The sequence below is a fragment of the Saccopteryx bilineata genome, chromosome 1 (assembly GCF_036850765.1).
Source record: "Saccopteryx bilineata isolate mSacBil1 chromosome 1, mSacBil1_pri_phased_curated, whole genome shotgun sequence".
Lineage (NCBI taxonomy): Eukaryota > Metazoa > Chordata > Mammalia > Chiroptera > Emballonuridae > Saccopteryx > Saccopteryx bilineata.
The window spans coordinates 147,849,692-147,921,780 of record NC_089490.1 but is presented as its reverse complement, the minus strand read 5'-3'; the positions used below and the strand labels follow the sequence as shown (position 1 = coordinate 147,921,780).

General features: G+C 38.0%; 1 pseudogene; it reads left to right on the top strand.

Moving 5' to 3' along the window:
• Nucleotides 1-40,005: 40,005 nt before the first annotated feature.
• Nucleotides 40,006-45,955, top strand: LOC136321024 (olfactory receptor 7E178-like; annotated as a pseudogene).
• Nucleotides 45,956-72,089: the final 26,134 nt, after the last annotated feature.

Here is a 72,089-nt window from a genome sequence, read left to right as displayed (position 1 = left end):
CTTTGCCTGTGGAGATAAATCAGTAAATATATTGCTGCAAGAGATGTTGGTGAGTTTGCTGCCTATGTTTTTTCTAAGATGCTTATGATTTCACAACTTACATTTAAATCTTTTATCCATTCTGTGTTTATTTTTTGTGACTGGTGTAAGATGCTAGTTTTATTTTTTTGCAGTTAGCTGACCAATTTTCCCAACAGCATTTGTTAAAGAGACTGTCTTTACTCCATTGTATGCTTTTACCTTCTTTGTCAAATATCAATTGTCTGTAAAGGTGTGGATTTATTTCTGGGTTCTGTTCTGTCCCATTGATCTATATGCCTGTTTTTATGACAGTACCAAGCTGTTTTGAGTACAATGGCCTTGATTATAGCTTGATATCAGGAAGTGTGATACCTCCTGCTTTATTCTTCTTTTTCAAGATTGCTGATGCTATTTGTGTTCTTTTTTGGTCACATATAAATTTTTGGAATATGTGTTCTATATCTTTGAAGTATGTCATTGATATTTTAATTGGCACTGTATTAAATTTATAAATGGCTTTAAGTATAATATGGGTATAATATGTCATAAATGTATAATATACATTTTAATGATGTTTATTCTTTCTAACCATAATCATAGTATATGCTTCCACTTTTTTATATCTTCCTTGATTTTTTTTATCAATGTTTTATAATTTTTGAGTACAAGTCTTTAACCTCCTTTGTTAAACTTATTCCTAGGAACTTTATTATTATTATTATTATTATTATTATTGCAATAGTGAAGGGGATTGTTTCCTTAATTTCTTGTTCTGACAGTTCATTGTTGGTGTATAAAAATGCCTCTGATTTCTATGTATTAATTTTATACCCTGCCACTTTGCTGAATTCATTTATCAGGTCAAGTAGTTTTTTAACTGAGACTTTAGGGTTTTCTATATACAGTATCATATCATCTGCAAATAATGATAGTTTTACTTCTTCTTTTACAATTTGGATGCCTTTTATTTCTTCTTCTTGTCTGATTTCTGTAGCTAGGACTTCCAGTACTATGTTGAATAAGAGTGGTGAAATGGGGCACCCCTATCTTGTTTCTGATCTTAAGGAGATGGCTTTTAATTTTTGCCCATTGATTAAGATGTTTGCAATGGATTAGTCATAGATGGCCTTTATCATGTTGAGATATGTTCCTTGTATTCCCACTTTGCTGAGAGTTTTGATCATAAATGGGTGCTGGATTTTATCAAATGCTTTTTCTGCATCTATTGAAATTATCATGTGGTTTTTCTCCTTTCTTTTGTTTATGTGATGAATCACATTGATTGATTTATGAATACTGTACCAGCCTTGCCTCCCAAGAATAAATCCCCCTTGATCATCATGTATGACTTTTTTCATGTATTGCTGGATCTGGTTTGCTAATATTTTGTTGAGGATTTTAGTATCTAAGTTCATCAGGGATATTGGCCTATAAAAAAAAAAGAAATTGGCTGGATATAACACAACATGGAGACTTGAGACTAAAGCTAACCAAATTGGAACTTAATATAAAATCTCTGTGCATCAAGCACAAGGATCACACTAAATTAAAATAATAAATTAATATAGAAAAATCTGTATTAAAATTATTTGGAATTTAAATTTCTGTTTTTCATTATATGTTTTGAAATTTTACTTACTGTGTTTTGTTAACAATTTCATAGTGATTTCTTCCTAGAACCTATCATTTATATTTATTAAGTGAACAAATCAATTTTTTAATGTTAAAAATTATGTATGTTACATAGGGGGGGGACATAAAAATTTTAGAAAGGTTAAGGTGGGGCATGGCACAAAAAAGGTTGGGAAACACTGCATTAGATTGTTCCCTTTATTATTATGTAGTGACCTTCTTACCTCTTACTATAGCCTTTGTTTTAAAGTCCATTTTATACGATATAAGTATTGCTACCCCAGCTTTTTTTTTCATTTCATTTTCATAAAATATATTTTTTCATCCTTTTTACCTTCCGTCTATGTGCATCTTTTGTTTTAAGGTGTGTCTCTTGTAGACAGCATATGTACTGGTCCTGTTTTTTATGCATGCAGCTACCCTATGTCTTTTGATTGGATTATTTAATTCATTTACATTTATGATTATTATTGATATGTAGTGGTTTATTGCCATTTTATTTAAAGATGTGTTCCTCTTTTGCTAAATTCTTTTATCACTTTGATCTGTTCCCAACAGGCCCCCTAAAATTTCCTGCAGCATTGGTTTGGTTGTAATAAATTTCTTGAATTTGTTTTTGTATGGGAATATTTTTATTTCTTTTTCAATTTTAAATTATAGCCTTATTGGATAAAGTAATCTTGGTTGTAGGCTCTTGTTCTGCATTACTTTGAATATTTCTTGCCATTCCCTTCTATCCTCAAGTGTTTCTGTTGAGAACTCAAATGTCATCCTTATGGGAGCTCCTTTGTAGGTGATATCTTTTTTTTTCTAGCAGCTTTTAATATTTTCTCTTTATTGCATAGCTTTAGTATTTTAATTATGATGTGTCCTAACGTAAATTTCTTTGGGTTTCTCTTTAATGAAGTTCTTTGTGCCTCTTGAACTTTTGAGACCTTTCCCTGCATCAATTTAGGGAAGTTTTCAGCTATGATTTGATTGAATAAAGTTTCTAGCCCTTCTTTTTCTCTTCTTCTTCAGGAACCCCTATGATGCAGATGTTATTTCTCTTCATGTTGTCACATAGCTCTCTTAGAGTTTCCTCAGACTTTTTGAGCCTCTTTTTTTTTCTGCTCTGCTTCTATGTTTTCATTCATCTTTTCCTCCAAATCACTGATTCAATACTCAGCTTTATCCATTCTGCTTTTAATTCCTTTCATTGTGGTCTTCATTTCTGATATTGCATTTGTCATCTTCAACTGATTCTTTTTTAATATTTCAATCCTTTATTATACTTGCTATCTATTTATTTAGGTATTTATAATGACCATCCATTGTTGTTATAAGATTCCCTAAGCACCCTTACAATCATTATTTTAAACTCTGCATCTACTAATTTGGTTATTTCTATATCACTCGGTTCATTTTCTGGAGTTTTTTTTGTGTGTGTGATTCCATTTGGATTGCACTTCTCTGCCTTCTCATTATGTATGTGTATTTGGGTGTGTTGTTTCTAGAGCTGGTTGAGTCTAGGCTTGGTGTTGTCTGCCTCCAGTTTTCAGTTGTTATTTCTAGGTCTTCTTGGGTTGGCCCATAACACTTCTTAATATATAAGCACCAAACCAGAGAGCACCAAAATATATATATGACATATACTAACTGATCTAAAAATAGAAACTGACAAAAATACAATCATTCTTGGAGATCTCAATATAATAAAGATGGTTCTAGATTGTTTATTCAAACAGAAAATCAATAAAGAAATATTGGCCTTAAATGAAACACTAGAAAAAATGAATATAATATACTTCTATAAAATATTTTATCCCAAAATATCAGAGTATACATTTTTCTCCAGTGTACATGAAATATACTCAAGAATAGACCATGTGTTGGGCCACAAAACTAACATCAACAAATTCAGAAAGATTGAAATTATACCAAGCATATTCTCTGACCATAAGGTTTTGAAACTTGAATTCAACTTCAAAAAAGAAGTAAACAAACCCACAAAAATGTGGATATTAAACAACATACTTCTAAAAACTGACTGGGTTAAAGAAGAAATAAAAGCAGAGATAAAAAAATACATACTGACAAATAAAAATGACAACATGACATATCAATTTCTCTAAGATGCAGCAAAAGCAGTAATAAGAGAAAAGTTCATATTATTACAGGCTTATATCAAAAAACAACAGAAAGCCCAAGTAAATAACTTAACATCACATCTTAAGAAACTAGAAAAAAAAAAGAACAAAGGCAACCAAAACAGCAGAAGAAAGGAAATAATAAAAATTAGAGCAGAAATAAATGAAATAGAGAACGAAAAATGTACAGAAAAATTAATACATCACAGTGAAGGAAGAGAAATCAGAAGAATGCAGAAGAGGGGATCCTGCAGTGTCTGGGTTCTTATGCTGTAGCCCATGACTTTCATGTTCAGGACTGAGGAGGAAGGGCAGACAGGTAAGTTTGAAAACTAACAAAATACAGCTGTGGACCTTGCTTGTTATTGGTTCCTTCAAATAAACTCACAGCTCTAGAGAGAAGAATAATAAGCCAAGGACAGACTCTCTGGCTTCCTCTCACCTCCTTCCCTCCCAAAGACATGAAAGTCATGTAAGCCTGCAAGCAAAGAAGTTATAGAAATCAGGTATTTGGCATGCTAAATCTAGAGATGTTTTCTCTCAGCATATGTACCCTGATTTATCAATGTCACTGCATTAAATTTAATAAATAAATTTAAAAAACAAACAAACAAACAAAAAAAACCTCCCTCAAAATAAAAGATCGAGGCCAGATGACTACACTAGTAAATTCTACCAAACATTCAAAGAAGATTTGGTTTCTATCCTTCTCAAAGACTTTCAAAAATTGAAAAAGTAATACTTCCAAACATATATTTGAGGCCAATATAACACTCATATCAAAACCTTGCAAGGACAATACAAAAAATAGAAAAATACAGACCAATATCTCTAATAAATACAGATGTAAAAATCCTAAACAAAATACTAACAAATCGAATACAACAACACATTAAGAAGATAATACATCATTATCAAGTGGGATTTATCCCAGACACACAGAAATGGCTCAACATACATAAAATGATAAATGTACCACACCATATCAAAAACACAAGGAACAAAACTATATAATTCTATCAATAGATGCAGAAAAGACATTCGATAAAATATAACATCATTTTACCTTTAAAACACTCAATGAAATGGTTATAGAAGAAAAATACCTCAACATAATAAAGGTCATATGTGACAAACCATCAGCTAACATCATACTAAATGGTAAAAAACTTGAAAACTTTGCCTCTAAAATCAGAAACAAAACAAGACTGCCCATTCTCTCCAATTTTATTCAACATAGTGCTGGAAGTTCTAGCCAGAGCAATCAGAAAAAAGAAATAAATAAAAGGGCATTTATATTGGGGGGGCAGGGGTAAGAGGTAAATGTTTTACTTTTTGTAGATGACATAATTCTGTCCATAAAAAAATCAGAGACTTCACAAAAAGACTATTAGAAACAAACCAATACAGTAAGGTCACACAATACAAAATTAATATACAGAAATCTATTGCTTTTATATACGACAACAATGAAACTTTGGAAGAGAAACTCAAAAAATAATCTCTTTTACAGTTGCAACAACAAAAATATGTAGAAATAAACATAACTAAGAATGTAAAGGACCTATATACTGAAAACTACAAAACATTATTAAAGAACATTAAAAAAGACACAATGAAATGAAAAAATATTCCATGTTCTTAAATAGGAAGAATAAATCTAGTTAAAATGGCCATATTATTCAAAGCAACATACAAATTTAATGCAATTCCAATCAAAATTCCCATGTCATTTTTTAAAGAATTGTAACAAAAATCATCAGGTTTGTATGGAACCATATATAAACCCAAATAACCAATGTAATTCTAAAAAAAACCCCACAAAGCTGGAAGTATTACAATACCTGACTTCAAATTATACTACAGAGCCACAATAATCAAAATAGCATGGTATTGGCAGAAAAATAGACATACAGACCAATGGAACAGAATCAAGAGCCCAGAAATAAAACCACATAGATATGGGCAAAATATCTTTGATAAAGCAGCCAAAAACTCACAGTGGAGAAAAGAAAGCCTCTTCAATAAATGGTGCTGGGAAAGTTGGAAAGCTACATGCAAAAGAATAAAACTTGACTACAGTTTGTTCCTTTGCACAAAATTAATTTCAAATGGATCAAAGACTAAATATAAGACCTGAAACAATAAATTACATAGAAGAAAATATAAATACTAACCTCTTGAACCTTGGCTGTAGAGAATACTTTATGAACTTGACCCCAAAGGCAAGGGAAGTAAAAGCAAAGATAAATAAATGGGACTATATTAAACTAAGAAGCTTCTGCACAGCAAAAGAAACTGACAACAAAACAGACAGGCAGCTAAATGAGAGAAGATATTTGCAAACAATATCTTAGATAAGGAGTTAATATCCTAAATATATAAAGAACTCACAAAACTCAGCAACAAACAAGCAAACAATCCAATAAAAAAAATGGGAAAAGGACATGAACAGACACTTCTTTCAAGAAGAAATACAAATGGCCAATGGATATATGAAAAGATGCTCATCTTCTCTAGCTATTAGAGAAATGCAAATCAAAACTACAATGAGATACCACCTCACACCTGTTAGATTGGCTATTATCAACAAGACAAGTAATAACAAGTATTGGAGAGGAAAAGGAACCCTCATTTACTATTGGTGGGAATGTAAATTAGTACAACCACTATGGAAGAAAGTATGGTGATTCCTAAAAAAATTAAGAATAGAACTATACTATATGACCCAGTAATCCCTCTACTGGGTATATACCCCTAAAACTAAAAAACATTGGTACATAAAGACACATGCACCACCATGTTCATCACAGCATTATTTACAGTGGCTAAGACATGGAAACAACCAAAGTGCCCTTCAATAGAGTGTTGGATAAAGAAGATGTGGTACATATTACAATGGAATACTACTCAGCCATAAGAAACCATGACATATATCATTTATGACAACATGGAAGGTCCTTGATAACATTATACTAAGTGAAATAAGTAAATCCAGAAAATTTAAGAACTATATGAATTCATACATAGGTGGGACACAAAATTGAGACTCATGGACATAAATAGAAGTGCAGTGGTTACTAAACGGGAGGGGTAGGGGGGGGAAAGGTAAGAGAGGGGGAGGTACATAAAGAGGGTCAAATATAAGGTGACAGAGAATGATTTGACTTTGGGTGATGGGTATACAATATAATTGACTGTCCAAATGATGTGAAGATGTTTGCCCCAAATCTATGTACTCTAGTTGACCAATGTCACTCTGTTAAATTTAATTATCTAAATAAATAAAATAAAAAAACCGCTACCTAACAACTAGTTAAATCTACTTGGCCTTTGACCACTAAGCTAAATTGTCTAATAATTGCACTGGTCAGGAACTTTGATACTGGAGAAGAGGAGGCCATAGCAGCCAGTGAGAAAAGATACCGCTCATTAAAAATTTCTAAATTAGCATTTGATTTGTTTATTTCCATTAACTGAAATGAGATACCTTGTGTCTGCTCTATCCTGGAATAATAAGGAGGCTGTGTCTTTGTTTCTGAAAACCCATGTAATGAGCAGAGACACTGAAAATTTGCCAATGTAATTGTGATGATAAATGTTGTGTCAACACTACTGGGTCATGGTGCCCTGATGTTTGGCCAAACATTATTCTGGATGTTGTTCTGTTAATGATTTTATTTTATTGAGATTAACATTTGGAAGAGTGGACTTTGAGCAAAAGAGGTACCCTCTGTAATTTGGGTGGGTCTCATTTAATCAGTTGAAGGCCTTACTAGAACAAAGACTGACCTCCTAGGGATAGCAGAAAGCCTAATGGCAGACTGCCTTTGGACTTGAATTGCAACTCTTCTCCACTTCTTTAGCCATGGGGCTACTCTGCAAAGTTTAAATTAATAGACTCCACAATTACATGAGCCAATTTTTAAAAGATATTTCTATATATAATTATATACATACTCTTTTGATCCTGTCTCTCTAAAAAACAGGAATTAATACAGTAATATTGTCTTAAAGTTTTTTTTAAATTATTGGGATTTAGAAATAATCTAAATTGTTATTGACAGTTAAATGAATAAAGAAACTGGGATTAATATAATATATATATATATAAAATACTGCTTGACCAGGCGGTGGTGCAGTGGATAGAGCATTGGACTGGGATGCGGAGGACCCAGGTTTGAGACCCCGAGGTCGCCAGCTTGAGCGCGGGCTCATCTGGTTTAAGCAAAAGCTCACCAGCTTGGACCCAAGGTTGCTGGCTTGAGCAAGGGGTTACTCGATCTGCTGAAGGCCTACAGTCAAGGCACATATGAGAAAGCAATCAATTAACAACTAAGGTGTCGCAACAAAAAACTAATAATTGATGCTTCTCATCTCTCTCCATTCCTGTTTGTCTGTCCCTACCTATCCCTCTCTCTGACTCTCTTTCTGTCTCTGTAAAAAAAAAAATTGAAAAATACTATTTATCCTCAAAAAAAGAAAATTATGCCATTTTTAACAACTTGGGCAATGTTCATGGACACTGTATTAAATAAAATAAGCCTATCACAGTACAACAAATACTGCATGACTCCACCTATGTGATGTATCTCAAAAAGTTAACTTCGTAGACACAAACTGCAGTGGTGGCTGCCAGGGGCTGGCGAGGGGGTAAAGGAAGAAGTACTAATCATAGGGCATAAAGTTTCAGTCAGGCAAAATTAATAAGCTTTGGAGATCTGCTCTACAGCTATGTGCCTAGAGTCCACAGTCATATATAAATACTTCAAAATTTGTTAAGAGGGCAAGTATCATGTAAAATCTTTCACAATAAGAAAAAAAGTCCCGAGAGACACAAGTATTAACTGAGAAAATGGAAATGCCATTAGATCCTTGATATAGAAGACCTAATTCTCCCTAAATTTCTTGATCATTTGAATGCATTCGATGATGAAAAAGTTATATTTTGATGTATGTTCATTTTAAAAGTAAGTCTGAATTGTTCATTAAGATGTTTAAAACTTGAAAGTCTAATGAAGGCGTACAGGTGAGAATCCTCCGGAGAAGTGGAGAGACTCAGACCCTAGACAGGACATTTACTTTTTCTATGACCCTATTTCCTTAATATTGACAAGTCCCCAGAGACTGGGATAACATGGACCAATCTGGCTAGTAATGAGCTTTGTGCATTGTGGTGTCCAATAGGAACAACTCCTAATAAGCAGACTGTGTTCTGTAACCATTCACTTTATTAGTCCTATACTGCTGGATCTGTTTGTATGTCTTCTCTCTAAGAGTCAGTGTGTACTTCTAGGGGTTCCTGCCTGACTCTGTTTTCCTGCAGTCCTGAGGACAGAGCCTGAGCCTTCATCACTCGCCAGGCATGAGGAGGGTGATGGACCGTTATCCCTCTGACATTTTCCTGCATGGAGGCAGTGCAGTGCTGTGAGTGCTACTGGAGATACTAAATACAAGAGGGATAATGGAATGATTGTTTTTTATCATCAGAACAAGCAGAATAGTTCAGTAGCCTATGGGATTTAGCAATATACAGTTTCAGCTCAGAGGTCTATAATGTTTATATTCTTGGTACTGGTGGGAATCTGAGAGATCTGATTCATATTTTGCTGTTCTCTCACACTGGTTTATGTTCTGTAGGCATTCTTATCACCAGAGTTGAAAAATAAGTTTCTCTAAATTACCCCCTATGCATTCCAAACTGATTACAATGGTGATGATAAAGATGAGTGGCCGAATGATGCCATGTGTCCATATTCATATGAACCTTTATTAAAGATTTCCAAGTGGCAGGCTCTGAATGAAGTTGTATGTAGCTTGTTTCTTTTCCTTTTTTTAAATTTTTAAAATTAAATTTAATGCAGTGACATTGATAAATCAGGGTACATATGTTGAGAGAAAACATTTCCAGATTATTTTGACATTTGATTATACTGTATACCATTCACCCAAAGTGAAATTGTCTTCCGTCACCTTCTATCTTGTTTACATTGTGCCCCACCCCCTCTCTCCTTCCTCACCCCATTTTCCCTCCCCCCATCCTCCACCCCCCTTACCATCACATTCTTTTTTTATATTTTATAAATAAATTTTTATTTTAATGGGGTGACATCAATAAATAAGGGTACATATATTCAAAGAAAAGATTTCCAGGTTATCTTGTCATTTAGTTCTGTTGCACACCCATTACCCAAAGAGAGATCATCCTCCATCACCCTCTATCCAGTTTTCTTTGTACCCCTCCCCCTCTTCCTCCTTCCCTCCCCCCAATCCCTTGTAACCACCACACTCCTGTCCATGTCTCTTAGTCTCACTTTTATGTCCCACTAATGTATGGAATCCTGCAGTTCTTGTTTTTTTCTTATTTGCTTATTTCACTCCGCATAATGTTATTAAGATTTCACCATTCTGCTGTAAGTGATCTGATGTCATCATTTCTTCTAGCTGAATAGTATACCAGAGTGTATATGTGCCCCATCTTCTTTATCCAGTCTTCTATTTTTTTTACAGTGATTAAAAGCCTTTAAGCAAACTCCTGGCCAATACAGCAAGAATCCATAAAAGAGTAGTGTCCTTAACATGTTCACCAAGTCCAAGTTGGCCCCATCACCTGAAAAATGCAACCCAACCACAGTTCAGTCTGTTAGGAGCTGTCACAGGGAGCAGGAGTCCAGGAAAAGTCCACATCCAGGAAAAGTTCGCATGGCACTGGAATTGTTGTCACCATTCTATACTTTGCAGCTCATGTCCAAGTCCCAATGACCGCTGCTTCTAGCTGGTAATGATTCAGGTAGACTGGAAAAGCCATTTGCAGCATGCATGGATATGGAGCTTCTGTTCACCTCTGCCTGGATAGATGAGACCAGGTTGCTTTTCCCTGGAGCTCTGCGACTGTGGCATGGTAAAGAGAAACTTGGGATACACTAAGCTGGGTGGCAAAGGTAGATTCATAATAGAAGTTGGCAAAAGGGGGAAAGAGAGCTCTAAATTAGGAGTAGGTCCCAGCCTGAAATATGAGTGGGGCATTGAGGTAGGAGGGATAAAGGAAACACTATATATTAAGCAAAGCAGCAGAAAATAGGACTATCAACACCCAAAACAGAGATCTTTGAGGGAAGAATAAAAACCTGACTATTCAGGCAAAACATAGTTAAGTGGCCCTTGTGCAAATGAGATCAATTTACCTGCTTCTTGGAAGAAATACCCTAGGCTCGTCCACAGTGTCGTAGATGGGGCCGATGGCCCTGGGCACCTTCAGCCTTCCGTGGCAAACCCTAGCATTCTGGGCAAGGTTAGGTCATAGGTGGCTGGAGCAGGGCTGGAAGAGACTGAACCCTCCCTTAGTGGAGCGAAGGGGAAGCCTACCTCCCAGTGTCCCTGTTTCCTCACAGCAGAGGCATGTAAGCCTGGCATGCTTTAGCTCAATGACCTTCCTTTCCACTATTGAAGCAGGACCCAGATGGCATCCTATGAGACCCCTTTGGGGCATTGGAGCCTTTAAGGGTGTATCCTAAAAGCTGGTAGTTCCCCTGATCTCTATTGGGTTTTTCCTGCCTCTAGGTATCTTAAAAGCCATGCTCAGTAGATCTTGCTGAGGGGTTTGAGGATCCTCATTCACCTATATAAATCTTTTCCATATATCTGGAGTTATTTGGAAAAAGACAAAACAGTGTTATTAGCTGGATCTAATAAAGAAGGTAGTAGTTTGCAGGCAAAAAAGATTTGGTGTCACCTGTTCATCAGCATTCCAGAGAAATGTAAAATTTTTTTTAAGTAAAAAGCATGATATGGTAGACCCGTGGGAGTTCCAGGATATGACTACCCTCTGTTAAATTTTTTTTAAATTGACCTTAAAATGTTTGCTGAGTACACTTTAATAATACCTTAACTTTAAAGATTGTAAGCATGACCAAATACAGTAAATGCTTTTGCTCCATATGCAGGAGTATTTTCAGTTTAGCCAGTTTAGGAAATCCAATAATAGAACAGTGCATACAGACCATGAGCTATAACATGCTTAGCAGCCTCTCCTGTTCTGACAGAGGTTACCATGGATCCGGAATATGTATCCACTGTAACGTGGACATATGACTGTTTGCCAAATGAAGGTATATAAGTAACATCCATCTGCCCAAGTTGTCCTGGTAGGGGTCCTTGAGGGTTAACTCCAAATGAAGGGGCAGTATAGGACCCCTTCATTTCCCAATCTGCTGTGCTGCTTCCCGAGAAAGTTGAAACTGTTTACACCAGGCTGCAGTGTTCTGGTGATGAATAGCATGAGACTGACTTGCTCGGTCTGTCATGGTTGCTCCATATAAGTTTCTTATGGGTAGCTTGATCAACAAGGGCATTCCTAGGCCCTGGGATTGTCTCTGTCACCTTCTATCTGGTTTACATTGTGCCCCACCCCTCTCTCCTTCCTCGCCCCATTTTCCCTCCCTCCACCCTCCACCCCCCTTACCATCACATTCCTGCTCATGTCTTTGAGTCTCATTTTTTGTCTCATCTATGTATGGATTCATATAGTTCTTAGTTTTTTCTGATTTACTTATTTCACTCCGTATAATGTTATCAAGGTTCATCCATGTTATTGTAAATGATCCGATGTCATCATTTCTTATGGCTGAGTAGTATTCCATAGTATATATGTACCAAAGCTTCTTAATCCACTCGTCCTCTGATGGACACTTGGGCTGTTTCCAGATCTTCGCTACTGTGAATAATGCTGCCACAAACATGAGAGTGCATATCTCCTTTTGGAGCAGTTCTATGGTGTTCTTGGGGTATATTCCTGAAAGTGGAATAGCTGAGTCAAAAGGCAGTTCGATTTTCAATTTTTTGAGGAATCTCCATACTGTTTTCCACAGAGGCTGCACCAGTCTTCATTCCCACCAGCAGTGCGGGAGGGTTCCCTTTTCCCCACATCCTCGCCAGCACTCATTCTGTGTTGTTTTGTTGATGAGCGCCATTCTGACTGGTGTGAGGTGATATCTCATTGTGGTTTTAATTTGCATTTCTCTAATGATTAGTGATGTTGAGCATTTTTTCATATGCCTATTGGCCATCTGTATGTCCCTTGGAGAAGTGTCTATTCATTTCTTTTTCCCATTTGGATTGGATTGTTTGTCTTCCTGATGTTGAGATTTACAAGTTATTTATAAATTTTGGTTATTAACCCCTTATCAGATATATTGTCAAATATGTTCTCCCATTGTGTAGTTTGTTTTTTTATTCTGTTCTTATTGTCTTTAGCTGTGCAAAAGCTTTTTAGTTTGATAAAGTCCCATTTATCCTTTCTTTTATTTCACTTCCCTGTGGAGATAAATCAGCAAATATATTATTGTGAGAGATGTCAGAGAGCTTACTGCCTGTGTTTTCTTCGAAGATGCTTATGGTTTCATGACTTACATTTAAGTCTTTTATCCATTTTGAGTTTATTTTTAATGGCATAAGCTGGTAGTCTAGTTTCATTTTTTGGCAGGTAGCTGTCAAATTTTCCCAACACCATTTATTAAAGAGGCTGTCTTTACTCCACTGTATTTCCTTACCTCCTTTGTGAAATATCAGTTGTCTATAGAGCTGTGGGTTTATTTCTGGGTTCTCTGTTCTGTTCCATTGATCTATATGCCTGTTGTTATGCCAGTACCAGGTTATTTTGAGTACAATGGCCTTGTAGTATAACTTGATATCAGGAAGTGTGATACCTCCCACTTTATTCTTCGTTTTGAAGATTGCTGAGGCTATTTGTGTTCTTTTTGGATTGCATATAAATTTTTGGAGTATGTGATCTATATCTTTGAAGTATGTCATTGGTATTTTAATTGGTATTGCATTGAATTTAAAGATTGCATTGGGTAATATAGATATTTTAATGATATTCATTCTTCCTAACCATGAGCATGGTATATGCTTCCACTTGCTTGTATCTTTCTTGATTTTTTTTATTAATGCTTTATAATTTTCTGAGTACAAGTCTTTAGTCTCCTTGGTTAAAGTTACTACTCGGTACTTTACTTTTTGGTTGTAATAGTGAAGGGGATTGTTTCCTTAACTTCTCTTTCTGATTGTTCATTGTTGGCGTATAAAAATGCCTCTGAGCCCTGGCCGGTTGGCTCAGCGGTAGAGCGTCGGCCTAGCGTGTGGAGGACCCGGGTTCGATTCCCAGCCAGGGCACATAGGAGAAGCGCCCATTTGCTTCTCCACCCCTCCGCCGCGCTTTCCTCTCTGTCTCTCTCTTCCCCTCCCGCAGCCAAGGCTCCATTGGAGCAAAAAGATGGCCCAGGTGCTGGGGATGGCTCTGTGGCCTCTGCCCCAGGCGCTAGAGTGGCTCTGGTCGCAATATGGCGACACCCAGGAGGGTCGCAACATGGCGACGCCCAGGATGGGCAGAGCATCGCCCCCTGGTGGGCAGAGCATCGCCCCCTGGTGGGCGTGCCGGGTGGATCCCGGTCGGGCGCATGCGGGAGTCTGTCTGACTGTCTCTCCCTGTTTCCAGCTTCAGAAAAATGAAAATTAAAAAAAAATAAAAAAATAAAAATGCCTCTGATTTCTGAGTATTGATTTTATATTCTGCCACTTTGCTGAATTCATTTATCAGGTCCAGTAGTTTTTTGACTGAGACTTTAGGATTTTCTATATACAATATCATATCATCTGCAAATAATGATAGCTTTACTTCCTCTTTTCCAACTTGAATGCCTTTTATTTCTTTTTCTTTTCTGATTGCTGTGGCTAGAAATTCCAGGACTATGTTGAATAAGAGTGGTGAAAGGGGGCACCCCTGCCTTGTTCCTGATATTAAGGGGATTGCTTTTAATTTTTGCTCATTGTGTATGATATTGGCTGTGGGTTTGTCATAGATGGCTTTTATCATGTTGAGGTATGTTCCCTGTATTCCCACTTTGCTGAGAGTTTTGATCATGAATGGGTGCTGGATTTTATCAAATGCTTTTTCTGCATCTATTGAAATTATCATGTGGTTTTTCTCCTTCTTTTTGTTTATGTGATGAATCACATTGATTAATTTATGAATATTGTACCAGCCTTGCCTCCCCAGAATAAATCTCACTTGATCATGGTGTATGATTTTTTCAATATATTGTTGGATCCTGTTTGCTAATATTTTGTTGAGGATTTTAGCATCTATATTTATCAGAGATATTGGCCTTTAATATTCTTTCTTTGTGTTTTCTTTGCCTGGTTTTGGAATCAGAATTATGCTTGCCTCATAAAAGGAGCTGGGATGTCTTCCTTCCTCTTGAATTTTTTGAAATAGCTTGAGAAGGATAGGAGTTAGTCCTTCTTTGAATATTTGTTAGAATTCAGTTGTGAAGCCATCAGGCCCCGGACTTTTTTTTTGGGGGGGGAGTTTTTTTATAACTCTTTTGATCTCATTTGGTGTAATCAGTTTGTTTAAGTTTTTTGATTCTTCCAGATTGATTTTTGGAAGATTGTATGTTTCAAAGAATTTGTCCATTTCATCTAAGTTGTCTAGTTTTTTTGGCATACAGTTCTTCATAGTATTTTTCTTACAATATTTTGTATTTCTGTTGTGTCAGTTGTTATTTCTCCTCTCTCATTTCTAATTTTATTTATTTGAGTCCTCTTTCTCTTTTTCTTGGTGATTCTAGTTAAAGGTTCATCAATCTTGTTTACCTTTTCAAAGAACCAGCTTCTAGTTTCATTGATTCTCCATATTGTTTCTTTAGCCTCTATGTCATTTATTCCTGCTCTGATCTTTATTATTTCCTTCCCTCTACTACATTTGGGCTTTACTTGCTGTAGTTTTTCTAGTTCTTTTAGGTGTAGGTTTAAGTTGTTTATTTGAGCTTTTTCTAGTTTCTTAAGTTGTGTCTGTAGTGCTATAAATTTCCCTCTCAGTACTGCTTTTGCTGTGTCCTATAAATTTTGAGTTGTGTATGCTCATTGTCATTTGTTTCTAGGAATTGTTTTATTTCTTCTTTGATCTCATTCTTAATCCATTTGTTATTTAACAACCTGTTGTTTAGTTTTCATGTGTTTGAGAATTTTTGAGCTTTTCTATTGTGGTTGATTTCTAGTTTCATGCCATTGTGATCAGATAAAGTGCTTGATATGATTTCAATCTTCTTAAATTTGTTGAGAATACTTTTGTGCCCTAGCATGTGGTCTATCCTAGAGAATGTACCATGAGCACTTGAAAAGAATGTATATTCTGCTGCTTTAGGGTGAAAGGTTCTGAAGATATCTATTAAATTGAGTTGATCTAGTGTGTTCTTTACGTCTGCTGTTTCTTTGTTAATTTTCTTTCTTGAGGATCTATCTAGTGATGTTATTGGGGTATTGAAATTCCCTACTATTATAGTATTGCTGTTGATCTCACCCTTTAAATCCATCAAAGTCTGCTTCATTTATTTAGGTGCTCCTATATTAGGTGCATAGATATTTACAATGTTTGTATCCTCCTGTTGGCTTGCTCTCTTTATCATTATGTAGTGGCCTTCTTTATCTCTTACTATATCTTTTGTTTTAAAGTTCATTTTGTCTGATATAAGTATTGCTACCCCAGCTTTTTTTCATTTCCATTTGCATGAAATGGTTTTTTTCTATCTTTTTACCTTCAATCTATGTGCATCTTTTGTTTTAAGATATGTCTCTTGTAGACAGTATATGTACGGGTCCTGTTTTCTTATCCATGCAGCTACCCTATGTCTTTTGATTGGATCATTTAATTTATTTACATTTAAAGTTATTATTGATATGTAGTTGTTTATTGCCATTTTATTCTTTAAAGCTGTATTCCTTTTTTGCTATATTCTTTTCCCACTTTGATCTCTGTTTACAACAGGCCCCTTAACATTTCCTGCAGCATTGGTTTGGTTTTAATGAATTCCTTGAGTTGTTTTTTGTCTGGGAAACTTTTTATTTCTCCTTCAGTTTTAAATGATAGCCTTGCTGGATAAAGTAGTCTGGGTTGTAGGTTCTTGTTCTGCATTACTTTGAATATTTCTTGCCATTCCCTTCTGGTCTCAAGTGTTTCTGTTAAGAAGTCAGATGTCATCCTTATGGGGGCTCCTTTGTAGGTGAGCGCTATTTTTTTTCATGCAGCTTTTAATATTTTCTCTTTATCACTTAGCTTTGGTATTTTAATTATGATGTGTCTTGGTGTAGGTTTCTTTGGGTTTCTCTTTAATGGAGTTCTCTGTGCTTCTTGAACTTGTGAGAGTTTCTCCTGCATTAATTTAGGGAAGTTTTCAGCTATGATATGATTGAACAATGTCTCTATCCCTTTTTCTTTTTCTTTTTCTTCAGGAACCCCTATGATGCGGATGTTATTTCTCTTCATGTTGTCACAGAGCTCTCTAAGAGTTTCCTTAGACTTTTTGCGTCTTTTTTCTTTTTTCTTCTCTGCATTCTTGCCTTCATTGAAGTTGTCCTTTAACTCGCTGATTCGATCCTCAGCTCTATTTATTCTGTTTTTAATTCTTTCCATTGTGGTCTTCATTTCTGATATTTTATTTGTCATCTCCGACTGGCTCTTTTTTAATATTTCAATATCTTTTTTATACTTGCTATTTCTTTATTTAGGTGTTTATAATTACCATCCAATGTTGTTCTAAGATCTCTAAGCATCCTTACTATCATTAATTTGAACTCTGCAACTGGAAGTTTGATTATTTCCATATCACTCAGTTCATCTCCTGAAAGTGTCTCTTGTGGTTTCATTTGGATTGGACTTCCTTGTCTTCTCATTATCTGTGTTTTGGTGTTTTGTTTGTAGAGCTAGTTGAGTCTAGGCTTGGTGTTGCCTGCTTCCAGTTTTCAATTGTGTTGTTTCTAGGTCTTCTTGGGTTGGTATTAGCTATTATTTGTAATCCACTTTTGGATTTGGGCTCCTTTGAAGTCTTGATTTTTCTGTTTTTTTAAGAGGTGATAGTCTTGTTTACTGATCTCAGCAGGGGGCTTCCTTCAAACTGTATTCAGGAATGCAATGGGTATATCCTGAGACTCTGAAGGCCTCTTCCACCAACTAATCTCTTTGGGGGCAAGGTGTTTTCTCAGCTTCAGTAGGGGGAGGTGTATCTCAGATCTCCATGGAGACCTGAATTACTTCCCCTCCTCCCCACTTCTTGTTTTCAGCTGTGTCTTGTTGCACTGATTGGAGCTGGATAGATGTCTGGAGATCTGTGATCCGGAAGTAATTCAGTGCTGTTTTGTGGAAGAATCAATCCCTTCCCCAGATATGGCCACCTCTGGCATGGATGATTCAGCTTTTTTGGTCGTCTCCTGCCTTCCTTTGCCCCTCACCATCTGTCCCTCTCTCTCTCCTTTTCACTTGGGAGATAAGCCGGTTCTTTCAACACACCTCGCTCCCTGGTCGCCAGGCAAGTGGCTGTGAGCAGTATTTTCTGCTCTTTTCCCTGGAGTGAAATCCTGGGCTCTCAGCCTCCCCCTCCCCCCTTTGTTCCTGTAAGCAGGGGAGATTTAGGCACTCCTTACCAGTTTTTTTGTGGCTTCTTCTTTGCTCCTTGGTTTTTGAGAGCTGTTCTTGTAGTCTTTCTATCTCAGGGATTTTTGTCTCTTACTATAAATTATTTCCTCCATTCTGAGAGTCCCATTATCAAGTGGGAAGTATAAAGTATTCTCCACATGAGACTCTCACCCGTCAGTTCTTTGTTAATTTTATGGAAGAGCCCTTGGAGTGTATCTCAGTTCAGCTGTCTCACTTTCTCCAAGCAAGTGTGCAGTGCCTTTGGTGACATACACTGTGGTCACCCCCATGCTGAATTTCTTCATCTACACGTTAAGGAACAGGAACATCAAAAGGGCCATGCAGAAGCTCCTCAGGAAAACAATCTGATCTCAGTTTCTGTGCCATCCATTCAAAGTTTAGGTTGTGAAACAGAAGCAAAACTAAACATCAAGACCTACAAATCCCACCTCTCTCATCACGTTATTTTTGTAGCTTCCACGGCTTGCACTCCTCTCCTTCCTTAACTTTTAAATATTGCTTCTTTTAGTATGTCTTTAATTGCACTGAGAGAGTACACTGGGATCCTTTTTTTATTATAATCACTGCCTGACTGAATCTTATTATATCAATGGTGACTCCTGTGGTTTAATATTAGTGACCCAGGCATCACAGAATGATAAACAACTATATATATATTGTCTCTGCTCGAGACTCATATTTCTATGCTTTATAATGCTGGGAGGAGGCTCTTGAAGTCACTGGTCTGATTTCAATTTTGTATTTATTTTATGTATTTTCATAGTGGTGGCAAAAGTCAGTAAGTTCCAAAAACTCAACTTTTTTTTAAACATATTTTGATAAGATGTGGTGTCTTCTTTCTTCACTTGTGATCACTACATTACTGGCTTGTCCTTCTTTGCCATACTGTTCTGTGATGACTCTTTATGCAATATATATGTAAAACTGACATCTTTTCAACAGCTCTGTGTATTTTCTATACAAATTTATCACCTAATTACACTGTTTACACAGGAATGTGTGAGATGCCTGTCTCTGATTCACAACCTTGGCTTTTACAGAAATCATCTGCTAAGCTACAAATATTGAAACTGGGTCTCATCACCATGTATTTTGATTTCATGGGACTTAAATATGGTCCAAGCATGAGGATTTTAAAGAGACTCCTGGTGGTTTTAGTGTGCAGCCATGTCTGAGAACTACTAATCAAACACAGATCTGTTTTTCAAAAATGACCTATATGTCTTAGGCTCTAACTGGTCATAAATAAATGCTGAGGATCCTAAATGGATCAAAGCCAAAGCATAAAAACATACCATATATCTCTATTCCAAACTGTTGGGCCTCTTTACTTATTCTGAAGCCATTGTCTCTGCTCGAGACTCACATTTCTATGCTTTATAATGCTGGGAGGAGGATCTTGAAGTCACTGGTCTGTTTTCAATTTTGTATTCATCTTATGTACTTTTATAGTGGTGGAAAAAGTCAGTAAGTTCCAAAAACTCAACTTTTTTCTTAACATCTTTTGATAAGATGTGGTGTCTTCTTTCTCCACTTGTGATCACTACGTTACTGGCTTGTCCCTCTCTGCCATACTGTCCTGTGATGACTCTTTATGCAATCCCCAGATTAAGTTTTCTGCATCAGAATGACTGATTTCTTTTTTCTTTTTTTTTCTTCTTTTTTTGTGACAGAGTGAGAGAGAGAGAGAGAGAAAGACAGAAAGAGGGACAGATAGAGACAGACTGACAAGAAGGGAGATGAGAAACATCAAATTCTTCATTGCGGTTTCTTAATTGATCATTGATTGCTTTCTCATATGTGCCTTGACTGAAGGGATTGGTGGGGGGGGGCTCCAGCAGAGTGAGTGACCCTTTGCTCAAGCCAGCGACCCTGAGCTTCAAATCAGTGGCCTTTGGGCTCAAGCCAGTGACCATGGGGTCATATTAGTGATTCCATGCTCAAGCCAGAGGCTCCATGCTCAAGCTGGTGAGCTCAGGTTTTGAATATAGGTCCTCTGCATCCTAGTCTGACATCCTATCCACTGTGCTTCCACCTGGTCAGGCTCCAGCTCCATTCTTTTTTTCCAGGATTGCTTTGGCTATTTTGGGTAAAAAGAACTGAAAGCTCAGAAATAAAATAAAACCATATATATATATATATATATATATATATATATATATATATGGTTTTATATAACCATATATAAAACCATATATATATATAATACATACATACATACACACACACAAATAATCTTCAATTATAGAGCAAAAAGCACACAATGGAGAAAATAAATTCTCTTCAATAAATGGGGCTGGGAAAATTGGAAAGTCACAGTCAAAAGAATGACTTTTAATTACAACTTGTCCCCATGCACAAAAATGAATTCAAAATAGATCAAATTCCTAAATATAAAATTTAAAACAATAAATTACACAGAAGAAAACATAGGTACTAAAATTACAGAAGTTGACTGTAGAGAACATTTTATTAATTTGAGACCAAAGGCAAGGAAAGTAAAGGCAAAAATAAATGAATGGGACTATTCTGCACTCAAAAGAAACAAACAACAAAACAAAAAGGAAGCCAACCAAATGGAAGATAATATCAAAAACAACAGCTCTGCTAAGTGTTTAATATCTAAAATATATAAAGAACTCACAAAGCTCAGCAACAAACAAGCAAACAATAAAAAAATGGGGAGGGGACCTGAATGAACACTATTCTCAAGAAGACAAACAAATGGCCAACAGAGATATGAAAAGATGCTCATCTTCACTAGCTTTTCAAGAAATGCAAATCAAAACAACAATGAGATACTACCTCACATCTGTTAAAATGGCTATTATCAACAGGACAGGTTGTTGATAATAACAAGTGTTGGAGAGGCTGTGGAGAAAAAGGAACCCTCATTCACTACTAGTGGCAATGTAAACTGGCACAACCATTATGGAAGAGAGTATGGTGGTACTTCAGAAAATTAAGAATAGAATTACTGTATGATTTAGCAATCCCGCTACTGGGTATCTACCTAAAAACTTGAAAACCTTTGTACACAAAGACAAATACACTGACATATTTATCATGGCTTTATTCACAGTGGCCAAGACATGGAAACAACCAAAGTGCCCCTTAACAGAGGATTGGATAAAGAAGATGTGGAACATATATACAATGGAATACTACTCAGCCATAAGAAATGATACATAGTGACATTTACGACAACATGGAAAGACCTTGATTATACTGAGTGAAACAAGTAAATCAGAAAAAACTAAGAACTGTATGATTTTACACATAGGTGAGATATAAAACAGACTTATGGACATAGATAAAAGTGAAGTGGTTAGTAGAGGAAGAGAATGTGAGGGAAGGGAAAGGGAATTAGAATGAATAGGGAAGGGAGATGGGGTGAGAGGAAAGGTATAAAGAGTGACAAATATAAGGTGACAGAAAGTGATTTGACTTTGGGTGATAGATATACAACATAATCAACAGTTTAAATGTCATAGAAATGTTCACCTGAAATGTATATACTCTTATTGATCAATGTCACCCTGTTAAAGTTCATTTTCTAAGTTCAAAAATAATAATAAACAAATAAATAAATAAATAAATTTAATTTTCTAAATAAAATTATTTTTAAAAATTTCTAAATTAGTTTTTTGATTCTTTGTTTTTATGAACTGAAATGAGATATTCTCAATCTAATACATTCTGGAGCAATAAATAGGCAGTGTGTCCTTTTCTGAAAATGCAAATAATAAACAGAGGCATTAGAAATTTGCCAAGGTACTTGTGATGATAAATTTTGTGTTGACTTAACTGGGTTATGATGCCCAGATATTTAGCCAAACATTATTCTGGGTGTTTCTGTGTAAGCGTTTATTTTTATTTTTTTAAAAATAATTAACATTTAGATCAGGGGATCTTTTTCCTCTTTTTAAAATTAATTTTAATGGGGTGACATTGATAAATTAGGGTACATATGTTCAGAGAAAATGTCTCCAGGTTATTTTGACATTTGATTATGTTGCATACCCATCACCCACAGTCAAATTGTCTTTCCTCACCTTATATCTAGTTTTCTTTGTGCCCCCCATAACCAGCACACTCCTGACCATGTCTCTGAGTCTCATTTTTATGTCCCACCTATGTATGGAATCATATAGTTCTTAGTTTTTTCTGATTTACTTATTTCACTCTGTATAATGTTATCAAGGTCCATCCATGTTGTTGTAAATGATCCAATGTCATTATTTCTCATGGCCGAGTAGTATTCCATTGTATATATATATATACCACTGCTTTTTAATCCACTTGTCAACTGATGAACACTTGGGCTGTTTCCAGATCTTTGCTATTGTGAACAATGCTGCCATAAATATGGGGGTGCATTTCTCCTTTTGGAACAGTGCTATGGTGTTTTTAGGGTATATTCCTAAAAGTGGGATAGCTGGGTCAAAAGACAGCTCAATTTTTAATTTTCTGAGAAATCTCCATACTGTTTTCTATAATGGCTGCACCAGTCTGCATTCCCACCAGCAGGGCAGGAGGGCTCTCTTATCTCCACATTCTTGCCAGCACTTATTCTGTATTGTTTTGTTGATGAGTGCCATTCTGACTGGTGTGAGGTGATATCTCATTGTGGTTTTAATTTGCATTTCTCTAATGATTAGTGATGTTGAGCATTTTTTCATATGCCTATTGGCCATCTGTATGTCCCTTGGAGAAGTGTCTATCCATTTCTTTTTCCCATTTTTTGATTGGATTGTTTGTCTTCCTGATGTTGAGATTTACAAGTTCTTTATAAATTTTTGTTATTAACCCTTATTAGATGTATTGTAGAATGTCCTCCAATAGTGTAGTTTCTCTTTTTATTCTGTTCTTATTGTCTTTAGCTGTGCAAAAGCTTTTTAGTTTGATATAATCCCATTTGTTTATCCTGTTTTTTATTTCATTTGCACATGGACATAAATTGGCATATATAATATACTGCTGCGAGAAATGTTGGAGAGTTTACTGCCTATGTTTTTTTCTAAGATGATTATCACTACAAGGCTTACATTTAAGTCTTTTCTTCATTTTGAGTTTATTTTTGTGAATGGTGTAAGTTGGCAGTCTAGTTTCATTTTTTTGCAGGTAGCTGTCCAATATTCCTAACACCATTTGTTAAAGAGGCTGTCTTTACTCCATTGTATGCTCTTACCTCCTTTGTCAAATATCAGTTGTCCATAGAGCTGTGAGTTTATTTCTGGGTTCTCTGTTCTGTTCCATTGATCTATATGCCTGTTCTTATGCCAGTACCAAGCTGTTTTGAGTACAATGGCCTTGTAGTATAACTTGATATTAGGAACTGTGATACCTCCCACTTTATTCTTCCTTTCCAAGATTGATGAGGCTATTTGTGTTCTTTTTTGGTTCCATATAAATTTTTGAAATATGTGTTCTATATCTTTGAAGTATGTCATTGATATTTTAATTGGTATTGCATTGAATTTATAAATTGCTTTGGGTAATATAGACCTTTTTTTTGTATTTTTCTGAAGTGGGAAATGGGGAGGCAGTCAGAAAGACTCCCACATGCGCCCGACCAAGATCCACCCAGCATGCCCACCAGGGGGCGATGCTCTGCCCATCTGGGGTGTCTCTCTATTGTGGCCAGAGCCATTCTAGTGCCTGAGGCAGAGGCCTTGGAGCAATCCTCAGTGCCGAGCCAACTTTGCTCCAATGGAGCCTTGGCTGTGGGAGGGGAAGCGAGAGACAGAGAGGAAGGAGAGGGGGAGGGGTGGAGAAGCAGATGGGTGCTTCTTCTGTGTGTCCTGGCCAGGAATCAAACCCAGGACTCCTGCATGCCAGGCCGATGCTCTATCACTGAGCAAACTGGCCAGGGCAATATAGACATTTTAATAATGTTTATTTTTTTCTAACCATGATTACGGTATATGCTTCCACTTGTTTGTATCTTTCTTGATTTTTTTTATCAATGTTTTTTAATTTTCCTAGTACAAGTCTTTAATCTCCTTGGTTAAATTTACTCCTAGGTACTTTATTTTTTTGGTGCAATAGTGAAGGGAACTGTTTTCTTAATTTCACTTTCTGACAGTTCATTGTTGGTGTATAAAAATGCCCTTATTTCTGAGTATTAATTTTATATCCTGCCACATTGCTGAATTCATTTATCAGGTCCAGTAGTTTTTTTTGACTGAAACTTTAGGGTTTTCTATATACAATATCATATCATCTGCAAATAATGATAGTTTTACTTTTTCTTTTTCAATTTGGATGCCTTAATTTTTACTTCTTGTCTCATTGCTGTGGCTAAGACTTCCAAAACTATGTTGAATAAAAGTGGTGAAAGGGGCCCTGGCCGGTTGGCTCAGCGTTAGAGTGTCGGTCTGGCGTGTGGGGGACCTGGGTTCGATTCCCAGCCAGGGCACATAGGAGAAGCGCCCATTTGCTTCTCCACACCCTCCCCCCGCCTCCTTCCTCTCTGTCTCTCTCTTCCCCTCCCACAGCCAAGGCTCCATTGGAGCAAAGATGGCCCGGGTGCTGGGGATGGCTCCTTGGCCTCTGCCCCAGGTGCTAGAGTGGCTCTGGTCGTGGCAGAGCGATGCCCCAGAGGAGCAGAGCATCGCCCCCTGGTGGGCAGAGCATCGCCCCTGGTGGGCGTGCTGGGTGGATCTTGGTCAGGCACATGCGGGAGTCTGTCTGACTGTCTCTCCCCATTTCCAGCTTCAGAAAAATACAAAAAAAAAGTGGTGAAAGGGGGCACCCCTGCCTTGTTCCTGATCTTAAGGGGATTGCTTTTAATTTTTGCCCACTGAGTATGATGTTGGCTGTGGGTTTGTCATAGATGGTCTTTATCATGTTAAGGTATGTTCCCTGTATTCCCACTTTGCTAAGAGTTGTGATTATAAATGCATGCTGGATTTTATCAAATGCTTTTTCTGCATCTATTGAAATTATCATGTGGTTTTTCTCCTTCCTTTTGTTTATATGATGAATCACATTGATTGATTTGCAAATATTGCCTTCCCTAAATACATCCCACTTGAACATGGTGTATAATTTTTTTTATATATTGCTGGATCGGTTTGCTAATATTTTCTTGAGGATATTAGCATCTAAATTCATCAGGGATATTGACCTATAGTTTTCTTTCTTTGTGTTATCTTTGCCTGGTTTTGGAATCAGAATTATGCTCACCTTATAAAAGGAGTTTGGAAGTCTTCCTTCCTCTTGAATTTTATGAAATAGCTTGAGAAGAATAGGAGTTTTTTCTTCTTTGAATATTTAGTAGAATTCACTTGTGAAGCCATCAGGCCCAGGACTTTTCTTTGTTGGGAGTTTTTTGATAACTGTTTCAATCTCATTTGTTATAATCAATCTGTTTAGGTTTTCTGATTCTTCCAAATTGATTTTTGGAAGACTGTATGTTTCAGGGAATTTGTCTATTTTTTTGTAGGTTTTCAAGTTCTTTGGCATGCAGTTTTTCATACTATTTTCTTACAATATTTTGTATTTCTGTTTTGTCAGTTGTTATTTTTCCACTCTCATTTCTAATTTTATTTATTTGAGTCCTCTCTCTCTTTTTTTCTTGGTAAGTCTGGTTAAGGATTTATTGATCTTGTTTACCCTTTCAAAAAACCAGCTCTTTGTTTCATTGATCCTCTGTATCATTTCTTTAGCCTCTATGTCATTTATTTCCACTCTGATCTTGATTATTTTCTTCCTTCTACTACCTTTGAGCTTTACTTGCTGATTTTTTTATAGTTCTTTTAGATGCAGGGTCAAGTTGTTTAGTTGAGCTTTCTCTAGCTTCTTAAAGTATGCCTGTAATGCTAAGAACTTCCCTCTCAGTACTGTTTTTCCTGTGTTCCATAAATTTTAAGTTGATGTATGATCATTATCATTTGTTCCTAGAATTTTTTTATTTCTTCTTTGATCTCATTGTTAACCCATTTGTTATTTAATTACATGCTATTTAGTTTCCATGTGTTTGAGTATTTTTCAGTTTTTCTGTTGTGGTTGATTTGTAGTTACATGCCATTTTGATCAGAGAAAATGCTTGATATGATTTTGATTTTCTTGAATTTGTTGAGACTGCTTTTGTGTCCTAACATGTGGTCTATTCTAGAGAATGTACCATGAGCACTTGAAAAGAGTGTATATTCTGTTGCTTTAGAGTGAAATGTTCTAAAAAATCTATTAATTGAGTTGATCTAGTATGTTCTTTAAGTCTGCTGTTTCTTTGTTAATTTTCTTTCTTGGGGATCTATCTAGTGATGTTATTGGGGTATTGAAATCCCCTACTATTATAGTATTGCTGTTGATCTTGCCCTTTATATCCATAAAATTCTGCTTTATATATTTAGCTGCTCCTATTTTAGGTGTGTAGATATTTACAATGGTTATATCTTTTCATTAAATTGCTCCCTTTATCATTATGTAGTGACCTTCTTTATCTTTTACTATAGTCTTTGTTTTAAAGTCCATTTTTTCCAATATAAATATTGCTACCCCAGCTTTTATTTATTTCTATTTGCATGAAATTTTTTTTCCTTCCTTTTACCTTCAGTCTATGTACATTTTTTGTTTTAAGGTGTGTCTTTTGTTGACAGGATATGTATGGGTTCTTTTTTCTTATCCACACAGCTACCCTATATCTTTTGATTGCAGCATTTAATCCATTTTCATGTAAGGTTATTATTGATATGTAGTTGTTTATTGCCATTTTATTCTTTAAAACTGTATTCTTCTTTTGCTATATTCTTTTCCCCCTTTGATCTGTTTACAACAGGCCCCTTAGCATTTCTTACAGCATTGGTTTGGTTGTAGTAAATTCCTTGAGTTTCTTTTTTTGTCTGGAAAGTTTTTTATTTATCCTTTAATTTTAAATGATAGCCTTGCTGGATAAGGTGGTCTTGGTTGTAGGTTCTTGTTCTGCATTACTTTGAATATTTTTTCCATTCCCTTCTGGCCTCAAGTGTTTCTGTTGAGAAGTCAGAAGTCATCCTTACGGGGGCTCCTTTGTAGGTGATAGCTTTTTATTCTCTAGCAGCTTTTAATATTTTCTCTTTATCACTTAGCTTTGGTATTTTAATTATGATGTGTCTTGGTGTAGCTTTCTTTTGGTTTTTCTTTAATGGAGTTCTCTTTGCTTCTTAAACCTGTGATACATTTTCCTGCCTCAATTTAGGGAAGTTTTCAGCAATGATTTGATTGAACAAAGTTTCTATTCCTTGTTCTTTTTCTTCTTCTTCAGGAACCTCTATGATGCAGATGTTATTTCTTTTCATGTTGTCACAGAGCTCTCTTAGAATTTCCTCAGACTTTTTGAGTTTCTTTTCTTTTTTCTGCTCTGCTTCTGTGCCTTCATTTATCTTGTCCTCTAGTCTACCTCATTGATTTGATCCTTGGCTTCATCCATCCTGCTTTTAATTCCTTTTATTCTGGTCTTCAATTCTGATATTGTATTTGTCATTTTTGACTGCTTCTTTTTTATTATTTCAATTTTCTTTTTTTATATTTACTATCTCTTTATTTATGTGTTCATAATGACCATCGATTGTTGTTCTAAACTCTTTGAACATCCTAACCATCTTTATTTTAAACTCTGCATTTGGTAATTTGGTTATATCTGATTCATTCAGGTCCTTTTCTGGGGAGATCTCTTGATTCATTTGGGTTGCATTTCTCTGCCTGTCTATTTTGTCTGTGCATAAGAAAGGTTTGGCCACTGGAATGCAATGGGTGTTGCCTCTGTATTCCTTTGGTGTGGTCTGTCTGCAGGCCTGTCACCCCCTCTGTCACTGCCTAGGATGTTTGGATATGGGCTTTGCTGGCACCAGCACACTGTAGCTGTTGCTGAGGTTTCCACCTCTCCTCCACAGGAAGGGCTTTGTTCTCGTGCCCGGTTCTACAACCCTTAGCAGTTCTCAGCCTCCGCCCTGCTCCCATGGGTGAGGTTGTGCTCTGCACACAGGCCACAAACCTTGACACCATGGGCTAGGATGAGCACCTTCTTCATGGTTAGAACCTGCTCATGCATCGAGCTACAAGCCTCAGCACCATGGGCTGGATGGAGCTGCCAGCACTCACTCAGCTGTGGACCTTTGCCTTTTCCTAGGTTCTCACCCTGCCCCTGAGGGTGGAGCTGTTTTATGCATAGAGCTGCAAGCCTAAAAGGCCAGGCAAGGCTGTGTGCCTGTGTGCTTTTGCTCAGTGGCAGATTTTCGCCTATTCCTAGGCTCCCACCCTTCCTCTGCAGGCAGGGTTGCAGGCAGGCCAGCAGCCCTGCTGGACCACTTTTCTGCATCCCCTTCACCCTACAGGGCTAGACTGAGCTCTCGCCTTGGCCTCAGGTGTGGCCCACCCAGCTTCCGCCCCCACCTGCAGAATTGCTCTTCTGCATCCTGCCACCACCTACCGTGTAGCAAGCCCTCAGCAGTGTGGGTGGGGGCACTGCAGGTTAAACCCTAATACTCCCTACTGTAGTCCTGAAAGCTCCCTCCTTCTAAGCAGCTCTGCTCTGAGTGCCACAGAAGAGCTTGTTTGGCTGGTGTCCTGCTTCCCTTTGCTGGTATTGCTGGTTCCAGGGGAAATATTTACTTCAGATTTGGAGAGTGACTCAGCCCAAGGATTAGGGTGGCTGTCCCTCAAAGTGTTTCTTCCTTTGCCTCCTAGATTATACTCTTGTCCCACTGCTCCAGTCCTTTCCTCTCTTCCCATCTCCTGGAGCCCTGGATGGGTGGTTGTGAAAGAAGTTTTTTTGCGTGGTCCCTTTAAGAAGAATCCTGGGTCTGAGAAAACTATCTTTTTCTCACAAATAGTATCCTGACTTGTTTTGCAGCTAAATACTGTCCATATGCCTCTTCTAGGCTCTGGGGCTGCAGGCTGGGACTTTGTTCCTGGGGCCCAGATTCCTCCCCTCTCTGCTAAACTCACTTCCCATCATGTGAGTCTCTCCTGGCTGTTGTTTGCTCCAGGGAGCTGGGCAGCCTTCTCCACATTTCCACTTTTCCTACCAGTTTCAATGTGGCTTCTTCAGTGTTCCTTGGTTGAAGAGTTTTCTTAGTTTAGTTCAGAGTTGGTTTTTCCAGATGATGGTTCTTAAAATTAAGTTGTAATCCACTTTGGTTCTGGGAGTTGGAAGTTGGTACATCCACCTACTCCATCGAATCCTTCAAGAATAGATCAGTGGACATTGAGTAAAGCTGATTACCCTCTATAATGTGGGTGATTTTCATTTAATCAATTCAAGAAATTTTTACTAGAACAAAGACTGACCACTTAGAGGTAAGAAGAATTTTAATAGCAGACTGCCTTTGGACTTGAATTTTAACTCTACTCTGTGTCTCCAGCCTGCTAGCCTACCAGCAAAATTTGGACTTAACAAGCCTCCACGATCATATGAACCAATTTCTTAAAAAGAAATCTTTATATAAATATACATATGTTTTGTTGGTTCTGCTTCTCTGGAGAACACTGACTAACTGACTATTACAGTAATATTGTCTTATGATATCTCATTTTATATATTATTCCCAGAGGCAATATTTGCTTTTTCTTTTTTAAACTTCAGAATTTAGAATTAGTGCTACAAATGGATTAGCACTATGCCTGAATGGAAATAAGCTGAAAGGATGCACAGTAACTATTTGGGAATGGAGCTAAGATCCTTCATCTGAAAGGGGTATTACAGATAATAAAAAGCATATGGGATGTGAAGATACAACTCCACCTAGATCTTAGCAAAAATTTGAGACGCATGGCAACTCAGTGTACTCAGATTCCTCATGAGTGAAAAGGCAACCTATGGACCCTTTGAGAACATTTGCAAACCATAAGTCTGATAATTGTTTAATCTTTAAGCTATTGTAGGAATTCCTACAACACAACAGTAAAATAAAAATAAAAAATAGTAAAATAAAAAACATTAAAAAATGGGCTAAAAATTTAGACTTTTTTTTAACAAAAGACATACCATTCTAATTAATAGTAGGTGTGTAAATGGTATTCAATATCATTAAGCATCAGAGGAATGCAAATGAAACCCACACTGAGATAAGAGTTCATACCTAACAAATTGGTTATCATTTAAAAAAAAAAAGACGTGTTGACAAGAATGTGGAGAAATTGGAACTCCTGCACAATGTTGGTATAAATAAACAATATGTTAGCCACTATGAAAAACAATATTAAGTTACTTAGAAAGATTTAAAAATTAAAAATAGAACTACTTTTTGTTCTAACAGTCTTACTTCTTATTATTTGTCCAAAAGAACAGAAATCTATATCTTCAAGAGATATTACCAGTCCTGTGTTCACTGTGGAACTGTGCACAATAGCCAAGATCTAGTAACAACCTAATGGTCATTGAAAGATAAATGAATAAAGAAATTGTGTGGAGGATGACATCAAAGTAATGGTGCAGTAGGAAGCGATACCAATAAATCTCCCCCAAAACTCAACAAGATCTTCAACCAGAAACAGAAAAACTTATCCTTGGAGCCTCCAGACGTTTCGCAATTCACCCAAACGTATGGTCGAGCAAAAAATTGGCTAAATATATAATCAAACCCCAAAGGAAATAGGGAGTAAAAAATGCTCTGCCTTCCTCACTAACCTAAATAGGGCCGCTTTCACTGGGAACTGAGAGTATAGAAACTAAGGCGGGCAAAGGGGGTGAATAGATCCAGGCCGTGGCACAAACGGCCGAACCAGGCTGTGGCACGGAGATCCAAGCCGAGGAAAAACTGTGCCTGTGGAAACTCAGGCAATACAAGCTAACACATGCCAAACCCAGACAAAGAAAAACTAGTGGGGCAGCCATTTTCCCCGATCTCCTGGTCAGCGCACGCAGATAGTGGGCAAGAGATTCCTTTGAAAGCCCTGGGAGTGGGCGCCCATGTTACCCCACAGAAAGGCAGAGTCAGAGGCCTTTGTGTGGGTCAAAAGCAGAATCTCTGGGCAGCCCCAGTGCCCTGAAAAAGCCACGCATAGAGAGGGAGCGAGAGCCAATTCCAATGCTGAAATTTTTCTGTGCGGGTGAAGGTTTCACTCAAAGTGTGAGGTGGCCGGCCTGGTATCCTGGTCTGCGCGCGCGGAGAGTGGGCAAGAGATTCCTCCGAGTACCTCAGGAGTGGGTGCCCGTGTTACCCCACAGAGGGGCAGAGTCAGGGGCCTTTGTGTGGGCCAAAAGCAGAATCTCCAGGCCGCCCCAGCGCCCTGAAAAAGCTGCGCATGGGGAGGAACCAAGAGCCAATTCCAACACTGGAACTTTACCATGCAGGCAGGGGTTTCACTCAGAGGGTGAGACTGCTGGCCTGATATCCTGGTCTGTGCACAGATAGTGAACAAGAGTTTCCTCCAAGCACCCTGGGAGTGGGCGCCCGCCCGTGTTACCAGACAGAGTGGCAGAGCCAGAGGTCTTTGAGTGGGTGGAAGCCCCGCCTGATTATGCTAGAAACTCTTACTGACTGAGCCTTACCCAGAGCCCTGTGCTGAGTGGGAATAGAGTGGAGAGTTGCCAGCTCTTTGAGCCTCTTACTATCCAGGCAGAGGCAGCAGCAACCCCATAGCTGGATTATCAGGCTACTAATTGAGGAAGGAATGACTAGGAGAGAGGCTCCAGGAACATGGACTCTCTCACTGTCAGAGCCTATAAATGCTAATGAGCCTCAACTGCCAACGAGACTGAAGCACAATACACGACATCGCCATAAAGACCTATCAACTGCAAACCTCTACCTGAGCATGCCAAAGGGGCAGAACCTGGAGTACAGAGTCACCACCCAGGAAGAGGGGGAGAAAAGAAAAAGCAAGAAGATAACCTCTCAAAATCAAGAATAATCTGCAGACTTTATAACCTATCCCATTTTATTATATTTGTTCGTTTCTCTTATCTTCATTCTTGATTTTTTTTTCTCCTCCAATTTGGTCGTTTAACTCTCTGCCGGTCTTACTCTCTCCTCTCCTTGAACTACACTACACATAAGTGTTACATCTCCCATTATCTTTTCTTTCCTTTTCCTTTCTCTCTAGGAGGGTTGCACTCCAAAACCCTTAACTTTCTCTCTCCTCTTTTTTCTTTTTTCTTTTTAGTGATTCCCTCTTTCTCTCTCTCTCTCTCTCTCTTTCTTTTCTTTTGCTATATTAGTTTCTTCCTTTCTCCTTTATGTCTCCTCTCATTCAAACCTCAATAACAAACAAATTATCTTATCTGGGAATCAATCTTAAGTTTGTGGCATTTTGGGGGGGGGGTTACTTCACCTTTTTAAATCAGCTAGCAGTGCTCCCATCCCTGGGTCTCCATTTTATCTAGTTCTTTTTTTGTGTGTGTGTATTTTTCTGAAGCTGGAAATGGGGAGAGACAGCCAGACAGACTCCTGCATGCGCCCGACCGGGATCCACCCGACACGCCCACCAGGGGCTACGCTCTGCCCACCAGGGGGTGATGCTCTGCCCCCCAGGGGCATTGCTTCTGCCATGACCAGAGCCACTCCAGAGCCTGGGGCAGAAGCCAAGGAGCAATCCCCAGCGCCCAGGCCATCTTTGCTTCAACTGAGCCCTCCTGCGGGAGGGGAAGAGAGAGACAGAGGAAGGAGAGGGGGAGGGGTGGAGAAGCAGATGGGCGCTTCTCCTATGTGCCCTGGCCAGGAATCAGACCCAGGTCCCCCGCATGCCAGGCCGATGCTCCACCACTGAGCCAACTGGCCAGGGCCTATCTAGTTCTTATTTCATTAAATACAATAGTAATTTTTTAATTTGTTCCCCCATTTTCCTGTTTTCCTCTTATTTCTTTCATCATAACTCTTAGTCAACCAACACCTAAAAGCAAATAATTTTATTCTTGACCCAAATTTTTTCCTTATTTGCTTTTTGTGGGTCCATAACTCCATTTCTTTCTCTTTTTTTTATTACTCCTTTATTACTTCTCCCCAATTCAGGCCCTCCATTATGGGCATTGTTTCTTCTGTTTAGTACAATATAATTCACAGTTCACCACAAGATTTTCTCAAGAAAGGAGAGGAGAGGAGAGGAAAAAAGGAGGGGGGGATAATTTTTTAAATTTAAATTTAATTTAATATTTCTTTATTTAATTATTAATTTTTTTAAAAAAACAACTCTTTTTGATTTTTATTTTTTTAACTTTTTATTCTTTATTAAATCTCATTAATACTATCAACAAAACCACCCTCAGATGCCATTAAGGAAGAGAAAATTGAATATCATGGATACAAAAGAAAGAGAGGTAACACAGATAGATGAGAAAAAATCTATGGAGAAAAAATTTAATATATTGGAAACCTTGGAGTTAAACGACAGAGAATTTAAAAGAGAAATCCTAAAAATACTCAGAGATATACAAGAAAATACAGAAAGGCAATTTAGGGAGCTCAGAAAACAACTCAATGAACACAAAGAATATATTTTCAAGGAAATTGAAACTATAAAAACAAATCAAACAGAGATGAAAAACTCAGTTCATGAGCTGAAAAATGAGGTAACAAGCTTAGCTAATAGAAAAGGCCAGATAGAAGGTACGATTAGTGAAATAGAAGACAAGCAACTTGAGGCACAAGAGAGAGAAGAAGAAAGAGACTCAAAGATTTTAAAAAAATGAGATAGCCCTACAGGAATTATCTGACTCCATCAAAAAGAATAACATAAGAATAATAGGTATATCAGAGGGAGAAGAGAGAGAAAATGGAATGGAGAACATACTCAAACAAATAATAGATGAGAAATTCCCAAGCCTGTGGAAAGAACTAAAGCCTCAAATTCAAGAAGTAAAGAGAACTCTGAGTTTTTTTAACCCCAACAAACCTACTCCAAGGCACATCATAATAAAATTGGCAGAAACCAATGGCAAAGAAAAAATTCTCAAGGCAGTCAGGGAAAAGAAGAATACAACATATAAAGGAAGGCCCATTAGATTATCATCCAATTTCTCAAGAGAAACTTTACAAGCTTGAAGAGTGTGGACCCCAATATTTAAAGTCCTGAAATAAAGAAACTTTCACCCAAGAATACTATTCCCATCAAAGCTATTCTTCAAATATGAAGGAGAAATAAAAACATTCACAGATACAGAAAAGATGAGGGAATTTATCATCAGAAAAGCCCACTCCAGGAATTACTAAAAGGGGTTCTCCAATCAGACAAAGAACAAAAAACAACGCCACAAGTAAAAGCTCCAAGAAGAACACAATAAAACCAAATTTAAACTGTGACAACAACAAAAAGAAAGGCTGGGAGAGGATGGAGATTAACAATAGCAAAGGATGATGGAGTGCAAAAGTACTCACAAAATAGTTTGCTACAATGAACAGGGTAGGAACCCTTTTCATTACTTAAAGGTAACCACCATTGACAAAACCACCACAGAAGCACATGAGATAAAAAAGATAGCAACAGAGGAAAAATGTATGCAATACAACCAAAAAACAAAAGATAGAAAAATGAAACAGAAGGATCAAACAAGACACAAAACTAACAGAAAGCAATCTATAAAATGGCAATAAGGAATTCACAAGTGTCAATAATTACACTAAATGTAAACGGATTAAACTCACCAATAAAAAGGCACAGAGTAGCAGAATGGATTAAAAAAGAAAATCCAACTGTATGCTGACTACAAGAAACTCATCTAAGTAACAAGGATAAAAACAAATTCAAAGTGAAAGGCTGGAAAACAATACTCCAAGCAAATAACATAAAAAAAAGCAGGCGTAGCAATACTCATATCGGATCATGCTGACTACAAGACATCAAAAGTACTCAGAGACAAAAATGGTCATATCATAATGACTAAGAGGACACTGAATCAAGAAGACATAACAATCCTTAATATATATGCACCAAACCAAGGAGCACCGAAATATATAAGACAGCTACTTATTGACCTTAAAACAAAAACTGACAAAAATACAATCATACTTGGAGACCTCAATACACCGCTGATGGCTCTAGATCGGTCATCCAAACAGAGACTCAATAAAGATATATTGGCCTTAAACCAAACACTAGAGCACCTGGATATGATAGACATCTACAGGAAATTTCATCCTAAAGTGACTGAGTATACATTTTTCTCCAATGTACATGGATCATTCTCAAGAATTGACCATATGTTGGGACACAAAAACAACATCAGCAAATTCAGAAAAATCAAAGCTGTACCAAGCATATTTCCGATCATAAAGCCTTGAAACTAGAATTCAATTGCAAAAAAAGAAGAAAAAAATACCACAGAAATGTGGAAACTAAATAACATACTTTAAAAAAATGAATGGGTCAAAGAAGAAATAAGTGCGGAGATCAAAAGATATATATACAGACAAATAAAAATGACAATACGACATATCAGAATCTATGGGATGCAGCAAAAGCAGTGATATGAGGGAAGTTCATATCACTGCAGGCATATATGAACAAACAAGAGAGAGCCCAAGTGAACCACTTAACTTCACACCATAAGGAACTGGAAAAAGAAGAACAAAGACAACCCAAAACCAGCCGAAGAAAGGAGATAATAAATATCAGAGCAGAAATAAATAAAATAGAGAACAGAAAAACTATAAAAAAAATTAATAGAACAAGGAGCTGGTTCTTTGAAAAGATCAACAAAATTGGCAAACCCTTGGCAAGACTTACCAAGGAAAAAAGAGAAAGAACTCATATAAACAAAATCCAAAATGAAAGAGGAGAAATCACCACGGACACTGTAGATATACAAAGAATTATTGTAGAATACTATGAAAAACTTTATGCCACTAAATTCAACAACCTAGAAGAAATGGATAAATTCCTAGAACAATACAACCTTCCTAGACTGAGTCAAGAAGAAGCAGAAAGCCTAAACAGACCTATTAGTAGAGAAAAAATAGAAAAAACCATTAAAAACCTCCCCAAAAATAAAAGTCCAGGCCCAGATGGCTATACTAGCGAATTTTATCAAACATTCAAAGAAGACTTGGTTCCTATTCTACTCAAAGTCTTCCAAAAAATTGAAGAAGAAGCAATACTTCCAAACACATTTTATGAGGCCAACATAACCCTCATACCAAAACCAGGCAACCATGGCACAAAAAAAGAAAACTACAGACCAATATCTCTAATGAATACAGATGCTAATATACTAAACAAAATACTAGCAAATCGAATACAACAACATATTTTTAAAAAGTACATCATGATCAAATGGGATTCATCCCAGAATTTCAAGGATGGTTCAACATACGTAAAACGGTTAATGTAATACACCATATCCACAAAACAAAGAACAAAAACCACATGATCTTATCAATAGATGCAGAAAAGGCTTTTGATAAAATACAACACAATTTTATGTTTAAGACTCTCAACAAAATGGGTATAGAAGGAAAAGATCTCAACATGATAAAGGCCATATATAATAAACCATCAGCTAACATCATATTAAATGGCACTAAACTGAAGGCTTTCCCCCTTAAATCAGGAACAGGACAGGGTTGTCCACTCTCTCCACTCTTATTTAATGTGGTACTAGAGGTTCTAGCCAGAGCAATCAGACAAGACAAAGAAATAAATGCATCCATATCGGAATAGAAGAAGTAAAGGTATCACTTTTTGCAGATGATATAATCCTATACATCGAAAACCCCAAGGAATCCACAAAAAGACTACTAGAAACAATAAGCCAATACAGTAAGATCGCAGGATACAAAATTAACATACAGAAGTCAATAGCCTTTCTATATGCCAACCATGAAACATTTGAGAATGAACTCAAAAGAATAATCCCCTTCACGATTGCAACAAAAAAAATAAAATACTTAGGAATAAACATAACAAAGAATGTAAAGGACCTATATAATGAAAACTATAAACCATTGTTAAGGGAAATCAAAAAAGATATAATGAGATGGAAGAATATTCCTTGTTCTTGGTTAGGAAGAATAAATATAAGCAAGATGGCCATATTACCCAAAGCAATATACAAATTTAATGCAATTACCTAAAAATTCCAATGACATTTTTTAAAGAAATGGAGCAAAAAATAATCAGATTTATATGGAACTATAAAAAACCCTGAATAGCCAAAGCAATCCTAAAGAAAAAGAATGAAGCTGGGGGCATTACAATACCTGACTTCAAACTATATCATAGGACCACTACAATCAAAACAGCATGGTATTGGCAAAAAAATAAACACTCAGACCAATGGAACAGAATATAAAACCCAGAAATAAAACCACATATATATAGTCAAATAGTTTTTGATAAAGGGGCCAACAACACACAATGGGGAAAAGAAAGCCTCTTCAATAAATGGTGCTGGGAAAACTGGAAAGCCACATGCAAAACAATGAAACTGGACTACAGTTTGTCCCCCTGTACTAAAATTAACTCAAAATGGATCAAAGATCTAAACATAAGACCTGAAACAATAAAGTGCACAGAAGAAGACATAGGTACTAAACTCATGGACCTGGGTTTTAAAGAGCATTTTATCAATTTGACTCCAAAGGCAAAAGAAGTGAATGCAAAAATTACTGAATGGGACTACATCAGACTAAGAAGTTTTTGCTCAGCAAGAGAAACTGATAACAAAATAAACAGACAGCCAACTAAATGGGAAATGATATTTTCAAACAACAGCTCAGATAAGGGCCTAATATCCAAAATATACAAAGAACTCATAAAACTCAACAACAAACAAACAATCCATTAAAAAAATGGGAAGAGGACATGAACAGACACTTCTCCCAGGAAGAAATACAAATAGCCAACAGATATATGAAAAGATGCTCATCTTCGTTAGTTATTAGAGAAATGCAAATCAAAACTGCAATGAGATACCACCTCACACCTGTTAGATTAGCTGTTATTAACAAGACAGGTAATAGCAAATATTGGAGAGGCTGTGGAGAAAAAGGAACCCTCATCCACTGTTGGTGGGAATGTAAAGTAGTACAGCCATTATGGAAGAATGTATGATGGTTCCTCAAAAAACTGAAAATAGAACTACTTTATGACCCAGCAACCACTCTACTGGGTATATACTCCCAAAACTCAGAAACATTGATACGTAAAGACACATGCAGCCCCATGTTCATTGCAGCATTGTTCACAGTGGCCAGGACATGGAAACAACCAATAGATGACTGGATAAAGAAGATGTGGCACATATACACTATGGAATACTACTCAGCCATAAGAAATGATGACATCGGATCATTTACAGCAAAATGGTGGGATCTTGATAACATTATACAAAGTGAAATAAGTAAATCATAAAAAAAACAGGAACTGCATTATTCCATACATAGGTGGGACATAAAAGTGAGACTAAGAGACATTGATAAGAGTGTGGTGGTTACGGGGTGAGGGGGGAGAGGGAGAGAGAAAGGAGGAGGGGGAGGGGCACAAAGAATACTAGATAGAAGGTGACAGAGGACAATCTGACTTTGGGTGATGGGTATGCAACATAATTGAACGACAAGATAACCTGGACATGTTATCTTTGAATATATGTATCCTGATTTATTGATGTCGCCCCATTAAAAAAATAAAATTATTAAAAAAAAAGAAAAGAAATTGTGGTTAATATAATATCAATAATAAAATACTATGCAGCCTGAGAAAAGTAAATCCTGCCATCTGCAGCAACATGGATGAAGCTCAAGGAGATTATGCAAAATGAAATGAGCCAATCACAGAAAGACAAATACGGCATGACTCCACTTATGATGTATCTCAAATACATTTATAGAATCAACCTGGAATAGTGACTGCCAGGGGCTGGCAGGAGGGGTAAATGGAGAATTACTAATCATAGGGCATAAAGTTTCAATCAGGCAGGATTAATATGCTTTAGAGATCTGCTCTACAACATTGTACCTAGAGTTGACAATCACATATAAACACTACAAAATTTGTTTAGAGGACAAGTTTCATGTTAAATACATTTTCCACAATAAGAAAAGAAGTTGTCCTGAGGGACATAAGCATTAACTGAAAAATTGAATTACTATTAAATTCTTGATATAAAAGACCTAATTCTCCCTAAATTACTTGGCAATTTGAATGCATTTGATTGTGATGAATTCACAGATTGATGTATGTTAATTTAAAAAGTAAATTTGAATTTTTTGCTAAGGTGTATAAAACTTGAAAAGCAAATGGGGGAGTATAGGCAAGATTCCTCCTGACATCTTGGAGGGACTCAGACCCCACACAGAACATTTACTTTTTCTATGATCCTGAAACCAGGAAAATGTGTCTGTCACCAAGAATGCTAATTACATGACACAGGTGCTGGTGAGAAGAAAAAAGGTTTATTCAAGTGCCAGCCACCTGAAAAAATGGGAGAACTTGTGGGAATTCCTATCTTCAAAAATCTATCTTTTTTGTCTGGTGCAGGCAAGGGGTTTTATAAAGAGTGAGAAGGAGGAAGGGAATAAGCGAAAGTAGAACCAAGGAATCCAAAGGAGGGGGCGGAGAGTTCTTTGCTGAGGTGACTCAGCACAATTTGTTCAGATAACTGAATGAAGGCTGCATATCTTCTTGAGCTATTATATCTGAAAGTTGGAGTCTATGCCTGCCCTTGGTTGTTACAGAAATTGAAGCTAGCAAGTAACTCATCAATAAGGATTTTTGTTTCATGTAACAAAAGTCCACAGATTCCCACAAACTGCCCCCTCTGGCCTTGAAGAAAAAAGAACCAGAACTATAAACCCCAGGGCAGTGGGAGTAAGGATGAGGGCAGGGGCTGATGATTATTCTGCTTGTTTGGATGTTAACCTTGATGGGCATCAGCCAGAGGGCATCAGACCTTTTAAATGTAATAAGAGCTACCAGAGGTGAAAGTACAGAATTTATATAGACCTTTGATTTGTTACAGAATACATAACTGTTGTTTTCAAAACTAGTAATATTGGATTATAGTTAGAAAAGGTACAAACTGAATTTAACATTTTATAGGAATACATATAAGCTTTCTTTGTTAGTACATTCTTATTTAGCTCTATATTATGGCTATTTGAACTTATATCAGTAAATCAGTAATACATTTATTCTCGGTTACAATCCTATTATTAACATTAATAAGCCCCCAGAGACTGGTATAACATGAACCAATCTGGCTAATGGTGAGCTCTGTGCATTGCACTTTCCAGCCTACACAAGCACAAATAGGCAGCCTGTGCCCTGAAACCTTTCACTTTGTTGGTCCAGTACAGTTTTATCCAGTCATGTGTTTTCTCCTCCCAGAGTCAATGTGTACATCAAGGGGTCATGCCTGACTCTGTCTTCCTGCAGTCCTGAGGATGGAGCCTGAGCCTTCATCAGTCACCAGGCACAGGGAGGGAGGGTGATGAATCGTCATCCCTCTGTCATGCCCGGGCATGGAGGCAGCACAGCACAGTGAGTGCTATTGGGCATAATGGATACAGAAGAGACTGGGGGAACATAGTTTTCTTATCATCAGGATAAGCAGGACAGTTGAGTAGCCAGATAGAAGGCACAATATACAATTTCAGCTCAGAGGCTTATAAAGTTTATGCTCTTGGTTCTGGTGGGGATCTGAGAGCTCTGATTCAAAATTTTGTTGTCCTTCTATACTGGTTCTAGTTCCTTTAAGCATCCTTTTCACCAGAACTAAAAATAAGTTCCTCTGAATTGCTCCTTAAGCATTCCAAACTGATCATGAAGTTCATAATAAAGATTAATGGCCAAATAATGCCAGATAACAATATGCCTGATATCATGAAACTTTATTAAAGATTCCCAAGTGCCAGGCTCTGAATTTGGTGCTATGTATTTTGTTTCTTTTTATCTGTGTTGTCACTCCTAAGATACATGAACATACGTTATTGTTCTACAGAAAATAAAAAGATTAATATTTTTAATGCAACTTGTAACAGATCATGGGATAAAATGGAATGAAGTTAGAATTCTATCAGTCTGATTCCAGACATAGGGAACCTGGTTAGTATTTATTCTTATTTGTCAACCCAACCAACCATTTTACTTCTCTGGTCATTCCAAAGAGACACCCTCCACTCCCTATGCTACTGATTTTTTTGTTTTGTTTTGTTTTGTTTTGTTTGTGGGAGTTAGAGGTTACTGGTAGACTACAGTGATGAACCATGGGTGGCACTTGCTAATTAAAATATAAGAAGGATGGCTGAGATCACAGACAAGAGTCACAGAAAAGACCAGCTCATGACAATTTAGAATAAATCTTTCTTGCCCCTACTCTTAGACTTTGCCTCAACTGTTCACTTCCTCTTTGTTCTTATCATTTATTTTTTTGCCATTTCAAACAAAGACATAATGTCAATGATTCAGCTTCCTTCTATACTCAAGAAACCAGAAACTATTAAAAGATGTATAATGTATGTGTCATTGGTTAAGACCTGTGGATCTCTGCTTTAATCTTTCTGAATTTTAATAGCGTGAAAAAGGTAACTCCATGTGCTTCAGAGATTCTTAATATTGTCCTATCTGCTCTACTTATTATCTAGTTCCATGGAGCAACTTCTTAGTGTCCCTGAGCCTCAACAGTGTCAGCTGTGTTATATTTTATTGATGCAACTCCATTAAGTATGGACTTAATAGATGATAAATACTATGTGACTAAGTATGTGATGATACATATAAAGGACAGGAAATTAGATATTATTACTATTATTATTGGGAACATTAAGCTTCCTACCATTCAACCAAATGTCTTATGATCTGATGATTTGATTTACAATGGATATTAAAAACTTTTTATAATTGCATTTTGTGAATAATCCCACAATTCCAATAATTTAATTTCTGGTAACAAAACAATAAGCCAATATCTGACAACACAATTTATCTTTATCTTTATTTAAATACCGAGGGCTTGGAAGAAAATAACAGTCACACTTATTTCTGATTCCCCAGAGCTTATGTCATCTTTGGCAAAGAGTTGTCAAGAGAAACTACAAGAATAAACACCCCCACACATGTTAAATATTGTTCTATTTTTGATTCCCAGAAACAGAATATAGTCATGTGCTTCACACACTGGTGATTTTCTGTCTGTGCTTTCATCCATTTCAGGCATATCCCATTGCACAAGAGGCAGGATAATACAGCCCTTGTGCCTATCTATGTATGTCATAGACTTTCAATGGGATCTATTTCCCATTCAATAGTATCTACAACATTCACACATTCAAAAACCTTCACAGTGATTTCATAAATATAGGGAAGAAGAGGTGGAATGAGAAAGGGGAGATATGTTTTATTGTGTGGGCTGAGACACATTTTAGGATTTCAAGTTAGTCTATGCTCCAGAGCTTTGAGACAAAGCCTTCAGATTCCCTGCCATGTAATCAAATTAGAGGTTATTAACACTTTCTTAGGTTTGCATCTTATTAATAAACCCCCTTTCCCAATAAATTAATTTTTGGTTACAAGACAATAAACAAATATATGTTAAGATTCACCTTTCTTAGATGCCACATGTCTCTGGAGATTGCTGTTGTTCTCCTCAGTCTCAGATAAGGAACACCAGTTAGAAAGGTAGGGATTCCACACACCTCTGTGAATCATGGCCCTAACATAGGGATTATAGGATTTTCTATGACTGGTAATGCACTTTACATTCCATTTTAAAAATCAGAGATATGGAATATTATCCTCTATTTAAGATATAAATTTTATATGGAGCTACCATGGCATGACTAAAATACTGCAGAAATATTTCTGATTTTCTACCTTAATAAGCATGACCACAACTGATTTTTCTATTGGGAAAACAAAGGTAGTTATAAAAAGGTAAAATTGAAATTGCAATTATTTTTATAACATAAACAAACACCCGCCATGCACATATCACATAGAAATTCTTACTTGTATGATATGGAGAAAGGCAAAGAAATTTTCATTTGTTTGCTAAAAGAAAGAATTAATGGAGAAAATAAACTTCACAGGTAATACTATGTATCACTTAAAGTATTATAAATAAATGTATGTATTTTACAGAAAGTTTTAAACACAATATTGTAGTAACAAGAATATTTTAGAGGCAATGTGTGCAGTAAAGTACTATTTCCATACATTTTCTAGAAAACTCTTTAGAAACACATAAACAAACACTAACATCATGGAAACACTGACAGAAAATGCACCCACCAAGTTAACAAACATGTTTGATTTTGGGGGACAGCTGTGCAGGGCAATGGGTCACACAGGGATTTAGGAAAATACAAATTTTATCGGTAATATTTTAAATCTCTGTAAAATATGAATTTGGAAGCAGATATTGTTAAATGCTTATGTTTTTAATATTGCTTAGAGGTATAATAGGCAATGGTATCTGAGCATTTTCTAAGTGCCTGGCCATATTTTAAGGCAGTGTTATCACCACCGAGCACTGTGCATAGAGAGATTATTATTTAATTGCTTCTAGACAATGACCAGGACATTGCACATATTACAATATTCACAGGTGAACATAATAAACTAAGACTGAGAACCACTTGTATAAGTACTTTAGGTTTTATTTATTTTAATATCTTAACCCATTTTACTGATGTGGAATCCCAGGAGTATGTTACATTAGTCTCTATATTTTTCTCTTTTGTATTTTTTCCCAAATTAAATCATAACATGTCTTCTCAAGAGAAATAAAGATCCAAATTGGCTTCAGGATGCTGATTTAAAAATAATTGTATTTAAGGAGAGTTAATTGAAAATGAAATTAAGAAAAAAAAAACAAAGAAAGCTGGGTTTCACACCTGCTTTGAAGGTTTCCCATGGTTCTTAATTCCCTGACTGTGAATAAGAGAGTTGGATTCAGTTAGCACACTATCCCTCCAACTGTTTTGGTTTTAATAATACATGTAAGCACTTTACCAAACCATCACAAAATGGAGAGCAAAATAAATAAATAAAGAAGTAGCAGTGCCACACAGCAGGTGTTTCCCTGAGATTCTATAGCATTGGTATGTAGTCCTGCATAGCTGAGAAATAGAAAGCAAGTTTTTATTTTTTAAGTTAATTATTGCTTATCATTGAGAGTTGTGTGATACACTACTGCCATGTATGAGGATCAATGCTGCTGTGTGATTTTGTGTATTTAACCAAAACATATTAACCACAATTTAAAGTCTAGTAGGTCAAGCTTAGGGGTTGTGTTTGAAAAGGTTTTATAAGACAACAGACAAATCTAAGTGAGCACATATTTCATTAGAGGAGAGAAGTCAGAAATTGAAAACAGTGATGAGAGCCTGTGAAAATAATTGGCATATCAAATGGTGCCTTCTGATTATAAACATTTACTTTAATGTAGAAAGCAGACAATATAGTTCTAGCAAGTATACAACTTATAAATATCCTTGCATTTTCCTGCACTGTATTTGAATAAAATAATGTTGCATCTAAGTATTATTTAATTAAAATATTTTTATTAAAGGGAGAAGAATATTTATTTAATACACTATACTTTATGGTGTTCATGGAATTATTTTTAAATGTCTTATTGCTTTAACATTCATCAAACAAGTGTCTCTAACATAAGCATGTCTAGAAACAAGTGAATATCACAGCAACCAATGAAGAAACAGTTCTAAGAAAATTACATGTGAGTCACTGAAAAATATTGTTGAAGGCACTGGTGTCAATGAACCCACATGTGAAAACTTTACTTTTGAATTGCTTGAATTCAAAATATGCACATAGTGCTGAATGTCCATTTTCTTGTTTTCTTTTTTCTAACACTATTTTCCTTTCTTTTAAAAAAGGTGTCCAGGCTACATAGAACCACAAAAACTAACACATATCTCAGAATTCTTCCTCATGGGTCTGTCAGATGATTCAGAACTGCAGCCTTTGCTCTCTGGACTTTTCTTGTCCATGTGCCTGGTCACCATGTTGGGGAACCTGCTCATCATCCTGGCCATCAGCTCAAACCCCCACCTGCACACCCCATGTACTTTTTCCTCTCCAACCTGTCCTTGGCTGACATAGGTATCACCTCCACCACCATCCCAAATATAATTGTGGAAATCTAGACACAGCAGAATCATCTTCTGTGGAGTCTGCCTTACTCAGATGTCAATTTTTGTGCTTTCTGGTGACCTTTATGGCCTATGACCACTTTGTGGCCATCTATTACCTTCTTCACTACTCAGCCATCATGAACACATGCCTCTGTGCATTTTTAGTTTTGGTGTCATTTTTCATGAGCCTTTTGGTCTCACACACACACAATCTGATTGTGTTACAGTTCAAAGATGCTTCAAGGATGTTAAAATCCCTCATTTCTTCTGTGACTCTTCTTAACTCCTCAACCTTGCCTGTTCTGACACCTTCACCAATGACATAGTCATGTATTTTGTTGGTGCCCTTTCTGGTTTTCTCCCTATCTCAGGGATCCTTGTCTCTTACTATAAAATTATTTTCTCCATTCTGAGAGTCTCATCATCAGGTGGGAAGTACATGTAAAGCCTTCTCCACCTGTGGCTCTCACCTGTCAGTTATTTGTTTATTGTATGGAACAGCCCTTGGGGTGTACCTCAGTTCAGCTGTCTCACTTTCTCCAAGGAAGGGTGCAGTGGCTCTGGTGACATACACTGTGGTCACCCCCAGGCTGAACCCCTTTATCTACAGTCTAAGGAACAGGGACATCAAAAGGGCCATGCAGAAGCTCCTCAGGAAAACAATCTGATCTCAGTATCTGTGACATCCATTCAAAGTTTAGGTTGTAAAACAGAAGCAAAACTAAACATCAAGACCTACAAATTCCACCTCTCTCATCACGTTATTTTTGTAGCTCCCATGGCTTGCACTCCTCTCCTTCCTTAACTTCTAAATATTGCTTCTTTTAGTATGTCTTTAAGGGACATTGAGGGAGTACACTGCATTGAGGGAGTACACTGGGATCTTTTTGTATTATAATCACTGCCTGACTGAATCTTATTATATCAATGATGACTCCTGTGGTTTAATATTAGTGACCCAAGCATCACAGAATGATGAACAACTATATATGCAAAATTGACATCTTTTGAACAGCTCTGTGTATTTTCTATACAAATTTGTCACCTATCAACACTGTATGCAGGTATGTGTGAGATGCCTGTATTCAATTCTAATGTTGACTTTTATTGTAATTATCTAACAGGCAGGGATACCGACATTATACTAATAATTACAGCTAGAAAAATTGAGACCAGAACTATCATATGACCCAGCAATCCCTTTACTGGTTGTCTATCCCCCAAACTCAAAAACATTGATACGTAAAGACACATGCACCCCCATGTTCATCTCAGCATTACTCACAGTGGCCAAGACATGGAAACAACCAAAGTGCCCTTCAATAGATGATTGATACAAGAAGATGTAGGACATACTGTACTTACCCATATATAAGACGCACCTTAATTCTGGGGCCCAAAATTTGAAAAAAAAAGTATTACATAAAGTTATTGAACTCAAGTTTTATTCATCATAAAATTCATACAACTTCTCATTATTGTCAAAACTCCCATCCATTTGCCTGTCCTCATCTGTGCCCGATGACAAATCACTGTCTTCAACAATGAGTGCAAAAACAAGAGCAAAAAAGCAAGAAATGCAAGTAAAAAAAAATCTACAACCACTTTATAAGGCACGCCCAGATTTTTTATTTTATTTTTTTATTATTATTAATTTTACTGGGGTGACATCAATAAATCATGGTACATATGTTCAAAAAAAAATGTCCAGGTTATCTTGTCAATCAATTATGTTGCATACCCATCACTCAAAGTCAGATTGTCCTCCGTCACTTCCTATCTAGTTTTCTTTGTGCCCCTTCCCATCCCCCTTTTCTTCTCCCTCCCCCCCTGCCCCTTGTAACTACCACACTCTTGTTAATGTCTATTAGTCTCGTTTTTATGTCCCACCTATGTATAGAATAATGCAGTTCTTGGTTTTTCTGATTTACTTATTTCACTCCGTATAATGTTATCAAGATCCATCCATTTTGTTGTAAATGATTTGATGTCATTATTTTTTTATGGCTGAGTAGTATTCCATAGTGTATATGTGCCACATCTTCTTTATCCAGTCATCTATTGAAGGGCATTTTGGTTGTTTCCATGTCTTGGCCACCGTGAACAATGCTGCAATAAACATGGGGCTGCATGTGTCTTTGCATATCAATGTCTCTGAGTTTTGGGGGTATATACCCAGTAGAGGGATTGCTGGGTCATAAGGTAGTTCTATTTTCAGTTTTCTGAGGAACCACCATACTTTCTTCCATAATGGTTGTACTACTTTACATTCCCACCAACAGTGGATGAGGGTTCCTTTTTTTCCACAGCCTCTCCAACATTTGCTATTACCTGTCTTGTTAATAATAGCTAATCTAACAGGTGTGAGGTGGTATCTCATTGCAGTTTTGATTTGCATTTCTCTAATAACTAAAGAAGATGAGCATCTTTTCATATATCTGTTGGCCATTTGTACTTCCTCCTGGGAGAAGTGTCTGTTCATGTCCTCTTCCCATTTTTTTAATGGATTGTTTGTTTGTTTGTTGTTGAGTTTTATGAGTTCTTTGTATATTTTGGATATTAGGCCCTTATCTGAGCTGTTGTTTGAAAATATCATTTCTCATTTAGTTGGCTGTCTGTTTATTTTGTTATCAGTTTCTCTTGCTGAGCAAAAACTTCTTAGTCTGATGTAGTCCCATTCATTAATTTTTGCCTTCACTTCTCTTGCCATTGGAGCCAAATTCATAAAATGCTCTTTAAAACCCAGGTCCATGAGTTTAGTACCTATGTCTTCTTCTATGTACTTAATTGTTTCAGGTCTTATGTTTAGATCTTTGATCCATTTTGAGTTAATTTTAGTACAGGGGGATAGACTGTAGTCCAGTTTCATTCTTTTTTTTTTTTTTTTTTGGTACTTTTCTGAAGCTGGAAACGGGGAGAGACAGTCAGACAGACTCCTGCATGCGCCCAACCGGGATCCACCCAGCACGCCCACCAGGGGCGACGCTCTGCCCACCAGGGGGCGATGCTCTGCCCCTCTGGGGCGTCGCTCTGCCATGACCAGAGCCACTCTAGCGCCTGGGGCAGAGGCCAAGGAGCCATCCTCAGCACCCGGGCCATCTTTGCTCCAATGGAGCCTCGGCTGTGGGAGGGGAAGAGAGAGACAGAGAGGAAGGAGGGGGTGGGGGTGGAAAAGCAAATGGGTGCCTCTCCTATGTGCCCTGGCTGGGAATCAAACCCGGGTCCCCCACACGCCAGGCCGACGCTCTACCGCTGAGCCAACTGGCCAGGGCCCAGTTTCATTCTTTTGCATGTGGCTTTCCAATTTTCCCAGCACCATTTTCAATCTTTAATTTATTGAGACACATTTTGTGTTCTAATGTGGTCAGTCATAGAAAATGTAACTTGGGCATTTGAAAAGAATATATATTCTGCTGCTTAAGGGCAAAACGTTCTGAAGATATCTATTAAATTAAGTTGATAGTGTGTCATTTAAGGCCAGTGTTTTCTTGTTAATTTTCTCCCTAAAGGTTCTATCTATTGATGTTAGTAGAGTATTATAATCCCCTACTATTATAGTATTGCTGTTGATCTGGCCCTTTAAGCACATCAAAATCTGCTTTATATATTTAGATGCTTCTATATTAGACGCATAGATATTTACAATGTTGATATCCTTCTGTTTGACTGCTCCCTTTATCATTATGTAGTGACCTTCTTTATCCCTTACTATATAGCCTTTGTTTTAAAGTCTATTTTTTTTACATATAAGTATTGCTACCTTAGCTTTTTTGTCATTTCCATTTTCATGAAATACTTTTTTCCATCCCTTCACTTTTAGTCTATGTATATCTTTTGTTCTGAGGTGTGTCTCTTGTAGACAGCTTATGTACAGGTCCTATTTTCTTATCCATGCAACTATCCTATATCTTTCAACTGGAGCAATTAATCCATTTACATTTAAGGTTATTATTCATATGTGGTTGTTTATTGCCATTTATTCTTTAAATATACAATTCTCTTTTTCTTGATTGTTTTTTCTTTTCTCTTTTTACAGCAGGCCCCTTAACATATTTTACAGGACTAGTTAGGCTATAATAAATTCCTTGAGTTGTTTTTTTGTTTGTTTTTTGTCTGGGAAGCTTTTTATTTATTCTTCAATTTTATATGATAGCCTTGCTGGATAAAATAGTCTTTGTTGTAGGTTTTTGCTTTGCATCACCTTGAACATTTCTTGCCAATCCTTTCTGGCCTCAAGTGTTTCTGTTGAAAAGTCAGATGTCATCCTTATGTGGGCTCCTCTATAGGTAGTTAACTGCTTTTCTTTTGCAGCTTTTAGTATTCTTTCTTAGTCTCTTAACTTTGGAATTTTAATTTTGATATGTCATGGTGTAGGCTTCTTTGCTTGCTCTTTAATGGAATTTTTTGTGCTTCTTGAACTGTGTGACTTTTTTCATCAATTTAGAGAAATTTTTAGCTATAATTTTTTCAAACATGTCATTTATTTCTTGTTCATTCTATTCTCCTTCAGGAACCCCTATGATGCATATGTTTCTTCTCTTCATGTTGTCCCAGAGCTCTCTTAGAGTTTTCTCAGACTTTTTGAGCCTCTTTTCTTTTTTCTGCTCTGTTTCTGTGCTTTCGTATATCTTGTTCTTTAAATTGCTGATTCAATCTTTTGCTTCTTCCAGCCTGCTATTAATTCCTTCAAGTGCATTCTTTATTTCTCATATTGTATTTGTCATGTTTTACTGGTTCTTTGTTTATTATTTCAATGTCCTTTTTAATGCTTCCTATTTCTTTATTTAGGTGCTCATTATGTCCATCCATTGTTGCTCTAAGATCCTTGAGCATCTTAAAAATCATTGTTTTAAGCTCTGCATCTGGTATTTTGGTTACTTCCATTTCCTTCAGTTCTTTTTCTGGGGATTTCTTTTGTTGATTCATTTGGGTTGCATTTGTCTGTCTCCCCATTTTGTCTGTGTATTAGGTAGTGTTGTCTGACTTTGAAATTCTTGTGTGGTCTTTATGAAGTAGATGGGATCAGTGGTTACTGTCCTCTAGTCCACTTGTTTTCTTTGTTCTAGGATTCTTTGTGAGGGTACTATTTTTTCTCTTGTTGTATGTGAGTATTATATGCACTTGGTCTTTTGTTAGGTACAGTTATCCCTTTAGGCTGACTGTCTCTAAAGATCAACCTTGATTATGTGTATTAAACACTGTGCAATTTCTGTCCTTTTGGGCATATTTATTCTCCACAGTGTCTGGTGCTTGCTAGACTACACTTCTGGATGTGCTGTTTGTGTAGGTTGTTGAGTCTAGGGTTAGTGCTGTCTGCCACCCAGTTCCAGTAGTGTTGGCTCTAGTTCTTGCTGGGTTAGTGTCAGCTGTTGTTTATAACATTCTGTGGGTTATCAGTTTTAAGCTACTGCACTTTTCATTGTTTGTGTCTGTGTTTTTTGTGTCTGGGTACTGTGGGAAGGGCCAACCTTTGTATAAGGATAAACTTTCTCCTGCTTAGAGATGACAACAGCTCCATAAAAACCTTGAGTTCTTTAATATTTGTCTTCACTTTTCAGCTGCTCCTCCTCACCTTGCAGCTGCTTGGTCTTCCCACAGAGTCTTCTGTAGTAAGACTGTTGTGTGGGCTCAGATTGACCTCACCCAACCAACCGTTCTACAGGTTGTATGCTTGGTGGCTTAGGACAGCTGAGATTATGAATACAATGTTTGTGGAACCCCCTACTTCAGGAGTCTCTTGGTCAGGAGCTCAGTACAGGGAATGTGGCCCTACTCCAGAGATTAATCTTTTAACCACTGCTGGATACTAAAATTATATTTCTCCCCAACAAGGTGAGCAGCAGGTTCACAACATATGTGGCTGACAGTTCCCACTGCAGAAGTTCTTTCAGCTGTTGAGACCCCGATCTCAGGGAGAAAGACTAAGAGAGTCCTCTCCTGGGGCTGACTCTGCCCCTCCCAAAAGTGGCTAAGCCCGTTGACCAGATACAACAGTAGACTCAGAGGGACCCACACATTAAATGGCCATGCTCCAAGCCTCTCTCCCTCCCCCCCTATGGAATCTAGCATATCAGGACAGAATATCCAGTGCCTAGGCTGGCTTATGATGAAGCTCCACTCTATCCAATGCATATAAGCTTCTCTGGTGGTGCTGATCACAGAGAGTGGAACTCATCACAGCTAGGCCCAGTGTGAGGAGCTTTTCTTTTGCATCCCATTCTAGCAAGGATTGTTAGGTTCTGAACCGATGCTTTCCACAGCTGGCCCCTGTATATGCCAGCCCTGGGCCTCTGATGCAGGAACCCAGCATATACCAGTGGGGAACACTGCCCATGACTGGCCCTTAGCAACCTTCTTGGAGCTACAAGCAATCCAGAGTTTGTGGTTGCTTCTGCTGAGCCCAGGTGTACATAGAAATACCAAGCTGCACTCCTTGGCTGGCTTTTACCCACTCTGGTTCTGGGAGAAAGTTTGCTCAAATGGCAAGTTTCCTTGTGTCTAACCTCCTGCAGCCTCTCTGCTGGCTGCTTGTTGGACTCAGCCACTGAAAAAAAACTCTTCTAAAGTTTAGAGCCTGTGCCAATTCAGTGATTAGAAAGGGTGGTGGGTGTGACTCCATCATCAGTCCCAGGTGTCAGTTTTTCCAGACTGTTTTCACAGACCTCAGTTGGATGAGGCCTGAGCAATCTGGTAGCGGTGGCCTCTGAGATCCAGAGATATGGTCTTCTGGCCCACAGTTTCAACTGAGTCTCTTGTGTGATGGAAGCACTAGTAATAGACTCAGGAGAGTGGGGATGGTGCTCTGGTCCTGCCTTCTGCTTCCTAGGCTCTCAGAACAACCCATCACCATGATGGGTAGAACATACTCCCAAGGGTGGAGCACTTGCTTTTTACCCAGGCAGATGCCACTCAGAGGGTATTGCTCTACCCAGGAAAGGTGGCAACTACAGTACTAGAGAATGATTCAGCACCGCGGTTTTGGTAGCCCTCTCCCACTGTGTCTTTCCCTAGGCCTACAACTTTATACTCTCTTAATTCTTCAGCCACCTCTTGATACTCAAGTTTTATTTCTCCCAACAAGGTGAGCAGCAGGTTCAGACTGAGTGTGTCTGACAGTCCCCTCTGCAGTTCTTTCATCTGGTGAGACCCTGGTCTCAGAAAGGAAGACTGAGAGAGTCCTCTCAGGGGGCTGACTGTGCACCCCCAAAGGTGGCTAAACCCCTCAACCAAATCCAAAAATAGACTCCCAGAGACCCACACATTAAATGTCCATGCTTTAAGACTCTCTCCCTTCCTCCTGTGTTATCTAGCCCTGCAGGGCAGGATATCCAGCACCCATGCCAGCTGACTGTGAAGTTCCATCCTATCCAATGCACATGAGAAACTGTCCTAGTGATGATCACAGAGAGTGGAACTCAGCTCAGCTGGCCCAGGTGTGAGAAGCTTTTCTTTAGGATACCACATAAGCAAGGGTTTTTAGGTCCTGAACTGATGCTTTCTGCTGCTAGTCCCTAGATGTGCCAGCCCTGAGCCTCCCTGGCAGGAACCCAGTGCAGACCATTGGGAGACACTGCCCATAACTAGCCCTCAGCAACCTTCTTGGAGCTACAAGCAATCCTGAGTTTGTGGCTGCCTGTGCTGGTCACAGGTGCAGATGAAAATACCAAGCTGCACACTTAGGCTGGCTTTTTCCCACACTGAGCCTGCGGCAAGTTCTGCTTAAAAGGCCAAGTTTCCCTGAGTCTTACCACCTGCAGCCTCTGTCTGCTGGCTGCTTGTTGGGCTCAGCCACTAAAATATCTCTGCTAGAGTCTAGCACAGTCATGGCCAACATACAGCTTGCATGCCGGATCCAGCCGGTGTAATGAATTTATGTGGCCCGTGATTAAATTTTTAATATTCTCTGCATGATGCACTGTAGAAATGAAATAAGTGGTACTTTTGAATAGTTATACATAAACTACGATATCTAACCATTGTACAACAATAAAAGTTAAAATCTCAGCTACTCAGAAGTCGAAGCGTCTTTGATTATTGGATATCGATATATTTAAGAAGATAGTGATACGTGGAAAAGATTTCCGAGTGTGACTAATCTAGGTTTAACTTTCAATAATTGGTCAAATGGATCCACAATACTTCTTTATTTTTTTTTAATTTTATTATAAAGACTTAGAACTTTTGTACTCATTTGTACTAGATATGAACTGTTTGACATTTAGCATTGATGTGAAACCCACATTCTTTAAAGCGGAGTTTGCCAGTGCACACCCAAGGTCAAACAATTCATTATTTTTGTGTTCAAGTGTGCTGAATCAAGTGGCACTGTAGCATAAACAATAGCTGCAGTTGATAACTGAAATCATGTCCAGGCTGTTTGTAAAACAAAATAATTGTTTTATTTGTGATATAACCCCTTCAAGCTCATTCTATTAATTAAATATTGTTTTGATTGATTGTGATAGAGTTTGGATATTTATATGGTATGTAATTATATTTTTATTAATTTATTGTACTAAATTAGTTACATTTATTCATACACAAATTACATAATAAAAATTTGTTAACTTAAACAAATCATTTTTCTATTTAACATTTTTTAATTTTAAAGTTTCATCCGGCCCGTGAAAAAAGTTCTTTCTAATCTGGCCCAGGGGAAAAACTTTTGGCCATGCCTGGTCTAGCACCTGTAGCAATTCTGGGGTTAGGAAGGGTAGTGTGTGTGGCTCTATACCTTGTCCCCAGGTGTCAGTCTGTCCAAACTTTCTTTGCAGACCTCAATAGGGTGGGGCCCCAGGATTCCAGGGGTATAGACTCTAAGACCCAGAGGTGTGGTCTACCCCCTGTATGGATAGTTTATCCTAAGCCTCCCATGAGGTAAAAGCACTAGTCCTATAGTCGGGAGGTTGTAGGGGATTGCATTGGTCTCAATACCAAAAAACTGAGCCACTGCTGTGCACCCTATTTCCTGGCCTCTTAGAACTACCCATCACCATGACAGGTAGGAGAGACTCCCAAGGTTGGAGCAGTTGCTTTTTCCCAGACTGATGCAACACAAAAGAAATGCTCCATCCAAGAAAGATGGTGACTGCAGTATTGGAGAATGACTCAGCACAGGGTTTCTGGTGGCCATCTCCCACAGTGTCTCTCCCTGGGCCTCCAACTTTATACTTTCTTTATGAGACTCCAGCCTTCTCAGCCCTACCTTCACCAGAGTCCTGGGTAAGAGACTGTAAATTGGATTTTCTGAATGGGCCCTTTAAGACAGAGCCTGCATCTCAGAAAGCTCAGACTCTTTCTAACAGACAGAAACTGCTCTTTTCACTACCAAATGCTTTCTGGGCAACTCTTCTCGGCTCTGGGGTTCTAGGATGGGGATTCATGCCTGGGGTTGAGCAACCACATCTCTCAGGGTTGCCCTCCCTATGGTGAGAGTCTTTATGAACCCACTTCCACTGCTTGCTCCTGGGCGCAGGCAGCCCTTTCCATTTCTCCTTTCTTCCTACCAGTCTCAGTGTGGCTTCTTCTATGATCCTTTGCTATAGAGTCATTTTTCTTCAAAAAATGGTTTTTCAAGATAAGATTGTTCTTAAATTAGGTTGTAATCCAACTTGGTCTTGGGAGGTGGCAGTTGGAATGTTTGCCTACTCCATCACCATTCTGGACCCTCACATTTTTGTCATTTGTAAGGCCAATCCCAGGTGAAATAGAGACCAGGCAGAAAAAAGCCCTTAACTAAGTGTGTGCATCATCTAGGCCCTTCCTGAGCCTAAAACGAACAGGAGAAAAATGCAGATATCTAGAAAGATAAACCACTGGCTGAATACATGAGCTTCCAGTGAGAGGCAGTGCAGCCATCAGTGTGCGTCAGATGATGCCTGACCTCTCTGATGGGAAAACATGCACTGTATACACTAGCAAGAAAGCACTGCCTCTATCTGATTTCCAGGCTTCTCATTTGGTGGTTACCAGTACTGCAAACACCAGGAGAATGCAAAGGCCCCAAGAGATCTTCCTAAGAGAATGGTGAAAGTCCCCTTGTCTGAGACATTTGTGTGCAGGCCCTCTCACAGTTCATCCCACAGGTGTACACCTTCACCTGGCAGTGCTTATGGTAGGGGGAGACCCCACAGAAGTTCTTGTACAATTTTTCAATGATGCATTTTCAAGAATACCAATCAAAGCACTGATAAAACAGGTGGAAATTGAAAGAAAATAAACATTCATGGAGAGAGAATGGAATCTACTGGCCCTGGTCCACATGAACGAGGGAAGCTGAACAGCTGCTAAGGTATATGCTAAAGGGTTTCTACATACCGACAGAAAAGAAGTCTGTTTTCCCTCATGTGAGAGTCATGGACCAACTCTCTGCATTTGGTATCCCATCTGTTAGACTACAGATATATGTTTCCAACAGGCACATATACATATGTTAAAATGGCATAATACTAGGGTGACATCAGAAAAATGGCACTGTGAGGAGTGCTCTCAATATCTCTCCTCAGAATTTCAACAAGTTCTACAACTAGAGACAGAAAAATCAATCCCTGGAGCGTCTGTAAGTCCCACACACTGAACAAAAAGGTATGATTGGGTGAAAAGGTGGCTAAATATATAATCAACCCTGAAAGAAATAAGACAGAGAACAAAACACTCTGGCTTCCTCACTAACCTGAGCAAGAACTGTTTTACTTGGAATTGATAGAAAGTGAGGGCTGGGGGCGTGGAAAGAGCTGGGCTGGGGCACAGACGTTTAAGCCAAGGAAAGAGTGTGCCCATGGCAACTCAGCCCATGTAAGCTAATGCCGACGCCAGACCCAGCAAAGGTGAGCGAGTGGCAGCCTCCATTACCCCAATATCCTGGTTGGCGAGTGTGGACAGTGTGCAGGAGGTTCCTCCTAGCACCTTGGGTGTGGGCACCTGTGTTCTCAGACAGAGGGGCAGGCTCAGAGACTTTTGCATGGGCTGCAACCAGAGTCTCGGTGTAATTCCTGCTCCCCCAACAACAGTGCAGTGAGGAGTGTGCAGAAGCGAACTTTCCTATGCCCAGACTTCTCTGGGTGGGCGGGGTGCCTCTGCCAGGCATTCAGGCTAACATCCCAGGGAAGAGAAAAAATATGGAAGTGCTAGGGTGAGGGGCTTGCATGCAGCTTGCAGACAGTCTCTGGAGCAGATCTGTGGATCCAATCACTGAAATTAACTTAACCCACAGTCTGATCACCAGCCAACTGTATTACATGGCTTTGGTTGACAAGGTCTTCTCTCTCATTTCAGTGACCTAAGACAAGAGACCTGATATTTTTTAGTGCCTCTTGCTCTGCATGTAGGGGTGGGGGCAACTTCCTGTCAGCCAATACAGGGTGAAAAACACATTCATATGGAACAAATCTCAGAGAACACTGCAGAAGTTGCACAAGCTAGGCTGTAGGCTTTTTAATAAGGAAGAAGCCTGCAGAAAGCAATTCCATGGAAGGCTAAGGCAAATTTAACTAGATATACCTGGGGGACCTTAGAAAGGAGCCTAAACAGAAGTCAACATGCCTCCCCACCTGCTTAAGCTGGTGGCTCTGATTGGCAGAGCTTTCATAATCAGGACTGTGCACTAAAGGATGGACTTGGCAGCTTTTAAGACCTCCTGTTCTACGGCTCAAAAAGGAGAAATGCACCCCCATGTTTGTGGCAGCATTGTTCACAATAGCGAAGATCTGGAAACAGCCCAAGTGTCCGTCAGAGGACAAGTGGATTAAAAAGCTTTGGTACATATATACTATGGAATACTACTCAGCCATAAGAAATGATGACATAGGATCTTTTACAATAACATGGATGGACCTTGATAACATTATACGGAGTGAAATAACTAAATCAGAAAAAAAAACTAAGAACTATATGAATCCATACATAGAAGGGACATAAAAATGAGACTCAGAGACATGAACAAGAATGTGATAGCAACAGGGGTGGGGGGTGGGGGAAGGGGGGTTGTGGTGAAGAAGGAGAGAGGGGTTGGGGGAGGGGAGGGGCACAAAGAAAACCAGATAGAAGGTGACAGAAGACAATTTAACTTTGGGGGAGTGGTATACAGCACAATCAAATGTCAAAATAATCTAGAGATGTTTTCTCTCAACATATGTACCCTGATTTATCAATGTCACTGCATTAAATTTAATAAATAAATTAAAAAAAGACCTCCTGTTCTTGCAGGCAGTGACTAGAGCATCTTCTTCCCAGCCAATACAGGTTACAAAGTGCAAAAAGCCTGGGGAGAGTGGTCCCACAGAGTGCTGAGGCATATTAGACATACCTGGAGGCTCATAGAAAGACAACTTGAGAGCAACTGGCTCCCAGCCCTGCTTGACTATGCTGGTGGCTCTGACTGACAGAGCCTTACCCAGAACCCTGTGCTGAGTGGGGATAGAGTGGAAATTTGCCAGCTCTTTGAGCCTCTTACTTTCCAGGCAGTGGCAGGGGCAATCTCATAGCTGGATCACCAGGCTGCTAATTCAGGAAGGAGAGACTAGGAGAGAGGCTCTGGGAAAACAGACTCTTCCATTGTTGGAGCCTGCAAATGCTAACAAGCCCTGACTACCAATGAGACTGAGGCCTAGTATATGACATCACCATAGTGACACATCAACTACAAATTTCTACCTAAGCATGACACAGGGGTAGAGCCTGGGGTACAGTGCCACCAACCAGGAAGAAGGAGAAGAAAGAAAAAGAAAGAAGATAACTTCTCAAAATCAAGAATAATCTACAGTCTTTATAACTTTTTCCACTTTTTTTTGTTTCTTTCATTTTCTTATCTTTATTTTTTTCTTTTTTCACCTTGGTCCTTTTATCCTCTGCTTGTCTTATTCTTTTCTCTTCATCTTGAACTACATTACTCATAAGTGTTACATTTTCTTTTTTTTTCTTTTCTTTTTTTTTCTCTTTATGAGGGTTATACTCCAAAACCCTTAACTCTCTCCTTTTCTTTTCTTCTTTTTCTTTCTTTATTTTCTCCCTCTCTCTTAGTTTCTTCTTTTCTCTTTACTTTTCCTCTCATTCAATCCTCACTCATGAACAAATTATTTTATTTTATATTCAAAATTTTTTTGGCATTTTGTATTTTTTGGCATTTGTATTTTTTTGGCATTTGGCTTTTTAACTTCGCTCTTTAACTCATTAGCATTCACCCAACCCCAGATCTCCATTCTATGTAGTTTTTGTTCCACTTAATAAAATAGTATTTTTTTCTTCTTATCTTTTTCACTGTATCTCTCATTAGACCATCATTTAAAAGCAAATTATTTCATTCTTGATCCAATTTTTTCCTTCTTTGCATTTTGTGGGTCCCTACCTCATTTTTTGCCCCTTGTCACTTCTCCCCAACTTGGGATCTCTGTTCTAGGTAGTTTTTGTTCCATTTAGCACAATATAATTCTCAGGTTTTCACGGTATTTTCTCAAAAAAATTTTTTAGCCCTGGCCAGTTGGTTTAGTGGTAGAGCATCGGCCTGGCGTGTAGGAGTCCCAGGTTTGATTCCCGGCCAGGGCACACAGAAGCACCCATCTGCTTGTCCACCCCTCCCCCTCTCCTTCCTCTCTGTCTCTCTTTTCCCCCCCCACAGCCAAGGCTCCACTGGAGCAAAGTTGGCCTGGGCACTGAGGATGGCACCATGACTTTTGCCTCAGGTGCTAGAATGGATCTGGTCACAACAGAGCAGCGCCCCAGATGGGCAGAGCATCGCTCCCTGGTGGGCATGCTGGGTGGATTCTGGTTTGGCATGTGCGGGAGTTTGTCTGACTGCTTCCCCATTTCCAACTTCAAAAAAATATTAAAAAAATTTTTTTAATTATTTTTTATTGTCTATTTTTTTACTTTTTATTCTTTATTGATTCTCATTAGTGTTATTAACAAAAACACAATCAGATGCCATTAAGGAAAAGAAAATTGAATATCATGGATACAAAAGACAGAGATGTAGCACAGATAGATAAGGAAAATCTATAGAAAAAAATTTAATAGATTGGAAATCTTGAAGTTAAATGACAGAAAATTTAAATAGGAATCCTAAAAATACTCAGAGATATACAAGAAAACACAGAAAGGCAATTAAGGGAGCTTAAAAAACAAGTCAATGAACACAAAGAATATATTACCAAGAAAATTGAGACTATGAAAACAAATCAAACAGAGATGAAAAACTTAATTCATGAACTGAAAAATGAGGTAACAAGCTTAGCTAATAAAACAGGCCAGATAGAAGAGAAGATTAGTGACATAGAAGACAGGCAACTTGAGGAACAACAGAAAGAAGAAAAGAGAGACTCAAGAATTAAAACAAAAAAAGAAAGCCCTACAAGAATTGTCTGACTCCATCAAAAAGAGTAACATAAGAATAATAGGTATATCAGAAAAAGAAGAGAGAGAAAATGAAATGGAGAACATATTCAAACAGATAATAGGTGAGAACTTCCCAAGCTTGTGGAAAGAACTAAAGCCTCAAAATCAAGAAGCAAACAGAACAACGAGTTATCTTAACACCAACAAACCTACTCCAAGGCACATCATAATAAAATTGGCACAAAGCAATGACAAAGAAAAAATTCTCAGGGCAGCCAGGGAAAAGAAGAATACAACATATAAAGAAAGGCCTGTTAGATTAACATCAGATTTCTCAGCAGAAACTTTACAAACTTGAAAAGAGTAGACCCCAATATTTAAAGTTCTGAAAGAGAGGAATTTTCAGCCAAGAATACTATACCCACCAAAGCTATCCTTCAGCCTGCCCAGGTGGTGACACAGTGGAAAGAGTGTCAAACTGGGATGCAGAGGACACAGTTTGAGACTCTGAGGTCAACAGCTTGAGTGTAGGTTCATCTGGTTTGAGCAAAAATCTCACCAGCTTGGACCTAAATTGCTTGCTTGAGCAAGGGGTTACTTGGTCTGCTGAAGGCCTGCGGTCAAGGTACATATGAGAAAGCATTCAATGAACAACTAAGGTCTTGCAACAAAAAACTAATGATTGATGCTTCTCATCTCTATCTGTTTCTGTCTGTCTACCCCTGTCTAACCACCTTTCTGACTCTATCTGTCCCTGTAAAAAAAAACAAAAAGCTATTCTTCAAATATGAAGGAGAAATAAAAACATTCACAAATACAAAAAAAAAATAAGAAAATTTATCAATAAAAACTCCCACTTCAGGAAATACTAAAGGAGGGTTTCCAACCAGATATAGAGAACAAAACAAAACTACAAGTAAAAGCTCTGCCAAGAACACAATAAAACCAAATTTAAACTGTGATAACAAAAACAGAAAAAGGAAGAGGATGAAGATTAACAGTAGCAAAGGATGATAGAGTAAAAAAGCATTCATAAGATAGTGTACTACAATGGACATGGTAGGTAACCTTTCCATTACTTAATGGTAACCACCCCTAAAAAAAACCCACTACAAAAGCACATGACCTGAAAAAGTAAGTAACAGAGGAAAGAACTATGGATTACAACAAAACAAAAACAAATGATAGTAAAACAAAGGAGAAAAATCAAACAAGATACAAAACTAACAGAAAGCAATATATAAAATGGCAATAGGAAACCCTCAAGTGTCAATAATTAAACTAAATGTAAATGAATTGAACTCATCAATAAAAAGACACAGAGTAGAAGAATGGATTAGAAAAGAAAATCCAACTGTATGCTGCATACAAGAAACACATCTAAGCAACAAGCATAAAAACAAATTCAAAGAGAAAGGCTGGAGAACAATAGTCCAAGAATATAACACTCCAAAAAAAACAGGTGTAGCGAGAAGATGGCAGTAAAGTAGGCGGACGCACAGATGCCCAGCTCTCACCACCAAACTAGAATATAAATCAATTTAGTAAAAATCAGCATGAAAAACCAACTCTAGACTACAAGAGCAGCTCTCAAAAACCAAGGAGCAAAAAAGAAGCCACAAAAAACCTGGTAGGGAGTGCCTGAATCTCCCCTGCTTACAGGAATGGAGGGGAGGGGGAGGTTGAGAGCCCAGAGGGGATCTCACCCCAGGGAAAAGAGTAGAAAATACTGCTCACAGCCACTTGCCTGATGACCAGGGAGCGAGGTGTGTTGAAAAGACCAGCTTATCTACCAAGTAGAAAGGACAGAGAGAGGGACAGACTGTGAGGGGCTAAGGAATGCAGAAGATGAACTAAAAAACCTGACTCATCCATGCTAGAGGTGGCCATAGCTGGGGAAGGGACTGAACCTTCCACAAAACAGTACTGAATTGCTTCCAGATCAGAGATCTCTGGACATCTATCCAGCTCCAATCAGTGCAACAAGACACAGCTGAAAACAAGAAGTGGGGAGGAGGGGCAGGAACTCAGGTCTCCATGGAGATCTGAGATACACCTCCCCCTACTGAAGCTGAGAAAACACCCTGCCCCCAGAGAGATTAGTTGGCAGAAGAGGCCTTCAGTGTCTGAGGTTACACCCATCGCATTCCTGGATACAGTTTGAAGGAAGCCCCCTGCTGAGATCAGTAAACAAGACTATCACCTGTTAAGAAAACAAACAAATCAAGACTTCAAAGCTGCCCAAATCTGAAAGTGGATTACAAATAATAGCTGATACCAACCCAAGAAGACCTAGAAATAACACAACTGAAAACTGGAGGCAGACAACACCAAGCCTAGACTAAACCAATTCTACAAATAAAACACCCAAACACAATGAGAAGACAACAAAGTGCAATCCAAATAAAACCACAAGAGACACCTTCGAGAGATGAACTGAGTGATATGGAAATAATCAAACTTCCAGATGCGGAGTTAAAAATAATGATTGTAAGGATGCTTAGGGATCTTAGAACAACAATGGATGGTCATTATGAACACCTAAATAAAGAAACAGCAAGTATAAAAAAGAATCAGTCGGAGATGACAAATACAATATCAGAAATAAAGACCAAAATGGAAGAAATTAAAAACAAGATAGATAGAGCTGAGGATCAAATCAGCAAGTTGGAGGTAAACTGGAATGAATGCATGAAAGCAGAGCAGAGAAAAGAAAAGAGACTCAAAAAGTCTGAGAAAACTCTTAGAGAACGCTGTGACAACATGAAGAGAAATAACATCTGCATCATAGGGGTTCCTGAAGAAGAAGAAAAAGAAAAAGGGATAGAGACTTTGTTCAATCATATAATAGCTGAAAAATTCCCTAAATTAATGCAGGAGAAACTCTCACAAGTTCAAGAAGCACAAAGGACTCCATTAAAGAGAAACCCAAAAAAACCTACACCAAGAAACATCATAAATAAAATACCAAAGCTAAGTGATAAAGAGAAAATATTAAAAGCTGCAAGAGAAAAAAAAGCTATCACCTACAAAGGAGGCCCCATAAGGATGACATCCGACTTCTCAACAGAAACACTTGAGGCCAGAAGGGAATGGCAAGAAATATTCAAAATAATGCAGAACAAGCACCTACAATTAAAACTACTTTATCCAGTAAGGCTATCATTTAAAATTGAAAAAGAAATAAAAAGCTTCCCAGACAAAAAACAACTCAAGGAATTTATTACAACCAAACCAATGCTGCAGGAAATCTTAAGGGGCCTGTTGTAAACAGATCAAAGTGGGAAAATATATAGCAAAAAGGGAATACAGCTTTAGAGAATAAAATGGCAATAAACAACTACATATCAATAATAACCATAAATGTAAATGGGATAAATGATCCAATCAAAAGACATAGGGTAGCTGTATGGATAAGAAAACAGGACGTGGCCCTGGCTAGTTGGCTCAGCGATAGAGCATCGGCCTGGCATGCGGGAGACACGGGTTCGATTCCCGGCCAGGGCACATAGGAGAAGCGCTCATTTGCTTCTCCACCCCCCCCTTCCTCTCTGTCTCTCTCTTCCCCTCCTGCAGCCAAGGCTCCATTGGAGCAAAGATGGCCCGGGCACTGGGGTTGGCTCCTTGGCCTCTGCCCCAGGCACTAGAGTGGCTCTGGTCGTGGCAGAGCAGAGCATCGCCCCCTGGTGGGCAGAGCGTCACCCCTGGTGGGCGTGCCGGGTGGATCCCGGTCGGGCGCATGCGGGAGTCTGTCTGACTGTCTCTCCCCGTTTCCAGCTTCTGAAAAATACAAAAAGAAAAAACAAACAAACAAAAAACAAACAAACAAACAAAAAAAACGATGCGTACATATGCTGTCTACAAGAGACAAACCTTAGAACAAAAGATACACATAGATTGAAGGTAAAAGGATGAAAAAAACATTTCATGCGAATGAAAATGAAAAAAAAGCTGGGGTAGCAATACATATCTCAGACAAATTGGACTTTTAAACAAAGGATATGGTAAGAGATAAAGAAGGCCACTACATAATGATAAAAGGAGTAATCCAACAGGAAGATATAACTATTATAAATATCTATGCACCTAATATAGGAGCACCCAAATATATAAAGCAGGCTTTGATGGATTTAAAGGGTGAGATCAACAGCAATACTATAATAGTAGGAGATTTCAACACTCCACTAACATCACTAGATAGATCCTCAAGAAAGAAAATTAACAAAGAAACAGCAGACTTATTGGACACACTAAATCAACTTGATTTAATAGATATCTTCAGAACCTTTCACCCTAAAGCAGCAGAATATACATTCTTTTCAAGTGCTCATGGTACATTCTCTAGGATAGACCACATGTTACGGCACAAAAGTGGTCTCAACAAATTTAAGAAGATTGAAATCATATCAAGCACTTTCTCTGATCACAATGGCATGAAACTAGTAATAAACCACAACAGAAAAGCTCAAAAACTCTCAAACACAAGGAAACTAAATAGCAGGTTGTTAAATAATGAATGGATAAAAATTAGATCAAAGAAGAAATAAAAAAATTTCTAGAAACAAATGACAATGAGCATACAACAACTCAAAATTTATGGGACACAGCAAAAGTAGTACTGAGAGGGAAGTTCATAGCACTACAGGCATACTTTAAGAAGCTAGAAAAAGCTCAAATAAACAACTTAACCCTGAATTTAAAGGAATTAGAAAAAGAACAGCAAGTAAAGCCCAGAGCTAGTAGAAGGAAGGAAATAATAAAGATCAGAGCAGAAATAAATGACATAGAGGATAAAGAAACAATACAGAGGATCAAAGAAACCAGGAGCTGGTTCTTTGAAAAGGTAACAAAATCGATGAACCTTTAACGAGACTCACCAAGAAAAAAAAAGAGAGGAGTCAAATAAATAAAATTAGAAACAAGAGTGGAGAAATAACAACTGACACAACAGAAATACAAAACATTGTAAGAAAATACTATGAAGAACTATATGCCAAAAAGCTAAACAACCTAGATGAAATGGACAAATTCCTTGAAACATACAATGTTCCAAAAATCAATCTGGAAGAATCAGAAAACTTAAACAGACCGATTACACCAAATGAGATCGAAACAGTTATCAAAAAACTCCCAAGAAAGAAAAGTCTGGGGCCTGATGGCTTCACAACTGAATTCTACCAAATATTTAAAGAAGAATTCCTATGCTTCTCAAACTATTTCAAAAAATTCAAGAGGAAGGAAGACTTCCAAACTCCTTTTATGAGGCGAGCATAATTCTGATTCCAAAACCAGGCAAAGACAACACAAAGAAAGAAAATTATAGGCCAGTATCTCTTATGAATATAGATGCTAAAATCCTCAACAAAATATTAGCCAACCGGATCCAACAATATATGAAAAAAATCATACACCATAATCAAGTGGGATTTATTCTGGGAAGGCAAGGCTGGTACAATATTCATAAATCAATCAATGTGATTCATCACATAAACAAAAAGAAGGAGAAAAACCATATGATAATTTCAATAGATGCAGAAAAAGCATTTGATAAAATCTAGCACCCATTCATGATCAAAACTCTCAGCAAAGTGGGAATACAGGGAACATACCTCAACATGATAAAAGCCATCTATGACAAACCCACAGCCAACATCATACTCAATGGGCAAAAATTAAAAGCAATCCCCTTAAGATCAGGAAAAAAGCAGGGGTGCCCCCTTTCACCACTCTTATTTAACAGAGTCCTGGAAGTCCTAGCCACAGCAATCAGACAAGAAAAAATAAAAGGCATTCAAGTTGGAAAAGAAGAAGTAAATCTATCATTATTTGCAGATGATATGATATTGTATATAGAAAACCCTAAAGTCTCAGTCAAAAAACTACTGGACCTAATAAATGAATTCAGCAAAGTGGCAGGATACAAAATCAATACTCAGAAATCAGAGGCATTTTTATATGCCAACAATGAACAGTCAGAAAGAGAAATTAAGGAAACAATCCCCTTCACAATTACAACCAAAAAATAAAGTACCTAGGAGTAAACTTAACCAAGGAGACTAAAGACTTGTACTCAGAAAATTACAAAGCATTGATAGAAGAAATCAAGGAAGATACAAAGAAGTGGAAGCATATACCATGCTCATGGTTAAGAAGAATAAACATCATTGAAATGTCTATATTACCCAAAGGAATTTATAAATTCAATGCAATACCAATTATAATATCAATGACATACTTTAAAAATATAGATCACATATTCCAAAAATTTATATGCAACAAAAAAGAACATGAATAGCCTCAGCAATCTTCAAAAAGAAGAATAAAGTGGGAGGTATCACACTTCCTGATATCAAGTTATACTACAAGGCCATTGTACTCAAAACAGCCTGGTACTGGCATAACAACAGGCATATAGATCAATGGAACAGAACAGAGAATCCAGAAATAAACAAACCCACAGCTCTATGCACAACTGATATTTGGCAAAGGAGGTAAGGAAATACAATGGAGTAAAGACAGCCTCTTTAACAAATGATGTTGGGAAAATTGGACAGATACCTGCAAAAAAAAATGAAACTAGATCACTAGCTTACACCACTCACAAAAATAAACTCAAAATGGATAAAAGACTTAAATGTAGTCTGTGAAACCATAAGCATATTAGAAGAAAACATAGGCAGTAAGCTCTCCAACATCTCTTGGAGCAATATATTTGCTGATTTATCTCCATGGGAAAGTGAAATAAAAGGATAAACAAATGGGACTATGTCAAACTAAAAAGCTTTTGCACAGCTAAAGACAACAAGAACAGAATAAAAGGACAAACTACACAATGGGAGAACATATTTGACAATACGTCTGATAAGGGGTTAATAACCAAAATTTATAAAGAACTTGTAAATTTCAACACCAGAAAGACAAACAATCCAATCAAAAAATGAATAAACACTTCTCCAAAGAGGACATACAGATGGCCAATAGGCATATGAAAAAATACTCAACATCACTAATCATTAGAGAAATGCAAATTAAAACCACAATGAGATATCATCTCACACCAGCCAGAATGGCGCTTATCAACAAAACAACACAGAATAAGTGCTGGCGAGAATGTGGAGAAAAGGGAACCCTCCTGCACTGTTGGTGGGAATGCAGACTGGTGCAGCCACTGTGGAAAACAGTATGGAGATTCCTCAAAAAACTGAAAATCAAATTGCCTTTTGACCCAGCTTTCCCACTTTTAGGAATATACCCCAAGAACACCATAGAACAGCTCCAAAAGTAGAAATGCACCCCCATGTTTGTGGCAGCATTGTTTACAATAGCAAAGATCTGGAAACAGCTCAAGTGTCTGTCAGAGGACGAGTGGATTAAAAAGCTTTGGTACATATATACTATGGAATACTACTCAGCCATAAGAAATGATGACATCGGATCATTTACAATAACATGGATGGACCTTGATAACATTATACTGAGTGAAATAAGTAAATCAGAAAAGAACTAAGAACTATATGAATCCATACATAGATGGGACATAAAAATGAGACTCAGAGACATGAACAAGAATGTGATGGCAACGGGGGTGGAGGGGTAGGAGAAGAGGGAGGGGGCAAGAAATTAGAGAGGGGAGGGTAGGAACACAAAGAAAACCAGATCGAAGGTGACAGAAGACAATTTGACTTTGGGGGAGGGGTATACAGCACAATCAAATGTCAAAATAATCTGGAGATGTTTTATTTCAACATATGTACCCTAATTTATCAATGTCACTGCATTAAATTTAATAAATAAAATTTTAAAAAGCAGCTGTAACAATACTCATATTTAATGATGCTGACTATAAGACTCAAATGTAATCAGAGACCAACATGATCATTTCATAATGAATAAGGTGACACTGAATCAAGAAGACATAACACTTTTTAATATATATATGCACCAAACCAAGGAGCACCAAAATATATAAGACAGCTACGGACTGACCTAACATAAAAAAAACTGACAGAGAGACAAGATGGCGCTGGAGTAGGCGAACGTACCAGCATCTACCTCCCAGAACCAATGTGGATTACAAACTAATTTTATGAACTATCAACTGGAAAAACCAACTTTGGACTAAACTAAAAGGACTCTTCAACCCAGGAACGCTGAAGAAGCCACCCAGAGACTGGTAGGAAAAGCGGAAACGCGGAGAGGGCTGCCCAGCTTCTCGGAGCGAACGGCAGCAGGGAGAGACTCGCGTGGCGGGAAGTGAGTTTAGCAGAGGGGAAAGGGCCCTGAGCCCCAGGAACAAAGCCCCAGCCTGCAGCCCCAGAGCCCAGAAGAAGCATAAGGACAGTATTTAGCTGGAAACAAGTCAGGATACTGTTTGTGAGAGAGTCTGATTTCTCAGACCCAGGATCCTTCTTAAAGGGACCACGCAGAACATCTCTCTCACAAACACTCACCTGGGGCTCCTGGAGACAGAGGGAGAGGGGAGAGAACCACAGTAACAGGAAGAGAGTGCAATCTAGGAGGCATAGGGAGAAACATTTTTGGGAGATAGGCACTCTAACCCCTGGGACGAGTCACTCCCCAAAGCTGAAGTGAATATTTCCCCCAGAAACAGCAATACCAGCAAAGGGAAGCAGGAGAGCACCCAAACAAGCTCCCCCGCGGCACTCAGAGCAGAGTCGCATAGAAGGAGGGAGCTTTCGGGTCTACGGTAGTGAGTCTTAGGGTCTGAGCTGCAACGCCCCCACCCACACGGCTGAGGGCGCACCGGAGAGCGGGCGGCAGCGGGAGACAAAAGCGCGGTTCTGCTGGCAGGGGCGGAAGCCGGCTGGCCACCAGTGGGCTCAGGTGTGAGCTCAATCTTGCCCGGCTAGGGAGAAGGGGGCGTGCAAAAGCGGCTAAGCTCAGCTGCAGGCAGCCTGTAATCCAGCCTCCAGGAGAAGGGCGGGAAACCCAGAAAGGGTAGAAACTAGCCCCGGAGCAAGGGCAGAGGAGCACATCCCTGCCCCGCCTGTGCAACCCAGGCTTGTGGTCTGACTTGGTAGCAGGCTCCTCCCGCGGGAGTGGAGCCAAAAGCCCAGAAGAGGCGGAGTTCCGCTACGAAGCTGAGCTTGGGCACGCAGCCTTTCCTGGTGGTAGAGCCAAGGCTAGCAGCTGTTCCTTGAGTGGGATCATCCTGCAAAGGCAGGGCGAAAGCTCGGAAACAGGCAGAGACCCGCAGCTGAGCAAAGGTGCTCGCCAGTGCCCTCAGGACCGAGCATAACATCACACACGGGGGCGGGGCAAAGTCCAAGGCCAACAACCCTTGTGCACCCGAGCACGTGATCACAGCCACTCTCGTGAAGAGAAAATGCGGAGGCAGAGAAATACAACACAAATAAACCAAGAGAAATCCCCAGAAAAGGACCTAAGTGAATCAGATATAACCAAATTACCAGATGCAGAGTTTAAAATAACAATTGTTAGGATGCTCAAAGATATTAGAACCACCATAGATGGCCATTATGAAAACCTAAATAAAGAGATAACAAATATAAAAAAGGACATTGAAATAATAAAAAAGAATCAGACAGAAATGACAAATACAATATCTGAAATAAAGAATACAATGGAAGGAATTAAAAGCAGGATGGATGAAGCAGAGAATCGAATCAGTGAGTTAGAGGACACAATAAATAAAGGCACGGAAGCAGAGCAGAAAAAAGAAAAGAGACTCAAAAAGTCTGAGGAAACTCTAAGAGAGCTCTGTGACAACATGAAGAGAAATAACATCCGCATCATAGGGATTCCTGAAGAAGAAGAGAAAGAACAAGGGATAGAGACTTTGTTCAAACATATTATAGCAGAAAACTTCCCCCAATTAAGGCAGGAAAATATTTCACATGTTCAGGAAGCACAGAGAACTCCATTAAGGAGAAATCCAAAGAAACCAACACCAAGACACATCATAATTAAATTACCAAAGCTAAATGATAAAGAGAAAATATTAAAAGCTGCTAGAGAAAAAAAGACAATCACCTACAAAGGAGCCCCCATAAGGATGACTTCTGACTTCTCAACAGAAACACTTGAGGCCAGAAGGGAATGTCAAGAAATATTCAAAGTAATGCAGAACAAGAACCTACAACCAAGACTACTTTATCCAGCAAGGCTATCATTTAAAATTGAAGGAGAAATAAAAAGCTTTACAGACAAAAAAAAACTAAAGGATTTCACTACAACCAAACCAAGGCTGCAAGAAATGCTAAGGGACCTGTTGTAAACAGATCAAAGGAAAAAAAGAATATAGCAAAAGAGAAAAACAGTTTTAAAGAAAAAAAATGGCAATAAACAATTACATATCAGTAATAACCTTAAATGTTAATGGATTAAATGATCCGATCAAGAGACATAGGGTAGCTGCGTGGATAAGAAAACAGGACCCATACACATGCTGTCTACAAGAGACACACCTTAAATCAAAAGATGCACACAGACTGAAGATAAAAGGATGGAAAAAAATATTTCACGCAAATGGAAATGAAAAAAAAGCTGGGGTAGCAATACTTATATCAGACAAAATGGACTTTAGAACAAAGACCATAGTTAGAGATAAAGAAGGTCACTACATAATGATAAAGGGAGCAATACAAAAGGAAGATATAACCATTATAAATATCTACGCACCTAATATAGGAGCACCTAAATATATAAAGCAGACTTTGATAGACTTAAAGGGCGAGATCAACAGCAATACTATAATAGTAGGAGATTTCAATACCCCATTAACATCAATAGATAGGTCCTCAAGAAAGAAAATTAATAAAGAAACAGCAGACTTAAAGGACATATTAGATGAACTCGATTTAATAGATATCTTCAGAACCTTTCACCCTAAAAGAGCAGAATATACATTCTTTTCAAGCGCTCATGGTACATTCTCTATAATAGACCACATGTTAGGGCACAAAAGCGGGCTCAACAAATTTAAGAAGATTGAAATCATATCGAACACTTTCTCTGATCACAATGGCATTAAACTAGAAATCAACCACAATAGAAAAATTGAAAAACATTCAAACACTTGGAAACTAAATAGCACGTTATTAAACAATGAATGGGTTAACATTGAGATCAAAGAAGAAATTAAAAAATTCCTAGAAACAAACAATAATGAGCATACATCAACTCAAAATTTATGGGACACAGCAAAAGCAGTCCTGAGAGGGAAGTTTATAGCATTACAGGCATACCTCAAGAAGCTAGAAAAAGCTCAAATTAACAACTTAACACTGCATCTAAAAGAACTAGAAAAAGAACAGCAAGTAAAGCCCAGAGCTAGTAGAAGGAAGGAAATAATAAAGATCAGAGCAGAAATAAGTGACATAAAGGCTAAAGAAACAATACAGAGGATCAATGAAACCAGGAGCTGGTTCTTTGAAAAGGTAAACAAGATCGATGAACCTTTAACAAGACTCACCAAGAAAAAAAGAGAGAGGACTCAAATAAATAAAATTAGAAACGAGAGTGGAGAAATAACAACTGACACAACAGAAATACAAAATATTGTAAGAAAATACTATGAAGAACTGTACGTCAAAAAACTAGACAACCTAGAGGAAACGGACAAATTCCTTGAGTCATATAATCTTCCAAAAATCAATCTGGAAGAATCAGAAAACCTAAACAGACCAATTACAACAAATGAGATTGAAACAGCTATCAAAAAACTCCCAAAAAAGAAAAGTCCTGGGCCTGATGGCTTCACAAGTGAATTCTACCAAATATTCAAAGAAGAACTAACTCCTATCCTTCTCAAGCTATTTCAAAAAATTCAAGAGGAAGGAAGACTTCCAAACTCCTTTTATGAGGCGAGCATAATTCTGATTCCAAAACCAGGCAAAGACAACACAAAAAAAGAAAATTATAGGCCAATATCCCTGATGAACTTAGATGCAAAAATCCTCAATAAAATATTAGCAAACTGGATCCAGCAATATATGAAAAAAATCATACACCATGATCAAGTAGGATTTATTCTTGGGAGGCAAGGCTGGTACAATATTCGCAAATCAATCAATGTGATTCATCACATAAACAAAAGAAAGGAGAAAAACCACATGATAATTTCAATAGATGCAGAAAAAGCATTTGATAAAGTCCAGCACCCATTCATGATCAAAACTCTCAGCAAAGTGGGAATACAGGGAACATACCTCAACATAATAAAGGCCATGTATGACAAACCCACAGCCAACATAATACTCAATGGGCAAAAATTAAAAGCTATCCCCTTAAGATCAGGAACAAGGCAGGGTTGCCCCCTTTCACCACTCTTATTCAACATAGTTCTGGAAGTCCTCGCCACAGCAATCAGACAAGAAAAAGAAATAAAAGGCATCCAAATTGGAAAAGAAGAAGTAAAACTATCATTATTTGCAGATGACATGATATTGTATATAGAAAACCCTAAAGTTTCAGTCAAAAAACTACTAGACC